This window comes from Ursus maritimus, unplaced genomic scaffold (assembly GCF_017311325.1).
Source record: "Ursus maritimus isolate PB19 unplaced genomic scaffold, ASM1731132v1 scaffold_3, whole genome shotgun sequence".
Taxonomy (NCBI): domain Eukaryota; kingdom Metazoa; phylum Chordata; class Mammalia; order Carnivora; family Ursidae; genus Ursus; species Ursus maritimus.
This window is the reverse complement of record NW_024425563.1, coordinates 56,342,187-56,414,275: the sequence shown is the minus strand read 5'-3', so window position 1 is coordinate 56,414,275 and position 72,089 is coordinate 56,342,187.

The following is a 72,089-nucleotide window of genomic DNA, read 5'->3' as shown; positions in this document are numbered from 1 at the left end:
ATTACTGGGGATCAAGAGAAAATATACAATCATGAAACAAAGGGCTGTAACCAGGGACAAGCCATGGATAATACGGAATTAAGTTTCAGAAAGGATGACCAGGTTAGCATGGCTAAGTTGTTTATCCTCTATATTAGAGGGTGCAGCTGCCTTTGGAGACTTGCATCTTGGGACTCCAACCCATACCTTTCCTTCTTTTAAAATTTTATGGCCCTCCCAGAAGAATCAGTGTGCACCCCGGGTTCCATCAAATTTGGAGTATGAAGAGTATTGCAGTTATATGATCTAATCAGACCCATGTTGCAAGTGGTCCTAAAGTTAGAAAGTTAGGAAATTTGAATCTAATGCTATTTACATGCTAACAAAATCCAAAAGTAGTTCAGTATCAAAATTTGTAATATGAACATGGCATAATGCATACAGTTGTCTATACAAAGCAGTTCTATTTATATCCATAGTCAGTTATACTTACGGAAGCCAGCATGTAAACCAAGATGTCAGGTGAATGAAGATCACAGTCACACTCAGACTTTGGAAATTAAGAACTGTATCCCTAAAGCCTATCTTTGGGAAATATTTTTTTTTTATTTTATTTTTTATTTTTTATTTTTTTTAAGATTTTATTTATTTATTTGACAGAGATAGAGACAGCCAGCGAGAGAGGGAACACAAGCAGGGGGAGTGGGAGAGGAAGAAGCAGGATCCCAGCAGAGGAGCCTGACGTGGGACTCGATCCTGGAACGCCGGGATCACGCCCTGAGCCGAAGGCAGCCGCTTAACCGCTGTGCCATCCAGACGCCCCAGATTTTTTTTTTTAAACAGGCAGTAAGACAATGTCCCTAGATCAGTTTCTCAAAAATCATAAAATGATTCTAAGTTTGTGCAAAAAGAAGTCTCAAGAAATCTGTCACAAATCTCTAATCACTAATGAATCATAAACATACCTAAGATATATCCAACCGATTACTATATTCTGCCCATAATACACATAACAATTAAAAAATACATACTATGGAGATATCATTTGCCATATTTTTTTAGACTTGGTTAATAACTAAACCCTTACTAATATTTTCTTTGGGGAAATGAGGTTCCACTGACATCATTTTCCTTTTTGATATTACATGGTGGCTTTTCAGGAGTTCTCTGCTGTTTGAGACTTACATGTGTCTTCCTAGGATGAGAAGGGATGGAACTTTCTCATTCTGCTGATACCTACCTACAAACCCTTCCTCACGTGATATTTTGGATCATTCGTTTTAAAGGACTTTTGGAAATAAAAAGAAACAAAACTGGTTCTGTCTTTGGCATCTGGTTTCCCAGATGTCTTCACCTATAGAGCTGGCAGGTAATTAGGAAAATGAGAGCTGCGAAAGTATGGCTGCATCCTTCTCCACATGCACCAGCCACGCAGTCACAGCAACATCCTCAAATCGGAATTTCCTCCCAGGGAGTTTTCTTAAAATTTACTCTCATACTTACTGTCTGGATAAAGCAAAATCTTAACAAGAGAATCCTGTATTAGAGAATTTCGGGTTCCATTTGAATAATGATTAGCCTTTTTTTATTGTATAGTATTTTAATACTTTTTTATTATTTATGTAGGAGATGTTGTTTGTGTGATTTTCTTTTCTTTTTTTTCAAGATTTTATTTATTTGTCAGAGACAGAGCACAAGCAGGGGGAGAGGCAGGCAGAGGGAGAAACAGGCTCCCGCTGAGCAGGGAGCCCGATGCAGGACTTGATCCCGAGACCCCGGAATCATGAATTGAGCTAAAGGCAGACACTTAACCAACTGAGACACCCGGGCATCCCTCTTAAACTATTCCTATTAATCCTTCTGTTGCCTCTGGCCTCCTTAATGGTCATCAACCAATTATGCCCCCCCACCCACCCCCTCAGAACCTCTCTATTCTTTGGATCTCAAATGGCTCCTCTGGTGAAGCACTGCAGTGCTTCAGAACACGGTCTCTTTGTTCCTTTGGCCTAAGTTGTAATTTCTGCTCCATCATTTACTAGGTACGTAACCTTGAGCACATCACTTCATTTTGCTAAATCTCACTTTACCCCTTTAATAGTGGATCATTTAGTTATTCTCCTTCTCAGGTTGCTGGGGCATTGAATGAAATGGAGCACATCGAACATTTAGCACAGTGCCTCATGGATGGTGATTAACCATTATAATAATTATTATTACCGTATACAATTACCATTTACCAATTACCATTTATCATTATTATTATTAATATTGTTGTTGCTACTGCTTGTCCACCTTGGGAAAAAAAAATAAAAATGTCCGCCCCATTTATCATGAGCTCTTCCCCTGCTGAAAACTCAGTAGCATTGATCGCAAGGACGCTAGAATCAGATAAGAGGTCAGTGACCACACATAGCCTTTGGGTGCCGCTGAGCTTCATTGAGCAGGCTGCGCACAGCGCAATTCTCCAAGCAGTTCTGGTAAACAGCAAATTCGTGGCAAAAAAACCCAAGCCCAAACCAAGCCAAACCCCCCATGACGTTGTTGGTATACAGACAAATCTTTAAATGTTGACTTGTCAAAATGTTGCCACTGTTGGTCTTCAGGGGTATTTAGAAAAACAATGCTTTTCAATGTTTGGAGAGAAAGTACCAGAATTGCCAGGTTGAGCACCATTCAGTACCATTTTTAGTTTGGGGGCATGGAGGAATCCTGAGACCATTTCTATCAGCAGATGAGGTGCCCTCTTCTAACACATGGATGTCCGAGGCCACAGAAGAATGGGGATTATCAAACAAATTCACTGAATTGTCAGTGAAAATTGTATAAATTGAATAAAGTCACCGTGACATTAATGACTTACTGTTGAGATGAACTCTTTCTAGCTCAACTGAGCTCTTTCTGCCTACCCTACCTCACATTCCCCAATCCTAGTACATGCTTGCTCATGGCTTTCGTACTGTTGTAGTAACTGGAGCAGCCCAACCTCAGCCCTTATCTGCAGGAAGGAAACTGGGGGTAGCAGTAGCTGAGCAAGAAACAGGTTGAACAGAGCTACAGTCAGCTCCACAGATAAGCCCAGGGCCACACACAGGATTGGCTGCATAACATGTAGCCTAGAGCAAAATGAAAACGTGGAACCTGGGTCAAATGGCTAAGAATTTCAAGGCAGTGACAGCCAAGCATCAAACAAAGTACCAGGCCCTTTTCAGTATGGAGCCCCAGGCAGCTGTTCAGGCTGCATGCCATGGGACCAGCCTTGCACGTATGTCTTTCCTTCTCTCCATAACACTAGTCCTATCCCTGTAGGAATTGCCTCTGGTGGCCTAGCCTTTAGCATGTCCCTGGAAGTTTATTTTAATCTCAAACCAAGTAAACATTCAGGCTTTAATGCCAGATACATGATCCAGCTAATGATTTAGGATTAAATGATCCTTCTTTTCTAAAGCCTCAAAGACAAGACCCTTTAATCAACTGTCATCCCCCCATTGTCTGAAAACTAGACATAGTTTATAACATATGTGAATGTATATGAAAGAATAACCCTCAGGAATGACTTAATCCTCGGCATGCAATGGAAAAATATAAATGGAAACATCATCTGTAAAGAGGCCAAAAGTTCAATGAGGAAAACCATAAGTTTCACATATAATATTTTTTTTTCACATATAATATTTTAACTTGATTCAGTTATTTTAAAGACCCTCAGAGTAGCTACGCATTGTTCTTTTAACGGATACAGAGCAGCAAGTTATACAAATAAAACTGACAAACCTCTTAACACTCCCCATACCTTTTGGGTCACATGTCCCTCTGACCACCTGATGAAAGCCATAAAACTCATCCAAGATAAATACATGTTCCCATGAGCACGCACGCGCGTGCACACACACACACACACACACACACACACACACACACCCCAATTCTCAAGCACCCTGAGGTCCATTCAAGGACTTCAGGTTAAAAATATTCTTGATCTGAAACAAAACTTTCTCATATGGTAAAATAAGTTGACTTATCCTGAAAGATGAAAGAGGTATTTTTAAAATGGTAGTGAAGATACAGGTGATACTTATTATTTCACCATATGACTGGATGAAATTAGAAAAGTAAGCTGGAGTCAGATCAGGAAGGATCATGCTAAATCTCTCTTTAAGAAAATAATTTTTTTATACAGAAGTATTTTTAAAGAATTCTAGGTATCACAATCTACTCCTAATAATTTCAGTATTCAGTTCTTAAAAATATTTTCCTACATAGCCACCATAACTATTTTTATACCTAGCAAAATTAATAATTTCTTTATTTCATTGTTTATCCAGCCATAATCAAATATCTCCAATTTTCCCGTTTTGTCCAAAATCAAGATCCAATCTAAAACTATGCATTGTAATGGTTATAATGTCCCATAAGCCTCAGTTAGTTTAAGACAATATAGAGTGTTTTCATGTCATTCCTTGAAGATAACAGATCTCTGGATTTTTCTCCTACCTGCTTCTTAGCATGTTTTAAATCTAACCTTAATTTTTTTATTAATTGGAAATTCAGTCAGAAGGTTGATGAGATTTAAATTCACCATTCGGGCTGGAATGCATTGAGCCTGGTGCTGTGTTGGGTCACGTTACAGTAGGAGACAAAGCTTATCTCCTAAGATTTGGTTCAATACCTAACTCAGAGGACAAATACATTTTGCTGGCCTTCCTCTTACCTTAGTGTAATTGTGCATTGAAGATTTTTTTATAAAATTAATATAATTTTATTTTCTTAAGGATTTTATTTATTTGTTAGAAAGAGGGAGGCAGGCAGAGGAAGATGCAGGCTCCCCGGTGAGCAGGGAGCCTGATGCGGGCCTAGATCCCAGGACCCTGGGATCATGACCTGAGCCAAAGGCAAATGCTTAACCCACTGAGCCACCCAGGTGTCCCTATAAAATTAATTTTAAGTCAACCAGAAAAGTTATTCTTTTTGATGTCCAATATAGTGAAACATTACTAACGGGAGCCCTTTCAAGCTTTTCTCTGCTTTTAAAATGACCACTAAATTGTGAAAATTATCTTAGTTTCAAAACACTTAACTTGATGTGTTTCCAGTTTTATTGAGATATAATTGACAAATACCATTGTGTAAGTTTAAGGTACACAGCATGATGATTTGATAAATGAATATATTTTAAAATGATTACCCCAGCTAGGTTATTTAGCATATCCACCACCTCCATCATTACCGTGTGTGTGTGTGTGTGTGTGTGTGTGTGTGTGAGAGAGAGAGAGAGAGAGAGAGAGAGAGAGAAAGAGAGAGAAAGAGAACGCTTAAGATCTGTACTCTCAGCAAATTTTAAGCGTGCAATTCATGTTGTTACCTATAGTCGCCATGCTGTGCATTATAGCCCCAGAACTTATTCATCTTACAATTGAAAGTTTTTTGTTTTGTTTTGTTTTTTAAGATCCGTTTATTTATTTGAGGGAGAGAGGGAGCAGCAAAGGGAGAGGGAGAGACAGTCTCAAGGAAACTATGTGCTGAGCGTGGAGCCTGACACAGGGCTCAGTCTCACAGATCTGGGTTGGTGATCTGAGCTGAAATCAAGAGTCAGACACTTAACTGACTGCATCACCCAGGTGCCCCTACAATTGAGTTTATAATCTTTGACTAACATCTTCCTGTTTATCCTATTCCTCGGTCCCTGGCAACCACCATTATATTCTTCATTTCTATGAGTTCAGTTTTTCAGATTCCATATAAATGTGAGATTAGACAGTATTTGTATTTCTCTGACTTATTTCACTTAGCATAATATCCTGAAGGACCATCTAAGTTGTCCCAAATGGAGGATTTTCTTTCTTTCTATGGCTAAATAATGCGTGTGTGTGTGTGTGTGTGTGTGTGTGTGTGTTTATATATATCTCCACATTTTCTTTATCCGTTCATTAGTCTTTGGATATTTAGGTTGTTTCCATATCTTGGGGTTGCTGGATCGTATGGTATTCTATTTTTAAAATTTTGAGGAACTTCTATACCGTTTTCCATAGTGTCTGTACCCTTTTACGTTTCGACCCACAGTACACAAAGGTTCCTTTTCTCCATATCTTGAGCTCAAAATATCCCATGTTTAGTTTATACCTTTTGTGTCAGATTAAGAATGAGCCAGTTCTCCAGGGAGCTCTGCTTCATTTTACTGAGGAACACTATGAAAACCAAAATATCTGTCTAAATGAGTTCATAAGTATTGAAGTGAAATTATATTAAGGCCATTTCAATGGATGAAGCAAAAAAAAATTTTTTTAAATCATGGGTTTTATATTCAGGTTTTGAATCAATTACTAACAATTCATCAATTTTATGTAACTTCTCTGATTTCATAATTAAACTTATTTTTCCCTAATGCTGAAAATCTTGATTTCTAATAAAATTGATGATATTTATTAGCTGGTCCTTAGCCTGTTTGCCTCCAGATCTGCTTTGTACTCTTTCCACACTCCATGGCCTTTGTAGGTTTCCATGCCAGTCAGTAGTAGTCACTGGTGGGAGGTTTGGGTGGGGTGGTAATAGGGAGAAGGGTGAAGCCAGAGTATCTCTACCCTTTTCTCCCTGTCTTGGGAGATGTCTCTGAATGTGACTGCTTCGTAGGTTCCAGGTCACCAGGACAGGCACACGTCAGTTATAGCTGCCAATAGGTGACCTGGTCCTCTGGACTCTAGAACTCCAATTTTTCTTTTTTGTCTGTCTAGTCTAAAGTTGGAGCAGCTTCCTGATGGGTCTGAAATCTGGGTGGCCTTGTCGCTTCCTCTCCGTGGCCTCCCAGCTCTTCCATTACCTGTTGCACTTGATTCTCTAATTTATATTCTCTTTTAAAAAAATGACTTCCCTGCCTTGGTGGGACTTTAATGATAGAGCTTTTGAATGGTTTATAAATAAAGTACTTACCGAAACACTAACAATAAAACTACTAAAGGAAGTTTAAAATGTCTCTGTGGTTCTCCTATGGAGTACATCCCTGAAGATGTACATTTAAAGATCTATGTTCTAAAGTTACTTGGAAAAAACCTTTTTTTTTTGTGATTATGTTACCCGTCTATATAGTTATATGTAATTACTTAAGTTTGTTTCTAGTTTTAAGGATTCTTTTTTCATTTTTATATCCTTAAAACAGAAAGGTCTATGTATTCATTTACATAGTATGAAAGTCAAAAGTATACCCAAAAATGTATGCCTAGATGCCTCTCCTGGCCTTTCTTTTTAATTTACCCCTCCCTGATCTCTGTAATTAACTATTTTTATTAGCTTTTTGCTCATCTTTCCAATGTTCTTTTTGTAACATATATATTTCTCCATTTCATATATAAAAGATATTATGCCATATATACTATTGTGCACCTTGCGTTTCATTAAGGAATATATCCCAAAGATCTCTCCTTATCAGTGCATATATAGTCCTCATTACTTTTTATTGTTGCATATGACTGCATTGTATGGATATATTACAATTCAGACAACTCCATATTGTTAATACTTGACTTAGTTCTAACTATTGTTATACAAATAATACCCAAACGAAAAACTTTGTTCGTATGTCATTTCAGACATGTATGGGTGTGTTTGTAAGTTAGATTCCAAAAAGTGGGATTGGTTCAAAGTGTAAATGTATCTGCACATCTGTACTTTGATTAAATTTGCCAGATTCTCTTCCACAGGATTGTACCATATTTTCATCCTACCAACAATATACGGGAGTACCTTTTTCCCTATAGTCTCGCCAACAGAGTTTGTTGTTCTACTTTTGGTTTTGCCAGTCTGAGAGTTGAGAGATGGTATCTTTGTGAACTTCTTTTGTTAAATTGAAATCAAGTACCTTTTCACATGTTTAAGGGCCAGTTGTGTGATTTTCTCTGACATCTATGTTCATACGTTTTCATAACACTCTTGGAAAAATAAGAGGAAAAACATGGAAGCTGGGGACTTGGGCACTATCATGACTTTTCAATTAACTAGTCTTGGTTCTCAAGCAAACCATAACGTTTATCAGAGCCTCAGGTTTACTCTACTACCCAGTGTTTGAAGATGAAATAAACATAGTATAGGAACATGGTTTAGGGATCTGTAATAACTTGTACACTTTTCCTCATCCCTCAGTAATCTATATTTCACATGTGACTCAATATTCTTCCCTCTCTCATAACAGTTAGACTCTCTATCCTACAGCTTATAGTCATCAAAACATCTAAAATAAAAGCTTTTATAACTTTGGCATGTCCAGCTTCTCAGACAACTAGTTTCTACTGATGACCATTTAAATTGAATAGAAGTCCACTGCTTTAACCAGCAATAAACAGAAGATCCTTTTACTTTTTAACGTTACACCTTTTTAGTTCTTTAGATGAAAATCGCGGTTTGCCTTTCGAAGATTTGATGGAGCATGTTTACTAGCCTTCTGAAATCTGAGGATTGGTGTAGAGATGCTAGAGGAAGATAATAAATAAGAATCCTAACCTTAGTTAGATACCAAAAGACACAAAAATTAGAAAAAGTATTGAACTAGCTTTTCTTGAAATTTCCATGAGTTTGGGCAGTGGCTAGAGTGCATTGTGATGCCAAACTTCCTCAAAGTACACATGCCTTCGGATTGCTCTTTTAGGAGTCCTTCCTGGGAAAAAAAAAGAAAAAAGAAAAAAAAAGAACACCACTAGATGAGTGGAAAAACACAGTTTTCTCTTAGGAGATGAGCTTTTCTGATACTGGTAAATGGCAAAATTCCTTGTTGAAGAAGAAATGACAGCTGTTTATATAAACAGATTCCATTCATTTTAATTATTGCTCTGGCAAGGTACAAAGAGTTTAATCTTTCCTAAATCCCACTGTAATGTTTGCTGTCTGAAAGATTCATTTACCATGGACCAGATCTTCATCAGCCACTTGCTATGCTGTACTCGATATGGTTAAGCTAGTTGAAAGGATAATGAAATTAATAACCAAAGAAATATGAGATACATGCAAATCTAACTCTTAAGCAGAGTTTCCTAGCAAATATTTAGATCATTGACTTTATTTGTATTTCCTGATGTAGGTCAAGTATTTCATCAAAATTTCCTCATTTGGTCTCTTTAAATCTAGAAGAATTAAAATGCATATGTATTTGAATGTATATATAACAAGGGGAATTGCCTAAACAGGCTGATTAGGGCTTCAGGTCTTTTCTATATACACATGTTACTTTCCTGTATTTTCCTGTATTTATATTTCTATACATGATTTTACAGAATTGCACTTTTGCATACTTTAAAATTTAAAAAAAATGTTACATAAAAATGAAAGCCATTGTTTCTAATTTGATAGTCATCGGTTCAAATATGAAAGAAGAGCCTTAATTTCTCAAACTTCTTTCCAAATTTTTTTCATAAGTTTGTTAAACACTTATGAGGAGCTTTGTTTTCTTTACTCAGAAACATCTCCACTAAATTTGATGTTCTGAAAGACATATACAATATTTCTTGCAAGATTAATAAGATGAAGGAAAAGGACAGGAAAAATCCAAGAGTCTATTATACAATTTGCATTTTTAGAGACTTGCTTATAAACCTTAACTAAAAAATGAGTCTTAGATTAGATTAACTTAATATTCATTTAATGGAGGAAAACCAGAACTTTTTCTTTTATGTTTCATGTTTGTAAGTCAGGCAGAAATGTGCTTTTTCTTTTTCTACTTCTCAAATTCTCTGAAGCTTACAACATGAACTTAGTATCTAGAAGAAATGTGTTTGCAATGAATAAAGAGACACAATGTTTTACAATTAGTTTCTTTTAATTCGGACTGATGTCTATAGGTGGTTTGTCTTAATATATTGAATAATTAGTAAAAAATATGCTATTGGCTATGTAATTAGTGGGCACACAAGAAAGGATAGGATAAGAATGTAATTAATTGTATATAGGGTGCTTAAATAAGAATATATATATGAAAGAAGTTGACTCCACGTCTTGAATGGATTTTGGAGATTAAATGTTTATAAAGGAATTCCCACAACAGCAAGTATTACCAACATAGTAATGTATTTGAATATAATGATTTAGAAATGACTTTACTTTTTTTAAAGATTTTATTTATTTATTTGACACAGAATGAGAGCGAGCACAAGCAGGGGGAGCAGCAGGTAGAGGGAGAGGGAGAAGCAGACTCCCCGCTGGGCAGGGAGCCCGACGCGGGGCTCAATCTCAGGACCCTGGGATCGTGACCTGAGCCGATGGCAGATGCTTGACCGACTGAGCCACCCAGGTGCCCTTAGAAATGACTCTTAATAGGCTATTAATCTGCATTATTTTCCAAATATTAGCTAACTATTTAAACATTTCCAAATATTAGTTGAGACACAATAATGAACCATGAAGCTTACAACTTTTATCTTTACAACCACCTGGCTTATTTCCTTTACCCCTATGATATCTTCAATTCCTTTTATCAACCAACCAATCAGTGAAGTGTTTATTACGTGCCTACTACAGATTCAGTACTTTGCCAGATATTGAGGGTGGGGCATGCATAACACATGGTCCTTCAACTCAAGGACCTTACAATTAGATTGTAAGTGCGCAGGGAAACAAAGTGAATAAGTGAACATGAAAAATTAGAGATCAAAAACAAGGTAGACAACAAGGATGCTAAGATCATTCAGTGAGGAAAGAATTTTTTTTTCAAAAAGTTGATGCTAAAACAACTATATATACACACACAGCAAAGACTGAGTTGGACTCTACCGAACACCCTGTGCAAAATTACTCAAACTGGACCAAACACCTACATGTAAGACCTTAAACTATAAAACTTGGAAAAGAAAATGAAGTGGTAAATCTTCTTGACTTTGGATTAGGCAACGAATAGTAGGATATGACACCAAAAGCATGAGAAAAAAAAGAAAAAAGTATGTAAATTAGACATCATAATTAAAAGCTTTTTTGTCTTTCAAAGGACACTACCAAGAAAGTGAAAGGACAACCCAGAGAATGAAGAAAATTTTTACCCTTTAAGAGACTTGTCTCTGGAATATATGAAGAGAGCGTTCTATTCAATAATAAAGACAATTCAAGAAATGGGCAAAGGAATTGAATAGAGATTTTTGTCAAAAAAGATGTGCAAATGGCAGATAGGCATATGAAAAGATGTTCAGCATTATTAGCTATAAGGGACATGCAAACCGAAACTGCAGTGAGATGCCACTTTATACCCACTAGGGTGGCTATAATCAAAAAGACAATGATGAATGGTGGGAAGACGTGAAGAAAATGGAACTCTCCAACTATTGGTGTGAGCGTAAAATAGTGCAGCTGCTTTAGAAAATACTCGGGGCAGGTCCTCGAGATGTTGAACATAGAGTTACCACGTGACCCAGCATTTCTCATGGATATGTACGCAAGAGAAATAAAAACCTAGGCTCACATGAAACATGTACACTAATGGTTTTAGCAGCAATATCCATAAAAGCCAAGAAATTTAAACAACTTAATTATCCATTAACTGAGGAATGGATAAGCACAATGTGGTATAGCCCTACAATGAAATATTATTTAGCATAAAAGGGAAAGAGTATGTATTATGCTAAGTGAAAAAAAGGTAGTCACAGGAGGCCGTATATTGTATGATTCCATTTATATGAAATTTCCAAAATAGGCAAATTCATAGAGACAGAAAATAGGTCATGGTTTCCTAGGGCTAGGTTTCAAATAGGGACTGGAGGGGAAATGGGTTTCTTGGGGTGATAAAATGTTCTAAATGGATTGTGGTGATGATTGCACTACTCTGTGAATATTCTAAAAACCATTGAATTGTATACTTGATATGACTTGTAATGCTGTTAATTTTTTAGTATTATGAATATAACTGGAAGGTTTAAGTGACATCTTCAGACCTTATTGATTCTGTGAACAGAGGAATAGTTTTTTTCTGAAAGAAAGAAAGACAGAAAGAAAGAAGGAAAGAAAGAAGGAAAGAAAGAAAGAGAAAGAAAGAAAGAAAGGATAGGAAGCAAAAGAAAAGAAAATTTTAGACTTAGAGGGGGATTTAGAAAACATGTAGTCTAACTCCCTAAATGCCCCCTTTTTTAAATGAGCAACTTAAACAATAGTTAAGCCCTTGGATTCTGGAGGCAAACAGGCACTGGGTCTCTGTCACTCAATGAGTCAGTCCTACTGGACAAGGCCTATGAACTCTTAGTGTCAGTGTTAACATCTACAAAAAGGGGGTGGGGATACAGAATATGATCTACAGATATTATAAGATTAGATTAGAATGCATACATATGCTAGCACAGGCCTGAAATAGAAAGAGTGCTAAATGAAATTTAGCTGTTGTTATTAAAGTGTGCCCGCTCCCCCAAGTCATTTAGTATGTATACTGAAGCTAGGATACTAAACATTTTCTGACTTATCTTCCTGTGCTCTTTCCATTATACCAAAGATTGAAAATTACTAGATTCTTCTACCAGAAAAGAGTCAACAACCAATATCCAATATCCAAAACCAAATCATTTGAGAGCAATTGATTTCCTATGATTTTTGACTATACAGTCAGAATGAATCTGCACTTAAGGTTTTAAACAGGCCTTGTAATTAATCTGTCACATCTAGACATAAAGTTTTGCCAAGACTGTTCTTATATCTTTACCCCAGGGATCATTTTTCTTCCCTCTGAATTCTCACTCTTGCCCAACATTCAATCTATTACGTATGTTAATCTGATGGGGTGACTCATTACATCTTCATGTCTTAGGTAATCAAATTTGAAAACAACTTTACAAAGCAACTAGCTTTTAATCTTTATCCAGAGTTGGATGGTTAATATGAATTGGCTCCTCTTGTGCAGGTGTTTTTGAGGTTCTTTGGTTATTTGGAATTTTTACCTCTGTAGATGTCATCATAGAAGTATTTTGATCAGTGGCCAAAGACTTTCTTTCTACAAAGATACAATATGAGATTATCTAGATGATAATACAGAGCACTGAGGTATTTGTAGGGAACACTTTATAAGTGTAGAGTTATGCACTGCTGATGAGAGTGTTTGTTGACACGACCATTTTGGAAGAGATTTTGGCAAAATGTCTCAAAAGCCTACACCCTTTGATCCAGCATTTCCATTGCCAGGAATTTACTCAATAGGAATCCTGAAACATATGCCCAAATATTCATTTATTAAAAATTGATCAAAACATTACAGACAGCCATGAAATTTTAAAAAACAAGTGTCCAATTAATAAGGGCTTAAAATTCAGTGCATCCGTGGTTTGTATTTTTAAAATTCACGATTTAAAAGGAAGATTACTTAAAATGTCTTATGGGAAAAAGACTTCAAAGTGGTATGCGCAGCAGGGTTACAGTATTGTAAAAATGATTCTGTATATACATGCATTAAGCATTTTTTAATTTAAATTCAATTTGCCAACATACAGCACATCCTTAGTTTCAGACGTAGAGTTCAGTAATTCATCAGTTGCATATAATACCCAGTGCTCATCATGTGTTAAGCTTTGTCATTTAGACTTGATTAACAAAGCATCATTCGTATACTTATTTATTCCAGTAATTCCTTTGGGCTCAGGAGCTTTGCAAATCTGTGGATTTCTTTGTTGAATGCCTTTCTTCAGAAACTGCTGCTATCAGAATATGAGCTGTGAAGACAAATGGGAATACTTCGGCGCAGTTATTTTATGGCTTATTAGTATTACTACTGAATTGTATTAAATCCACCCTCAGTATTTGGACTGTGACAATATAGACGCCATGCAGTGTTTCTGTAAAAATTTTTATGAGTATTTTCAATGTGAGCTCTTATTGGTGTTCATTCTTTTTCATTATATTCGATCCTTGTAAAATATAATGGTTTTAAATGAAAGTAGAAAGTTTTGTCCGCCTGACATGCGGTAGTGTGTTTGAAAGAGATCCAGATGTCATCAAGGCTGTTTTCCTAGTAACTCTGCCAACTTGTCATCCACTCGAGGCTTTGCGGCTTTGCAGCTTTGCAGTCTCTCCTTATGTCCTACAGTACTGAAGGACGCGCATCAGACCAAATAGATAGTAGACATGACAGAGAACAGTCATTTTCCAAGTCTTGTCTCTCTTCTCTGTTTCTACTTTGAGCAAAGTCTTTTGTGCTCCTGGAATGCCTGTTTCATACTGGTAAAAGTAAGAAGGAAATTTACCTCTCGGGCTCTAGTCATTTTCACCAGCTCTATTCTTTCTCCAAAAAGAAAGGCTGAACTCCTATGTGAACATGTAATAGAGAAAACGAGGAAAGTGATTATACTAAGAAATAGAGAAGATAAAATAATTAAGATGCAGGCAGTGCTTTTTTTCATCCTGCTGGCAGATCCCCTCGGTATGAGGGTGAGGTGCTTTACGTTACCCTGTTCGTGCACCAAGACAGTGGGAGTGGTCCGCGATGCGCATCCATTCTACTGACAGCACACAGTCCACCACCCAGAAGCTATTCCTTGATTCCTCCGATATTACCCTAACCCTGACTGCTGCTTTCCCCCCACCTCCAGGTCAAAGTAATCTCTAGCGAGCTGGTTCACAGAAAGTGTTGCCACATGGTGTTTAAAACATAACTACATTATGTAATGTGCGTGTGTGCGCGCGCATATCTTCATCTGAAGCTCTTTCCTCTCCCACTCCAGGAAGAGAGTTGTATCCAGCAATTGAATGGATGTTTTGTTTTCCAGGAATGTTGAGTGATTATTCGAAACATTTTCTAATTCTCATTGAACATCCTGAAAATCAATACGTGTTTTACTTTGATAGAAAAATCAATGATCACGCCATGTGAGACACGACGTATAATTCAAAACTCTTCCTAGCACCTTTCACATAGGACTCCTGTATAGACTCACACAGGCTCCTAGATCAAGTTACCCCGTGCAGATTTTGAGATTTGCCATTTCTAACAAGAGAGGCAAACTACGGATGATGCCGCCTTCCTCCCCAACTCAGCGCTGTAGACTCTATGTAAGGGAGGGAGAGCAAGAGCGGATCCATGAACTAAGGTCAACACTGAGAAACCCAGGCGGATAGAGGGCAGGGTGGCTTTGTAGGAAGCTGACAGGCAGCCTGGAGTCCCGCTGCAGGGAAGAGGCTGGCAGAGGAGCTTTTGAATTCTTCCTTTTCTCTTTCTGTGAGAAAAGAGCATCCTCCAAAGCCGTGTATTTATTGTCCAAGGGATAGCATCACTATAGTGCCCCGAGAGTAAAGAGCTGATAGAAACAAGCAAGGCAGGTAAACCCTAAACTACCCCTACTTGTTTCCTTTGGGCAATTCCTCCGTTATTATTGAACACGTACTATGTTCAATTTGTTACTTTATGTATTTTGTATTTAATTCTTAAAAAAAAAAGGTTCAGAGATGCTAAGTAACGTGTCTGATATCACACAGCCAGCAGAGGTAGGATCAGGATCTGAACTCAGTTCTTCAACATCAGCAGCCTTACTGTCCTTTCACTAAAGAGAGTACTAACCGCCCAAGAGGAAGATAATGTCCACAAGTAGATTTGTAAAGAATGGTGTATGATGAAAAATAATTTTTAAAACTTCAGTATTCTTGTGTATTGAGGGCTACACGATACATTTATGCAGTCAACATTTTTTCTTGAATGTTTACCATTCGTAAGACGTACTTACCGAGATAAAATTAAAAAGTTGAAATTTGTAGTATTTGAGATTCAAATTTCACAAACAGCTGCCTTCAGATATTAGAAATGAATCTCCTTGGGACTCATTTTAAAAGTATGCTCAAATGTAAGTGTCCTCGGAAGCTGGAAAATCCCCCGAAATGCGAGCCCATTTGGTTATTAGCACTCCTCAGCTGCAGAGCGGAGTAATGAAACCAGTGAAAACATGACAGAATAAAGGGAAGGCAGAAGGGTTGTAAATGAAACCATCAAAGTAAATTGTTCTACCTTTTATTGACGCTGTGTGAGGTACTAGGCAGAGTACAATTTGCACTCTTTAAAAGCCATCCCTGCATGAAAACGTCAGAGACTTTATCTTTCCCAGTAAACACTTATGATTATAGGCCAGGATAAGAGACAAAACTGTTTATCAAAGACTAGTCCTTTTATGGAGAAAGAACAAATAAGAGGTTTCCTTGCATTGAACTTAATCAAACAAAGTAGCTTAAATGTAAAGAGTTCCAACTGAAACAAATACTTTAAAGAGCTTGATCAGGAACATAAATTCACATAGTCTCTGACCACTTAAAGCATATACTGTTCCAAGAAAAAGAAACATCTTACTCAAAAATATCATGTGTAAAATAAGGCAAGTATCCTTTTACTTCAAATACTGGATGTTTGCTTAAGTCTTTGGTCTGAGCAATATCATGAAATGGTATTTTAACTTGTCTGTTCCACATATTAAATGTTTTAAAACTAGTTGATCTTGGAATAAAAGAAAACAATATTTATAGTTGGACATTTTAACATTCTCATAATGTGTGAAAAATTTTGATAGCTATATGCCATATTATTTTTTCCTAATTTATTCATTTATCTTTGAATTTATGTTTCTACTTCAAAATCATTTAATTATAATATGAACTAATTTATGTTTATCCTTGATGATATGGCCAATCATATTTATACTTGATTAAGGATTATTATTCTTTGGTCATATTTCAAAATACTTCTAACAAGAGATGGAACATGGAAATAGAAGATTGGAATAAATGGCTATTTTATGACTGGGCATAGACATCCATGAACAAAAAAGTGATTCATAAGAGAAATATTTTGATTTTTGAGAATTGTGCTTCCCTTTTAAATTTGAAGCTAAAACTTATACCAATAAAATAGTTTCATGGAAAATACAAATATGAAGCACTTTACATTTACCTTTGTATGAAGAATGTGCTCAAAAACATTGAATTGACTGAAATATAATTACATTTGACATCCTAAAACCTCTCTAGGAACTTTCGTTATGATCTTTCCTTTGGGCAAATGGAACAAGTCTGACCTTTGGCCCATTTGAGTTTGAATCTTATCTCGTAACACGTTATTTCATAGCAAACTGGAAGTTCAATAGCAGTAGCTCTTCCAGTGACATGACATGACATAGCATAGTTAAAACTGTTGTCCACAGAGAAACATTTCAGCTTTCCACCACCAAAGCTATCATTGAAAATCTTGTTGGAACAATTACTTGTTGTGTTGTCCCTTCAGTTGTCTTGTGGCCTTTGGCCCTTCAAGCCAGACCACAAATGAGCTGGAGACAGCAGCAACACTTAAGGCCATTATTTGAGGTCCCTCACCCACCACTCCGTTTGAGCTCCAGCTGCTTCAGCCTTCTGGTTGACCTTTCTTGACATGACTTACCGACATGCAGGCAGTAGTATCTCTGCATTTTGCTTCAGTCAGTTGTAACCAGATTTAGCTGAATTTTTCTTTTTTTTTCCCCACAAGGATCTTTCTGGGCAAGATGCCTTTGCCAGTGCTTAGAGATCTTGCTAACATTCTTGGGCATCAGCCTGTCAGTTTTGACTGCTTGATGAGCAACAAATGTGAATTTAAAATGTTCTGAGAATCAAATTCACTTCACCTAGTGCAAGCTGAGCTGGGAGATTAGAGCAGATCCACTCAAGGCAGTGTTTCCGAACTTGAAAGGCAGTTTGGATCATCAGCTGTGCCTTCAGTTTCCCTTCAGAGTAGTTGACCTCTGTAAGACCATCTATCTTAAAACTAGATGTAGATTTAGAGATAGTTAAACTGGGAAATTCTTACAAAAAGGTGGCTTGTTTCCCAGTATTGTGGATGTGAATTTTGATAATAACAAGTCAGGTTGGGTTGGGTAATCCCAGAACGGGGCATGGATAAATGTTATTTTTATTTCTCAGAATACTATAATCTGACCTTTCCTTAAGAGTTTACTGTACTGAGTCAAATTGGGAAAGTGGGAGGTGGGTAAAATACTGATGAGAGCTGAGGACATTTAAGAGCCACTGCATATCCTTGTGTGTCCCGGGGCTGTGCCAGTTCACAACTGTTAGTGCCATGTGTAATATTGATGATGAACTGAAATACAACCAGAATCATGGAAGTTGGTCTGGAAATGCTACTATGTGAGCTCACTGGGGTCTTTTCTATAACTTCTATTCCTTTGTTTTCCTTTCTTTTTTAAAAAATTTGTCTCTTTTCATATATAATACATGTTATATTGATATATTAACATTGATATATATAATGCAATTATATATAATAAAGTTATATATAATATATCACAACTTCTTTATTCCTTTATCTTTTCATTAGATTCTTTCCTTGCCTTAAGATGCTGCTGCTATGAACACGGGGTCCAGATGACTTTTCAGCAGCGTTCTCATTTCCTTTGGATATATACCCAGAAGTGGGACTGCTGAATCATATGCTAGTTCGATTCTTTTAATTTTTTGAGGAAACTCCACACTGTTTTCCACAATGGCGGCACCATTTTACATTCCCACCAACAGTGGGAGTTCTCTTTTCTCCACATCCTTGCCAGCGTTTGCTATCTCGTCTTTTTAATAATAGCCATTCTGTGAGGTGATATTTCATTGTGGTTTTGATTTGCATTACACTGATGTTGAGTGATGTTGAGTACCTTTTAATGTACCTGTTGGCCCTTCCTGTATCTTCTTTACAAAAATGTCTATTCAGGTCCTTGGCCAATTTTTTAATTGGATGGTTTTTGAGATTTTTTTTTTCTGTTGAGTTTATGAGTTCTTTATATATTTTGGATTTTAACCCCTTATCACATATATCGTGCGTATGTATTTTTCCTATTTCATAGGTTGTCATAACTTCTATTTCTTTGCCAAGATTTTCTATTTTTTCATTTATTTCAAGACGATTTGTATAATTGATTTTTGAAGCCACTTTAAAATCCTTATCAGACATCCCACCATCTAATTTATCTTAATACTGGCATCAGTTGAGTGTCTTTTCTCGTTCAGATTATGGTTTTCCTGGTTCTTAGTATGATGAGTGATTTTCTATCATATCCTGGACTTCTGGGTTATGATGTTAGGAAACTCTTGATCCTATTTATATCTTCTGTTTCAGAAGACAGTTGCCCTGTATGGGTTGAGCTTATAGGTTCTGGCCTACTTTTGTGCTTTGTTTCCAATGACAGTTTGGTTTTCTGAGCTCTTGCGGTGTTATTCTGGTCAGCTTCATTCCTCTGCTGCTGTTAGGGTTATTGCTCAATCCGTTCTGGTGCCACTTGTGGGGATAGAAAAGCACTTATTCCCTTGGGTTACCTACTATTGCTGGGTGATCTTCTGGGGGAAGATGCCACTGAGGAGTAGGGAAAAATGAGTGTATGCATGCGGAGTGTATGCATTTGCCCGTTGCAAAGCTTCCGTTTGAATCAGATAATCAGATAAAATCATGAAGATAGATGTTAATGTTCGTTCCATTCAGAGTCCCTGGAGCAATCAGAAAAATTAAATCTTAAGTTTTCCACCAGCTAGTCCCAACATCAGAGAGGGAGAGGGCCTCATTGTTATTGTTCTTTGTTGAACAAATATCTCTCTAATTTACATCCACCTGACTTAGATACTTTGACCTTTTCCTTGTTTATCCAACAGGGAGTTTTGGACTCAGATCTCCTCTACAAGGCATTCTAAGGCACCGATATGCAAAGTTCATTTAAAGTATCACTCATATTTTCTAATGATGCATTTATTTAAAATAAATTTTCCTCTAACAATAATCATAAGGTTTGCCAAATGGAAGAGGATTTCAACAAAAGTTACAACTTAATGTATACTGGGCACTGTGCAACGTACTGGAAACGCAAAGATCAAAAAAATAATAATAGGGATCTGGCTTCCAAGAATTGTGCAGTGTAACAGAAGAAAATGTACATGTACACACGAACAAATATTTACATCTAGTATTATAAGGACCATATCGCAAATACGGACAAAGCCAGAGGTCTACGTAAGAATTGCATTTGATAGCAGTTGAATCAGGAAAGACTCAGCAGAGCAACTGATACTTGAATTGTGCTACTTATTCAAATAGGAATTAATCACATATGAAGAGAGGGAAGACGTGCCAGGTTTAGAAAGGTCCATGTGCCAAGCCACAGAGGTGCGGGGCAGTAATGGGATTTGGGAGCTACAAATAGCTCTGTGTTATCCAAGTACCAAGGGTGGTCAGATGAGACCATGAAGGGTTCTGCATCTCATGAAAAGGAGCTTCAATTTCATTCGCTACGAAATAGGAAACTTAGGATAGATCTTAAGGAGAGAAAATATGGTATGATCAAGTTTGCATTTTCAAAATATCAGTTTATTACAAGTAATACTTAACACTCATTTAACAAATTTAAATTTACAGGTTCATATTCAATCACACTGCCCCTTCAAGGAGCAGAAGAGCTCTAATACTATACAAATTTAAACATAAAAAAAAAGAACAAACGCACTTACGTGTCGTACACCCCTTAGGGGCGGCTCACTTAAGAATAGCTGGGAGCCTCTCCGGCCTTATGAAAGTGTAGAGAAAAAATGGGTCGATCTGAAAAGAGGAAATCTCCTTTCTTTGCAAATTTTTTAGTAAGCATCCAAGGCAAATGAAAGAATTATTCCTGGGATGCTTTAAATTGTCTCGTCCCACCAGCCCTTCCTAAATGGAGAGCAGACCCTGCCCTCTGTAAACACAGAGCGTGCTTGTTTGTGCTGTTGACTTATGTCTCCTGTGTCTTCCTAACAACTGCATAAAGGCAGCCTTCGTGCCCTATTTCCAGATGAGAATTGAACTCAAAGTACACATTAAAGGGGAAAATTTGGGTGATAGTTGCAGTAGAATGTACCCACCCATCACTGGTTTTCTCTTATAAATATTTGACTGTAAGGATATTTTTACGTTGCTTGATAACAGTGATTGTCAGAGAAAAATCAACGTATCGTGGCTACAAGGTGTACAGCACCTGTAGGTGGTAGGCACCCTATCTCCTTCTCCCTGTCCCAGTCCTTCTCTTGCCCTCATTACCCAGAGAAGAGTCAGGGTGGTTGTCCGACTGTGGGTCCTAACTCTGGTTGACACAGATTTCACAGACCATAGTTATTACTACCAAAGCACATCCAGCCTGGATTTTATGGGGAAAAAATACGAATTCTCTTGGCATCTTTAGTTCTTTATAGAAAGTACCCTGCATGAGGAAAGCAGAAGAACAAAAGCGGTTGATAAATTAAAAAACGTGGCATCTCAGTGCCTCATGAATATGACCTCCATAGATAAAATGCAAATCTCCTTTGTGTAACCGACATTTAGTCTGTTAGACATTTTTAATAGAAGAGTAGAGAAGTTTCTCCCCTGTGGCTTTTGCTGGTACTTTTTATAGCTGTGGTGTGGTAGGAAGTAGGCCCCAAGTTCCCTTGGCAACAAGTAGGGTAGAAGCGATACACAGAAATCTGAATCATCAGTGAATCATCTGAGGATTTCTGTTTCCAATCCTTGGAAATAATTTACCGATTGTTTTTAACTATGTGATATTTGCTGACTCCAAGTGAACATGCAGAGAGCATAAGAGTTTACTTTGGTCAATCATTTAAGAAACGTTCTGAATGTTCCAAGTGGACCTTAATACTGATATTCAAAAGAACACTTCTTTTTTTATTAAGACAACACTCACATCAGAGGGGAACAGACAGGCACATCAAGGCATCAGCTGTGGGGGAAGGTCCCCTCTACAAAGAAAAGCGATGTCCCCAGAAAGATGTTTCAGGACACTGCGGCAAGAAAACTAAATTTTTCTTTGTATCAAAGAAAGGTGATCTCTATACAGCTCAATATTAGTCATAAAGAAAATCTGCAGACATTTGAAAAGAGAACTGACTTGGCTCACACCTGAAATGTGTGTGTGTGCATGCACACACACACACACACACACACACACACACATACACAAACTGAGACTTCAGGACATCAGTTACTCAGTTTCTCCTTCCATTTCCCCCCACTGATACATCTCTTATATGATCCCGTCATCTCCATTTTGGTTGCTATGACCTTATTTCAGTTTAACACTTTGTCTTCTTGACTCAGATTGTCCTTTACTTGATTCTTCGTGCAGAAAGAAAAATAATCTCCCCTAAAAATGCTTTTTCTCATGTCAGCATCCAGTCAAAACTCATTGATGATTCGGTGGTTTCTTGAGGACCATGGCTCCTTTATCATTGTATTTGCAGCTTATGTGGTGTACTGACCCATAGAAGATGTTCAATAAATGTTCATTGAATGATTTATAATTATTGTGGTATTTTTGCTTGTCTGCCTCCCCCATTAGACCTAAATCTACTTGTGAGTGGAAGTCTGAGGTCGTATCTTTGTATCCCTAGTTCCTAGCATGGTCTACATGTCCAACCAACATTTGTTGAAACAACGAATGAAATTTAAATGCTAGAAGTCTTGAACTGTAGTCTCCCCTCTCTAGATGATCTCATTTCCCTACCTTCCTGGGAGGTGAGCATTTGTACCAGTCAGGCTCCACTGAATCTCTCACACCATTTCCCTCAGGTGAATTACCACCACCATTGTCACCACGTGCTTCTGTTCTAGCCTCTTTCCAGGACTAGCCTGTCTCATTGTATCCACAAGTGGAGAGACTTCTTGATTCCTCCAGCTCTTCCAGATTTCATGTTCTTCAAATTCCTTATGTCTATGGCCTTTATCCAAATGTTGTCCCTCATGCATTCATCTCTTATTTGCCTCCTGTTTCCTAAACCTTGCTATCTCTCACGTGTTGATGACACTAACATTCTTCATCTCTAGCTCTGATATCTCCTCAGTGCATCAAAACTTTATGTTTTATAAGCTCCCCAGTCTCAAAAAATGTTCCAAGGTTTGTTCATATTGTTAAATTTTGTAGGTGTGTTAATTATTTTGGGTTTTTTTGTTTGTTTGTTATAATGAGTCCTTTTGCCCTTAGAGATACACGTTAAAATACTTAAGGATGAAAGGATGTGTTTCAAATTTGTTTCAAAATAATACAGAAGGCAATAAAAAGAAAGAGTTATACTATTCTATGTACTATGTGTTTTGAAATGTTTTTTAATACAAACTCCTTAAAATTTAATTCATTGTTTTCCTCTCTTACCCCCATCAACCACTTTGAACCTACTCCTCCTCTGCTTAAAAGCATCCTTTCCCCCCTATTCCATTCCCAACCTTCTGGGACATTCTCTAGGGGTGGGAAGCAGAGACTGACGTGGGAAACTAAGCCAGTTTAACTGCCGATGTGATCAGTGCTCAAATAGAAGATCCTGGTGTCAAGCCAGGTAGTTAAAAAAAATTTTTTTTAAGCAAAAGGAGAGAGCAGCTATGTTCTGAAAGAAAACAGGAGAACTGGGAGTTTACCCCTCCACCCCACCATGTCCCCAGTTTTGTGTTTCTCTAAAAACACAACCAGAGAAACATCCAAAATCAATGGTCATGTCATTTGCTTGGACTATCTTTCCCTTCTCTTCCTATCTCCTTGGAAACTACCTCCTTAAACTTCCTTTGAGACTGCTCAACCATCCCTTCTTGTAGCGCTCCCTGGACTCCGTCTCCCACAGGCAGAATCAAATGCTTCCTCATCAGGATTCACATACGACATTATACCTACTTCCTTTTTCACTTCACCTCCGTGGATTACAGTTATTAGTTACGGGTGTCCTTCTGGCAGAGAGAACTCAGACCACCTCCCCAGCCTCTAAGCTCTGTCTTCCTCTCCTTGGTTCCGCACTCAGCGCGGTGCCTTGAAAAGAGTAGATGTTTGATGAAAGGCGAAAATTGACTCAGAATTTAATATTTTTTATATATGTTGCTCCTCTTTTCTGCTAATATTCATATATTGGAAGTCTTCTAATCTCCCCACTCAAAAGTACTGCTTCTTCCTCTGAGTTCACTGAACTTTTTTTCCCCCTCTCACAGCATGTATCATGATCTGCTTTGGTTTTGGTCTTACCTCCTTTGCTGTCCATGACTTGTGAGAACAATGACCATACCCTTTCCTCCTGCTACTCTCTACGGGGCCTGCTCGGGGTTGGTTCCTGAGCACACTTGAAAGAGTCAAACCTTGAAGTGTAAAAGACATAGGAAGGGTCTCCGNGATGTCCCTATTTGCTTAAATAATTTCATGAGCTTCATTATTTAGAGAGGGAATAAAGAGGTCTGTAAACAGGCAGCCACAATTCACAGAGTATGATAATCGTCCTTTAAGGCTTCCAGAACGAGGCAGCACACGCCTCCCACTTAATCAGGTGCTGCTCACAAAAACACGACAGCGGAGGGCGTGCATCTCCACCGCAGAGCCGAGCGAACTAGAGCTACGTGAGTAACAGGTCCGGGAACAGCGCTCGGAATTTCATCTCAAGGCTTCTAAACCCCACTCCGACGTCCTTGCCATCTATGCCGCGGGTTCCTGAGCATAGATGATGGCAGACTGAGCTCCAGTACGTGTCCGCCATTACAGGGCTCTAGAGAAGCATCATGACAGAGCAGGGAGCAAAGCCCTGATGCCAGGCTCAGTTTCATTCCCGGCTCCTCTGAGCTGTGTGACCCTGGGCCAGCTGACGGTCACTGTGGATGGGGAAAACTGCTGCACGTGGTGAAGCACGGCACTTGATGAAGGAAACTCAGAGGGACTGCTGTGGAGGCTTCTTGCCACCTAATGGGCTTATTCTGTGCCTCAGTTTCCACATCAGTGAACTAAGAACGATAACGATCCCTATCTGATACAGGCGTGCAGAAGATTACAGGAGCTAATAATATACGCGAAGCATTCACAGCAGTGCCTGGCACATAGCAAGCATTGTATGTAATGTTTGTTTTGTCGCTACTTTGATCATTTATTTTGAAATAGAGCACGTGCTATCGATTTTGTGCAGTAGGAAAGGCAGAAATACTAAGTGACTTTTTGGGGTCAATTTTTGAGACTAGGCCCAAGATGTTTGTGGCATGAGCATCTAAAATCTCTTTCATATTCTCCACAACTTTTCCAAACATACTTCGTTTGCAAAATCAGATTGGACATTGTGCAGGAATAGCTTTTCTCATAATATTTCAGGACTTTTAGTTCCATTCCAGCTGGAGCTGGAAAGAGTGTTGCAGGCGGAAATTGAAAATTATGTGAAAACAGCGTGATCCAAAACTTATTTTTTTTATTCGTTGTCAGGAAAAGTGATGGTTCACGTGTGAAATAAAAGCAAAATTGATAGTTTTTTGATATTACTGGAGTATGAATTACCTCATCATCATCTTGGGAGCTATTCTGATATCTGGTTATAAAATAAAATAAGCCAAACTATAAAAATGCTATATAATTTATTTAATCTTTGTAACTATCAGTTGAGTACTCTCTGATATGAGGCGGTATGCTAGAAAAAGGACACACAGCCTGTGGGCTTCTCAGGAAGCTACCCTACAGGGGTAAGGAGACAGAAAACAAACAAGTGAACAATAAAATAATTACAGATTTGATGGTGGGAGTTATGGAAGAAATGTACAAGGTGATATCTACTGGATTAGTAGGAAGATGGAGGGAGGGTGTTAGGGTAATTTCGGAAAGTTTGAGCCAAAACCTGATAGACCAGAAGGCACAAAATTTGGAGACATTATATTGTGAAAAACAGAGTATAGAAATATCAACCATAGAGGGGTAAATTACTAACAGTATACATTTTTGTTCATCTTACATATGTATGTTTTTCCCATCAGTAAATTTGATTTGGTTGAAATGTACTTAGAATAGCTTAGACAAAGGTCAGACATGACCCACGATGCATATCTCTTTCTCTTTTAGTATACAAGTAATACTCATTATAAAAAAACTTTGGAAACTTAATTTTAAATAAAATTTACCCATAATTCAAAAACATAAAAGTAAATATTACTCATATGTTGGTCTATTATGAAAGCAGATTTTTTTTCAAGTTCTGTTTGTGGTTATTTAACCTTTGTGAAATGAGGTTAAATAAAATAGGTAGCTGGCTCCACATAGAAAAAAAGAGAAGCAGAAGCAGAGGTCATGCTGATATTCACGGTTCACATGGTAATAAGCATATTTTAGTTTAAAAGTTAGAATTGATCACAAAGAAATGTTATAGTGGTCAGAACAGTAGGGACAGAGAAATGCTTTGATTTCAAATATTGCCAAATCTTACCTCCCTAATCAATTGAGCCAAAAAAAGATACCGCCTCCCACCCCCATTTTGGAAGTAGAAGCCTTGAAAGAGAGAGACCATTGAGAAATTAGCCTCATTCTCATAAGCAGAAGCTGGAGTGGGTGGAGGTGGTGGTGGCAATGACATTGGTGTTGAGCCTTCGGGCCCTGACATAGTCCCCGCTGAGCCCCAGTCGATGACAAGAGCACAGCAGCAAATATCTTTGTCATTCACATTATTTGAGACCCAGTTTCTTCTTAACTGTGGACATATTTTCTTCCTTCTCTCTCTCCACCTTTCAGACTGAGGAGCGGAGTGGTTACAATCTGCTTTTCAAGGTGACACTCGTTTCACACTTCAGTACCACCTCCTGTCAGACAGTGTCAGGTTGTGCTGTAGGGGCTCTGAGTACACACACCTTCTCCACTTGGACCTTAAGACTAAGCAGAGAAATGGAAACTCAGAGTGCAGCAGCAGTCAGGTCTTTGTGCAGGAGGCGCCCAAGCACACGCACTCGAAGAAGAAGATGCTGATTTAAAGGCTCTGCCACTGGGAACCAGGGATGGGACACTAGAGGAGAAATGATTGGACTATTGTTAATTGTTCTCTTATTTTTCACTTTACACAATAAAGAGATTTTTCACCTTTGCAGTACCTACTGTCAGAGAATGCTGCAAATTAGACTGCAGCATTGACATAGGGCAGGGAAAGTGAAAGTGTACTGTTTTATCTCAGGAGTCACTCGACAATTATATCTTTCCTTTCAAATAGAGGTTGGTAGGTAAGTAGGTAGTAGGCAGAGAGATGCAAGTATTTATATACATGTATGTGTGCACATCCATTATTATAAATAGAATCCTGTATCTTGTCTTTTTCACTAAACATAAGCATCTTCCCATGTCATGAATTCATCTTCAGAAACATCTTATTGAGTAGGTAATAATTTATTATCGAACAGTTTGTTTAACCAGAAGTACCCTATTGCTTAGCCCTGTTGCTAGAATTTTAGTTTGCCTATGATGTTATAAATGGTGGTATAATGAATATCATAGGGTATTAATCTTCTTCCAGCTGCTATTTTTTTTAAGGATAAATCCCTAGACATAGATCCACTTTGAGCGGTTATTTGAGTATCTGTCAAGGTTCTTGACCCACACTATTCATTTGCTCTCCCAATAGCAATGTGTAGGAAGACCCTTCTCACTAACCCAGCAGTATTAGTTATCTTCCAAAAAATCTTTACCAGCATTAACTTTAATAAAATTTAAGCTCTGAGTCACAGCTACTTTTCATTTTCCTTTCTATTTTTCCTTATCTTTTTTTTCTTTATTTCCTTATTTTTCTATCTTTTTTTTGGGCATGAGGAGATCAAAATAGGATTCCTGGTAGAGCTAGAACATGCACGAAATGATCAGCAACAGTGAAAAAAAAGAAAAAAGAGCATGTAGTTCTAAAAATAGGCACAAAATTGGTCTATGTGTTTACTTTTAGGAAAATTGTTTTCTTAGGGCCATTTCAGTGACCTTGGGTTAATACTGCTTTTGAATCCTGCATGGTCAACATTGGCTAATTTTGAGCAGAGAAATTCCTAGAACTTATTTAGGCACTAAATACACTTAAAATAATATGGACCCTGGGTTACAGTATGCATTTAAGCTACAAAGAAGAACATTTGGATACAAAGTTTGCGTCTCATAATAACACAGAAACAGCGTGGTTTAAATATTTTGATTTGCACTATAAATTACGCCTATTTAAGTAATTTGAGATGAAATAATTTATCCTTTGAAATATTTTGAAAACATTGTATTTTACTAAAACATAGAATAAATTAAAACTGCCTGAGTCTGTGAGATTTCAGCTAAATTGGTAAAACAAACTCATTCTTTGCCATAGTTGTCAAATCAGACAGCTGTTCTATTTCTAATAACATTTGATCTTCATATTTGTCATTTCCTTTGTAGAAATTATAAAATTGATGGATTAGCCTTTCCCCACAATGGTGGGTTTTTTTTTTTTTACTTACTATCTACCTATAATTTATCCATTTTAATACATCCTTATTTAAAATTTAAGTATTATCTACGAGGCTAATGTACCTGTAACAATAATCCTAAATTTAGTCCCGCTCTCCGCAGCCAACCATGGCCATCAGGTTAATATGGGTACTTTAGACTTTGTTTCATGCTTTTGCAAGAATTGATAATTATAGAGAAAATGTATAGCGTTGTTTTGTTCTTTTCTTTTTTATAAAAATTTTACCATCATGTAACTACCATGACACCAAAACCTGATTTTTTCCCCTTTATCAGTGACTCTCTCCTTTAAACTGCTTTTCATTCCATTCCACAGATTAGGAGTCCCTCTACACATAGATAATGAGTTTACTTCCAGTTCTTTGTTGTTAGAAATTTTTTATTTAAGAAAACATTCCAGATCCCAACATTAAAAAAATATGTAGTGTAATACTCTTATAATATTATGCTTAGATTATAATCATTGGAAATTTATCTTTATGAACATGAGATATGAGCTAACTGTATCTTTCTAAACGAGTAAATAATTCTCCCAAGAACTTGTATTAAAAAATGTACCCCTGGGGTGCCTGGGTGGCTCAGTCAGTTAAGCTATCAGCTCTTGGTTTGGGCTCAGGTCATGGTCTCATGGGTCATGAGATCAAGCCCCATGTGGGGCTCTGCCCTCAGTGGGGAGTCCGCTTGAAGATTCTCTCCCTCTGCCCCTCTCTCCTCACATGGAGGCATGGTGTCTCTCTCTCTCTCTTTTTCTTTCTTTCACTCTCTAAAATAAATAAATCTTTTTAAAAAAAGTACCTCTTACCCCATTTATCTAAAATGCCACTTTAATCATTCTAAAATTAGCATATGCTTTTATCTATTTGTTAGACTCCTATCCCACTAATCTACTTACAAATTCCTGTCCCACTAATATAATGCTTTTATTACTAGAATTCTGTTCCATATGTAGTAGGCAAGGCCATCCATTCATTTTCTTTTATAGATTTATGTTGGTTATTTTTGCACAGAGGTCATGCTCACCCTCACTGTATCATTATAATTTTAGTGTATGTGCTGCCCAAATGAGTACTTACTATGAGTATTTATTTTTAAATATTCACTCTTCTTTGTGGATTTTAGAACAGGTTTTAAATTTCCACAAAAAACCTATTTTTTTTTTTTTTTTGCTAGCATTGTGCTAAACTAATAGATTATTTTGGAGAGAACAGACATCATTAAAATATTAAACCTTCTCATTTATGAACAAAGAATTTTCTCCCCATTTATTTAGGTTTTCTTTTATAGCTTCCAGTGAAGTCTTATTAGGATTATTCATAAGTATTTGATGTGATTATTACTATCATAAACAGACCTCTTGTTCTCTTTTATTTTCTAATTGGCTTATGAATATGAATAAAAGCTACAGGTTATTATATGATGAGTTTGTATTTGGCCATCTTGATTAAAGTCCCTTATTTACCCCTTTGAGGTTTTCATACAAATGTTGATATTATCTGTATACTGTCACAGTTTTATAACTTCCTTTCCAATATTTGAGTTGTTTTCCTTGTTTTATTACATTGGCTGGGACCTCAAGTTGAAGGCTGAACACTCTTCTTCTTCTTGTCCATATGGGCCTGCTTCTAATAGTTTATCATTGAGAGTAATGCTTGATGCAGGACTTTGGTAGATCCTTTTATAAAGTTGAGGAAATTACTTGATATATTTTTTATTTTACCAAAAGCTTTAAAAATTGTTATAAGCATCTTGAATTCATTTAGAATGCTTTTTCAAAATCAAGTAAGACAATCAAATGGTTTTTCCTCCTTTAATGCATTAATATAGTGCATTCCGTTGAAAGATTTATAATGTGAAGCCATTTTTGCATTCCCAAGATAAAGCTCTACTTGGTCATGCTATTTTTTTTTTTTTACAGTACATTGTTGGATTTAATGTGTTACCATTTTATTATTTTGAATCTACAGTCTGTCTTTTTAAAATAGAAACTTCCTGTTTTGAGAAGATTTTTTAATACTTGCTCATAAAATAGCCTGGGTCTGGAGCTGTTGATGAGGACTAGTAGGGGGCAAGTCATTATTTCGTTACCATTTCAATGTAATGTAATACTACTTTTTTGTCTTCTTAAGTTTTCCAGGTCTTCTTTTGCCAATTTTAGTAATTTTTAAATCTTGTATAGATGTAATCCTGTATAGTTGTATTTTTTAAATCTGTGCCTTATTTTTCTTAATTGTAATTTTCAAAGGTTTATCCATTTCTTATGACCTTTTACTGAATTATTTTTTTGATTTTTTTTTTTTTTTAAAGATTTTATTTATTTATGTGACAGAGAGACAGCCAGCGAGAGAGGGAACACAGCAGGGGGAGTGGGAGAGGAAGAAGCAGGCTCATAGCAGAGGAGCCCGATGTGGGACTCGATCCCGGCACGCTGAGATCACGCCCTGAGCCGAAGGCAGACGCTTTAACGACTGCGCTACCCAGGCGCCCCTGATTTTTGAATCATATCAATTCATCAGTTATTTTAATTTGCTTTATTTATTAATTGCTCTATTTACCTTACTTGATTCCTTTCTTGGATTTATTTTTGTTCTTGGTTTAGATTGTTGGATTGATTGCTTAGTTCTTTTATTTTAAATCTAATTTTTAAATAAACACACTGAAGATGACAAATTTTCCTCTGAGTACAGCTTTGTCTATGTATCACAAATTATGATATGTTATGCTCTTATTTTGAATCAATTCTAAACATACTTTTTTCAGTCTCTGCTATTATAACTTTCATTTTCTTCACTTATTTAATATGCTGCAGATTAGGAAACCTTTTCATTCCTCTCATACTCAGGAGAGATAGGATATTTATTCCCTGAAAATACAAAAGCCCTGCAGACTAGAGCAATCACGCAATCACTAGAGATTGAATAATACACAATATTTATGAATATGAACCCTTAACTTGCTACCTAAAACAAATATTATACATTTAATGGTCTCTGTTGTTCCAAAAAGACTTAACACTCTTTTAAGAAAGAGAAGAACAAGGGCCACTTGAGACTGGAATTGAATTCAAAGGGTGGCACTAAGCAAGATCACATTATTACTATTATTTTCATTTCTAGGCTTTAGAAAAAGGCTATTTCTAAGTACGCTTAAAGTCCAGTACCATCCATTTCATTGATTTTTTTTTTTTTTTTTTTTTTTTTAGGTAAATGGTTCCCTCCCATTGCCCTGAATGAACACAAAGCCCTAAATTGGTAAGGAAGTCTGTTGGACTGCTAGGAAATATTTCTCAGTGCCTGGGAAAGGAAGACTTGGTTAGATGGTGTGAAATTCAACCGTGGGATTCATATCTCTGGTAGGTTATGCTGTTTCTAACAAAACCATTGTGCACACTCATATCCTCTCTTGTATCACCTTAACACAGGATTCTGCTAATGTAACTAAGGTGTTTCACACAAAACCCAGTTTTGCAGACATTTTATTTTTTGATGCTTTGATTATCACCTTTTAGCTCACAGGGTTTGAGAGAGCTAGAAACTTTTTTTTTTTTTTTTTTGCAGTGCACAGACTTTCTGTTTCCCTTACTCTTCATACACATTTTTGAAGATGATTGGCTGTGAATCTAATCTTGTTAGCACCGTGACCTTTTCACCACCACGTTTTAAGAACTACCTGTTAGACCACTGCATAATACCATTAGGAAGTAAAAGGCATGGAGTATCCGAAGTTATCAGGCAGAACAGTATTTGTTCCCCATTGATATATATCTAACAAAACATTACGTAGAATACTTTCTACCTGCTTTAAACAATTGGGATTAATTCTCCTTTTCATTTTACGATAAATAATATTTACACTTCAATTAAAATTTAACTGAAGTTGGCAAGCTGCGGAAGTTCTGAAGTTTGTGAGAGTCCAGAAACCTTCATTATTTTACTTGGACACTGACTTTAACCTTAGCTGTAAAGCTACATTGGTCTGGTTTTTTCCCACTTAGAATGCACTGATCCTTGTGCACTACAGAGGAATTGATAAAGTAAATGTGACAATGGAGTTATTGATGTGACATTGCCCCTAAGTAAAGAAAGAGAAAGAGAATACTTCGCAAAGAACTCACCATGCCTATAAAGAATGTTCTGGATCCCTGGTGGTAGAAGTAGATTGTGACGCCATGCACTGATTTTAACTGGAAAATTACTCAGCTCTCTACTTAACCCTGACTGTGTGGTTGTGTGCTGGCTTGTAAAAATGAAGCAGGTTTAATTTGTAAATGTTAATGGTCATTACAAACTAAAAATAAATAAATAAATAAATAACTTCATTTAAAAAGTAAATTCTAGATAAGAAGTAATAGCCACCATCTGGCAAATAATAAAGCCCTGACAATGAAATACTAAGAATTCTAAGGAAAGAGATGTGCAAGAATTTTTCCTAAGAGTTCTATATTTGTAACTACTGTTATTCTTTTATGAGAAAAGCAGAAACTTCTGTCTTTGATTCTTAGTTAGTAAATATTATGGAATATTAAGTTAAAGAGGTTTTATATTTCCACTTACATAAAACATTTGCTCACTTAAATTACAGTCAAGGCAATGACTGAAGATCAAAACCCAAATACAGTTTTCGGAAATACAGTTTTCATCGTCACTTGGTCCAAGTCAGAGTACTTGATCTTCTTATCTTCAGGGGGATTTTCAGTGTGAAAGCAAATTATCTTAAGCACAATCACATCCTCTTATCATGGTAAAATTAACCTTATTTTGAGGAGAGAGGTTGCTGTGGTATCTCAGGAAACTTCTAAGTGTGAATTAAAAAGTCTTCACTTCCTTAATTTAAATACTTCCTCATATTTTCCTATTGTCAATTTACTAACAGAGGTTGTATTTTTCAAAAATGACCTTATAATTAAAATGAAATGTTAGCCCATCTGATCTTCCCTCCATTTGTTAGTTTTATAGCAGATAACAAAACAAACAAAAACCAAAACCCACCATGGGAAATAAAATGTAAAAAAGCCTATATTTCTTTCCTTGGCATAATGAAATTGGGTTTACATAGGGAAAGTAGTTCAATTACTTTGGTTAAAAATGTTAAGTCTCTCGATAGTGCTGTGTCGGTCAAAAAGGCGGCGCTGTTGGTGAATATCGTCTACGCAGCAGGTGTCGCAGGAAAGATGCATGTGGTCACAGCAGCTCTTCCCATGCTCTTTGTGCATGTAGATTGTCTTTTGATTGTTGTTGCGGTTGTTACTGATGGTGCCTGTAGCTACTCTTAACCCAGTCCTGGAAATGCTCAATGGCCCCAGTCTTTGAGCTTTTCCTAGGGCTGCCTGCCAGCTCCTATGTAGGCTGCCCTGGTTTCTTCGTTATCGACATTTCTCTTACAAACTCACCCCAGAGCATCAAAAAATCATATTTTTTTCTATCTCCATTCTTATTCCTCTAGAGTTCCCTGAACAACTGTCTGGACAGCCTGTTCATATGCAGTTATTACTTACAGACACTCCATCGAAAGTGGTGACGTAGTTAGCTTTCTTTCATTGATAAATCTGTCTTCACAGCGAGTAAATCACGGAATAGACCACCAATTAATAATGACAAGCCATTCATTCCCATAACTTTAAAAGCATTCAGTTAACTTTTTTGTTCTATGTTCCTTTTGGATTTTAAGTTACTATCTGTGGGAAATTCTCTGAGTGACCAAACTCGCTTGGAGTGGCTAGAATCCAGGCAAATTTCGTTTATATTTTTCTTCCCCCTCCCTTTTTATCTTAGTTTTCTTATTTTATTTTGGAATAGATCATAAATAATTTGTGTTCCATTTACATGATTCCATCTACGTTTGTGGAAATACATCACCATCGATCCTAAAAGAAAAGCTAGTTTTAATTGCATGTGCTAATTCCTTTGTATGCAGTCTTTCATGGCAACTTTATGAGGAATGAATGCTATTATTATGAGTCCTGTTTTTGCTAATAGGCATGAAGAGGTTAATTAACTACCCAAGGTCATACAAAGAATAAGTAGTAAAACCAGGCTTCGAACCTCCTTGTCACCCCAGAGCCTCAGGTTTCTTTCTGTCTCTCTGGGTCTTTCTCTCTAATTCTCTCTTTATGAACTGACTATCTGCTAGCAACTCTTCGAATGTTCTATATGTATTAACTCATGTAATCTTCATAGTAACTTTTAAAATAAGCACAAATATTACATATTCTATATAGATAAGAAAACTGAGGCCTAAAGAGGTTATCTTGCTCACGTCAACACAATTGGTAGGCAGACAAACTAGAAGCCTAAGCATATAGTTCCAGAATCTGTGTTCTTAACTTCGATGTTATATTCTCTTTCATTGGAAAAAAAAAATTCTCACAGTAAAAAAATGCAATTTCTGTAATAAAAATATACCTCTATGAAGATATACTTGCAGAAATAGAATATAAGTTATTTTTTCGACTGTATCTTTATTTCCCACCTCTGTTGCCAATATTTTTTTAATTATCAATTTCCCAAGGGGCATGTATCTTTATTTCCTGTATCTTTATTTCCCACCTCTGTTGCCAATATTTTTTTAATTATCAATTTCCCAAGGGGCATCAATTTCCCAAGGGGCATTTCATTCCCAAGAGAATGAAACGACAACCTCTGTTGCCAATATTTTTTTAATTATCAATTTCCCAAGGGGCAAAACCTGTGAATATTTGTATTCTACATACGTTTCAGATTCATCCCAGTTAATCGTGATTAGTGTTTTTCTAGTCCTTAAATTTGTATGTGACTTATTCATTTCTAAAAGGACTCAATTAAAAAGAGGGGAGATATTTAGGTATGAGAATGGAATTCAGGCAGATGGCAACTCCAGTCTGGGGAGGGATAAGGGATAAAGAAATCTGTCAGAAACAGAAAGATGAGTTAAAAACCCCGGGACCTATCCATACCCAGGTCACATTTATAGTATGAGGTGGACCTTTAGCCACTGATGGCCAAATAATTATTCCAAACATAGGCCTCATAATGCTACGATTAATAATACCTCATAGTAGTAGGATTATAATGAACTTGTCATTGTTATTGTGTAGTGGAAAGAAGCATCATCGTTTCACCCAGTGTGACTATTTGGTTCATGCTTGTCATCCCCTCCATTCTATAAACTCTGTCATTCAGGTGCTGGGCCTGTTTTTAAATCACTAGTGTATACCATCATCAGTGTGTGCTCAATGTTGAGCACAGAGAGGGCCCTCAATAACTACCAAAGGAGTGGATGAATGAATGCAGACACATAATAACGACTGAAGTTCAAGTGCCCATCAGCCTGAACTCAACCCCTTGTGCACCAGACACAAAGCTGAGTGCATCAACATGAGTCCATCTCACCAGACAACGCACCAGTGATGCTACTGTGGCTCCTGTCTTGGTGGAATGGCTGGGTCATGACTGGGACAGAAACTGACCAGAGCTGGTAGAGCTGTTTACTCCTTGCCCCTGTTTACTCCTCGATTTAAACTAAAACAGTCACTCTCCCTTAGCAGATTTGGCCCAGTGGATGGCGCCTTCTGTCTTAACACCATCTCTCTACTTCCTCTCCAGGACACTGCTCTGAGTTTTCCTGTTGCATTAGACATTTGCTGGTAGACTTCTTGGCGGATTCCTTCTCTTCTCAGCTTCTTGTATTTTTGTTCTTTTAAATGGTGCTTGTCTTTAGAAGAGCAGACTTGTAGAATTTTGATCATATCCCGTTTGTCAGTTTTCTTTTAGGGAGTATGCTTTTAGGGTCTCATCTCAGAAATCTTTGCCTGATGTGAGATCACGCACATTTTCCTCACTGTTGTCTCCAAGATATTTATAATGTGAATTTAGCAGTTAGGTCTGTGATGTCTTTTGAGTTAAGTTTTGTGTATGGGGTGAGATAGGAATCGAAATTCATTTTTACATAGGGATGTCCATTTATTCCAGGACTATTTGTTGAGAAGATGGTCTTTACTACATTGCCTTTGAATCTTTGTCACAAATCAGTTATCTAAGAGAATGAAAGGACAAGCTCCCAACAGAGAGAAAATATTTGAAAATCACATATTTGACAAGGACTCACCCCAGAATAAAAAAGGAACTCTCAAAATACCACAGTAAGAAAACAACCCTATTACAACACGGTGGAAAAAAAAAAAAACAAAAAAAAAAACCAAACTACCAGACATTTCGGCAGAGAGAATATTTGAAAGGCAAAGAAACATAGGAAAAAAATGCTCAACATCATTAACTATTGAGGAAATGCAAATTAAAACCATAGTGAGTTACTGGACACAGAGAAAATGGCTAAAATAAAAATTACTGGTAATATTAAATGCTGGTGAGGATGTGGGATAACCCATACGTTGCCGGTAGGAAAGCAAAGATAAAAATAAGAATGTTGCGACCGTGTTAAATTTTCTTTCCTTAGTTTCTTATGACAACAGATATGTCATTTTTCAAAACGACTTTAACTTCAAGGCATGTATTGCCTTATTTGCAGTATTAGGTTACAGAGATCATCTATTTTAAATAGGAAGATAGAGCACAAAACAAGATCTATTTAAAAAACAATGTCATATTTTGGATGTGATATAAAATATAAAAATAAGAGAAATTCAGGAAAAAGATGAGATTGATTAATTTTTTCTCTGTGCCTTTCTTACTGGAATTACTTGAGAATAAATAGTTCTTTAGAACTAGCAGGACAAACGAGATCCTCCTCACTGCCAAATCCCTGAGCTTCTCAAGTTCAAAAGGACTATTCGGCTATTGCCTGGAGCCATTTTCCTCATTGTTGGTGACAGCACATGAGTGGTTCATTTTCTCTTTTACAGTGCTCTGCCCTTTAGCTAATTCTGAATAAAACTGCTACACTTGTTTGGTGAGAATTTTTTCAACATTCCTTGCTGAACATATCCACTGTTCACACCCGGACCATGTTACGTTCAGAGGCTAAAGACAGCTTCCAAAACACAAATGCAAAAGAAAATGGAAATGTAATGATGAGAGGCCTTAACATTAATGCGCCAGTCTGACTTGAATTGTTTATTAATCTGACCTTCCCTTTCCAGCGCCAGCTCAGGCTCTGTAAGAAGACATTTAGGATGAAGTTTCCAAACAATTCACACAGGCCAAGGGTCAACTTATAGTTTTAAGCTTATATTTGAACCTTACAGAATTAAGTAATGCTTCTCACAGGTCAAAACATCACATTCTGGTAAGCATTTGCCTAACGTGTGAAGAAAGAGGCATATAAAACATAAAATAGTCCTGACCTATTCAGCACTGCGAGTGTAAATAGTCAACATTCACCATTTCGCCTGATTGTATTTGGTGCTGTTTCTCTTAAAATACTTTCCAGACATAAAGTTCTGCTACTTAAAATTCAGGCATAAGAACATTTGCCCGAAACTGATTTATATCTAAACTTTCTATCAGTGTGCATGTGTCAGTGCCTGACGTGACTTCAGTTTATCGTCGACACACAGATAGGAAACCTCATGCATAGACCATATTTATTGAATTATTTCCTATCATAGCCTCATTGAAATGCAAAATGCTTACTGCTTAGAAAAACATATAAATCAATTACCCTAATCTGGAACTTGCAGGCAGGATATCAAATGAAAATTTTAAGGTCTTATTTTATCTGGATATGAAATTGAGAGCTGAGAAATATGAGTTTATCGAGGACATGTTTAGTTTGTTATAGAAACAATGCATTCTCGTGACCAAAAAAATCATATTCTTTTATGTAGAAGTACCTTCTGTTGACTTTCTCATCTTTAGCTCATTTGCAGTAACTGCTAACTCCTGACTTTGAGTGTAAGGTGGGAAAGAAGATGTGAGAAAAGAGAAGGGTAGATCAGATTTGAAAAGCTTGAGTGTGAGGAGCTTTGGGGACTTTAATTAGAGATCCTCAGGAAGGACTTGAGCCTGAGGATATGGTGGTATTGGGGAGAAACCCAAGCTAAAACTGCAGATTTGTGTGAAAAGCATATTGCTGCTCCAAGAAGCTACATAAATGGGGAGAGAAAACCCACTATGTGTACGGGTAAAGACGTGAGGAAAGCAACCTTGGGTACACCAACATTTATGGGATGGATAGAAGACAAGTCCATGAACAGAAGGGAAAATAGAAGACAAAAACAAGACATGGTGTCCAAAAATAAATAAATAAATAAATAAATAAATAAATAAATAAATAAAGCCAAAGGAGTAAAGAGTTCAGGGAGGAATGATTTGCCCCTAGTATCATCAGATGATGCTGAGACATCAGGTAAGATAAGCATCCCAAAGTCTTCATTTGTTTTAGAAATTAAGAGATCATGGGTGAGGTGGGCCGGTAGATTTTGGCAGCACGGTGTGACTGGGCAGTGAGTCGTAGGAGGCAGTCTTTCAGTTAGCCTTACGGGGTAGAGAAAGAAATGCCATAATCACAAGTGCTAAAATGCAGGTGGAGGATTGTTTTTTTCCCTTCAAAGAACAGAGAGCCCTAAGCTTATTCCCTTAGTCAGAGTCAAAGCTAAGGGAGCAATGATATTCCAGGTTTTTACCTTGTGATCAAACAGTAACACCTTGTGTCCAGGGAAACAAGTCAGTGTTCTCTTAAGAAAGCTTCTGTAGATAACGCGGGAGGAGTCAGACCAAGGGAAGGCATAAAAGACCGATCTACAGTCCCTACCAAAGAAAGCGGTTTGACCTTACTGAAAAAGGGAACATTCTGACAGAGGCCTAATTTGGAAGGCAAAGGTGGGGTAAGGGACAGCTTGGAAATACTTCCTTCCCATCTTCTTCAGTGCGGAAAACAGCCAGGTGCGGCAGCCCTGGGAAACCAAGAACAGGCAGAAACTCCACAAAGCAAAATTTATGAACAGCTGAGCTTCTCCTGACACAAGGCATTATTTATTGCCCAATTTTTTACCACCGCCATCACCAACAAAAAAAATACTTTCATCTAATCTTATAATTTTATTTGAGACAGTTTTCAACTGGGCTTAGGCTCAACACACCGTCTTTCCCAAAAACTCAAAAAAAAAAAAAAAAAAACCCTAAAGTTAATTTAAAGTAGACACCTATTTAAAAAAAATATTCCTGACGCACGTAATTTGTGCAGTTACCTATAAGATGGCACACTATTTGATAATATTCATGTTGTAAATAAAAATCAATGACAAAAATAATTTTTCCTTTGAATAACTGTAATTTAAACATAATGTTTAAAAGACTATTTTATATGATAGATGTCTTCTAAATTAGGTATTTCTCCAGATGCCCAGCTACATTGCCAATGCCCAAATTTACAATAAGGCTCTTTAGACTATTTGTATTCCAATAACCATAATCTAACAGGAACAGGAGACAGGAAGATAACATATGGATGTGTCCGATACTTAAGCATTTGTTGTGGCTTTTGTTCTTAAAAGCAGAAAGAGTTTAGTTCTCTTCCTCCGGAGTGGTGCACATTCAGAATAATTTTCCGTGGTTAGAGGATGCTGCAAGAAAGGTTCTTTTGTTTTCAGGAGATTTTGTTACAGTCATTCATTTTTTTTTTTTTTTTTCTGGCAAAGAGAGATGAAGCCGGTTAGGATGCTCTGATCATGAGGACAGTTTTAAGACAGGAGGTCCCAAGAAATGGACGGCTTAACTCTCCAAGGAGAAGCTGGCTTTCTCCCTGTGAGCCAGCCTCATCACAAAGATAACGTGTTCCTGATGATTAAATAAATTTCATGGATTTTTCTTTTTCTTTTTTTTGATCATAAATTAGATCTTTAATGGCAATAGAATATAAATAGCAGGAAAATCGTGATTTTTAACAACATAGTTTTGGCAAACTATATGACTTTATGAATTTTGTTATAATAATATTTTTATTATATTATGTTAGTCACCACACAGTACATCCCTGGTTTTTGATGTAAAGTTCGATGATGCATTAGTTGCATATAACACCCAGCGCACCATGCAATACGTGCCCTCCTTACTATTTTTCTACACTTGGAATGACCTGGAGCTATGAATATAACCATGAAGATGGTATGTCTGTAGCACAGTAAGGACTTTTACCCGAGTCTTTTCCCATGGCGGTAGGAATGTTTGTTTATCAGTGCTTCTTAGTGGGGTAACTTATCTCTGATCATCTAGATAGGCTTTTTTTTACTTTTATTCTCTGTATTGTGGTAAAATAGACATAATATAGAATTGGCCGTTTCAACAATTTTTGTATGTACAATTCAGTCACAGTAAGTACATTTATGTTATTGTATAACCATCACTATCATGCATCGCTAGAACTTTTTTATCTTCCCAAACTGAAACTCTGTACCCATGAAACAAAAACTCCCCTCCTTTCCTCCTCCCAGACCCTGGCAACCACCCTTCTACTTTCTTTCTCTATGAATCTGACTACTCTAAGTACCTCACATACGTGAAATCAGACATATTCGTCCTTTTGTGACTGGCTTATTTCACTTAGTGTAATATCCTCAAGGTTCATCCATTTTATAGCATGTGTCTGAAGTGCTTCCCTTTTAAGGTTGAATGGTACTCTTTTATATGTATATGCCGTAAATAATATGCACCTTATAACCTAAGCTGTATGGACATAATACCTAAAAAACAGTATTAAAAACTGAGAATTGGGGCTCCTGGATGGCTCAGTCAGTTAAGTGTCTGCCTTCGGCTCAGGTCATGAGCACTGCATGGGGTTCAGCCCCCAGTGGGGAGTCTGCTTGAAGATTCTCTCCTTCTGCCCCTCCCCCGCTCATTCATGTGCCCAGGTGCATATGCTCTCTCTCAAATAATAAGTAAGTAAGTAAATAAATAATAAATAACATCTTTAAAAAAAACAAACTGAAAATTGAATTGTTGAATTGTGTGAAATGATTTGAATGTATGGAGTTCTAAAAATACAGATTTAATTTAGATAAAAATGCTAATTTAATTTCCTACAAAATCGGAACTTTCTTTAGCTTGGACCAATTGTTAGGAGAGATGGAATGATAACGAGTTTAAACTATGTAAGTATTCAATCATTCAGATAGTTTTAATCTTTCCTATAATGGCTTTGAAATGAGAAACAGAGCTGATGATTGCAAGCACTGTGAATGCACTGTGTGCCGTTAAACGGTACATTCCAGAGTGGTCAATTATATGTTAATTTTACCTCATTAAAGGAAAATGCTATAGGGGTGCCTGGGTGGCTCAGTCGGTTAAGCGGCTGCCTTCGGCTCAGGTCATGATCCCAGAGTCCTGGGATCGAGCCCCACGTCAGGCTTCCTGCTCAGTGGCGAGCCTGCTTCTCCCTCTGCCTCTGCCTGCTGCTCTGCCTACTTGTGCTCTCTCTCCATCTCTCTGTCAAATAAATAAATAAAATCTTTTTTTAAAAAATGCTATAACGGGGGCTCCTGGGTGGTGCAGTTGTTAAGCGTCTGCCTTTGGCTCAGGGCGTGATCCCGGCGATCTGGGATCAAGCCCCAAGTCAGGCTTCTCTGCTAGGAGCCTGCTTCTTCCTCTCCCACTCCCCCTGCTTGTGTTCCCTCTCTCACTGGCTGTCTCTCTATGTCAAATTAATAAATAAAATCTTTTAAAAAATTTTAAAAAATGCTATAACAATGGAAACTTTCTTTAACTTTGTACTGGGATTGTATTTTACTATAAATACACATGTGTTGGTAGACTGTGTTGATACATTTATATTACAATTAAAAGGATTACTTTAATATTCTTTTTTTTAAAGATTTTATTTATTTATTTGACAGAGACAGCCAGAGAGAGAGGGAACACAAGCAGGGGGAGTGGGAGAGAAAGAAGCAGGCTCCCAGCGGAGGAGCCTGATGTGGGACTCGATCCCATAACGCTGGGATCACGCCCTGAGCCAAAGGCAGACGCTTAACGACTGTGCCACCCAGGCGCCCCTACTTTAATATTCTTAATCATTATTCATGAAAGCAAAGAGGCAGGAAACAAGCTTTGTGGAAATGCCTTTGCACATATGATTCTCTCTGCTCAGAATATTTCTCAAGGTCTGCCCATCTGCAGAGTCCAACTCATTGGCCTTTTTCTTATAGAAACCTTCCCCTTTGGGTAAAAATAAGTTTCCCCTTTTTTGCACCTCTCTATAGCCTTAAGTTCTGCCTAGTTCCTCCTGCTAAACTTAAAGTTCTTTGAGGCCAGGATCATGCTTTCTTCCTCTTTGAATTTGTCAGTCATATAGTAAATGCCCGAGCAATGCTGGTTATGTTGAAACACTTGGAGTTGAATTAATTAAAATTGATTTTCTTGCTCACTGGATTTTGCAAGCCGTTGTTTCATTGTGATTTTTTCTCAAATGTTTCATCCATTTGAAAGAAAGAAAGTGGACATAGAAACTCAAAATTGGACCTGGTTACTTCACGAGGTCATATGCAGCTTGAGTGGAGACACGTATTTGTTGGCACCTTCTCTTTAAGAAGCATGAGTTTGTTGCTTTACTTTGAAATTAGTTGCTAGCCATTTGTTTTGTTTCTTTTTACTTTAAAACAAAAATGCTTCTTGACTTCTCTTACATGTCGCCTTGGTCTACTCATCATAACCAAAGCAGTTTAGCGTTCTAATCAATACCTAGGGTATATAAAGCATTGCACAATATCCTGTTGATGACACTCCTGATGTTGAAAGACTGAGAGATGGTTGGTATAGATCAACCATATACACATGGACTCGTTTAAAGACAATGGTGAAACAATTCTCCAATACAAAATTACCGACAAGAGAAGAAATTGGTCAGAGCACAATTATTTCTAAAATACTTTCTTCCATGCTATATATGAAACTATTTCCCATGACACAAAACATCAAACCGAATGAATCAATATGTGGCGCTGAAACATGAGCCTTGAGATGTGGCTGAGTTTAAAGATCGGCAGATAAGGACAGGTGGAACAAGGCATCCTGGATGGCACAGGAAAAGACAAAGAAGGTTAATGTCATGGGAGCCAAAGAAGAAGATTCTTATTTGAAAAACAGGTAGTCTAGGCCTCCAGGAAAAGATTAGAAACCTCTGAAGAAATAAGGAATCACAAGGTGGTTGTAATGGAGTTGTAAGTTTACTCACATCCTCAGATTTGAAAAGAAGTCATAGCCTCCTTTTTTCTCGGTAACAATCAGATTATCTTCATCACATGCACCCACAAGGTAGGAAGAATTACAAGAAAAAGAAACAATTTAGTCTCATCCCCAAACTCTATCCACTATGATATGAATCTCCGGTAAGATGAACAGTATCACAGATCAGGCTCTCTTCTGAGCTTTTACTCCCAGGGTTTCTGCCATTTGGGAGTGTGTGGTTTATTTGACCATTGTAGGGGCTGTGGCAAGGGGTCCCCTCTGGAACCTCTCTGGCCTCTGATGCGTGGTGGCTGGTTTGGTTTGCTGCCTCAGCCAAGGGGCAATGGAAGGGCTCCCAGAGCATCTGAGGAGTGTTCAGGCATCTGCCATGGAAGCGTGAGCTAGTGAAACTCAGGTCTGAACACCCTGGACTGGGTCAAGGCACAGTCATCTTCCTGCTGACTCAGCCCCACTGTGATCTTCACAGGCGCTTGATTACTCAGCTACTGAGCCTTGACTTCTGAGCTCCCTGGCACAGCCCCCAGCCTAACTCTCACTTTACTTGCACATGTCCTGCCCAGGGAACACAGGCACTGGAGATCCTATCTGTGACACAGAAGAAGCTGATGTAAGAGGAAGCCAGATTCACGTTGTCTCTCCACCACCAAGTTCACCTGCTACATCCGGCCCAGATTAATGAGAGACTTTGGGGGCATCTCCTCTCATGTCATGCAGTTTTCCCATTAGGACTTGAACCTGGAAGGGGACATCTAGCCATGGGTGTCTCTGCCTTCCTCTGCCTTCTCCTCTTTTTCTCTTCCCATCAACCCTTGGGACCACAAGGGTAAGATTTTCTTTCTTCCTCTTACTTTCTGGCTAGAACCTTTTTATTTCAAAACTGTATGATCCATCTGGCTAGGCCAGCTTCTAAAAAATTTAAAGGGAGAAATGAAATTTCTAGAAACTTTAAAGGGAGAAATGAAGGAATTTAGAAAATCCTCTCTGAGGCAGCTCTCATAATCTCCCCCAAGTTCCCAAGTCTGTCTAAGAAAACAACTATTCACAGGGAAATGCAAAGACATGAGCATATTACATTTCTCAAAATACTGTATTTGTTATCTTTACTTTCTTTTGACACTATTCTTTCTCTAACAGGAAAATACTTAGATGATACTTCTGTGCTCTATGAAATTTTCCAGAAGAGAAAACTGAAGTTTATTTCATTTTTGAACTTCTAATGTCCTTTTCTTTTTAAAAAATAAGACATTATTTTTAAAGCAGTTTTTTAAACAGTTTTAGCTTTACATAAAAACTGAAAGGGAGATCCAGAAATTTTCCAAATACTCCCTCCTCCCACACATGCATAATCTCCCCCATTATCTACATCACTCACCAGAGTGGTGCATTTTCTACCAAGAATCAACCTACACTGAGACATATCACGGCTCTCAAAGTCCATAGTTTGCGTTAGGATTCAGTCTTGGTGTTGGAAGGGTTTGGCAAGTGTATAATGACCTATATTATCATTATAATATCACAGAATATTTTCAAAGCTCTAAAATGCCCTTTTTAAAAAGTATTTTTTCCATGTTTATGTATATTTTTTCTTTCTTTGTAACTATTGTTTCATTTCCTAGTTTCCTAATGTTCTAAAGCCACAATGTTTACATTTACCTATTAATTTGTTCATGTTAATTTCTGCATCTTAAAGATGAAACCTAATTGAGTTTGTGTAAGTTCTGAACCAAATACACCCTCACTCTCATCTACCTTCCCTCTTCAAACAGCGCTACTTGGTGTTATCTGCAAACTTCAAAAAGATTCCTTTTATTTTCCTGATGGTGTTTGATTCTGTTGAGTTTTCTGGTGTGAGACAGACTCCATGAATGTGCACAGTAATGTAGGTTTCATTTTTCTGAACTTTTAGCAGAGTTGGTAGTTCTAGTCTAGTTGTTTTTAAACACTTGACCTACAGATGCATTTTTGACCAAAAAAAATTAAATTTGAGGTTATACGCTGCAGGCTTCAGAGGAAGTGAACCAAAAATTCAGGGGTGTGATTTAATCATTGAAAAAGTGGTAGACACTATTTTGACCACAAGTACCAGTCATATCAGTGGGAAAGGACTAGAAGGGGACAGACATAAACTCATTTTCATCTCTGTGCACCTTCCTTGAGTATTTTGTCAGATTACCATGTATAGCAACTTGCCATTCTGTGGTTACTCACTTCTAACATTGTAAATGTCGAGAAATGCCAGACTATCACCTTGGACTTTAGAGTGTGATTGTTTTGTGTGTCTGTGGTTTCATACCCAAGTGAGTCATTCTGCCAAGAACCCTGAGAATATCAGTCCAGTCTAGACATTTCACTCTTAACGATTGATACACCAGCGTTGGCATAAGATTATGTATCGTTACAAAGAGGATGTAGGTGTAAAATGATTCTGTGTAAATACAAATATTATATTTTTAAACCCACAGAATCTTGACTAGTCATTTCCTCTGCGAAATCTTTCCATTCCCGCCATTTCCATTTATTATCACTTGTATCAACAACTGTTCATCAGGAAACCTATCTGTAGAATAATCTCTTCCTGTCCTATTTGTATTTCCAGCCTGCCTTAGTAGCTTCGGTAAAAATGTATTAAATGAATGAATCCTGAGTTACAGGAAAGCCATTGCAAAATACACACTTCTAATGCTAGTACCCAGCTCTTTTTGTCTTAGTGTCTTCCCCAAGGATTTCTTAATAGCTTCTAGAAATTCTTCACTGATTTTCACAGTGTTCTCCTATTTTACCAACTAGCAGATATGACCATAGATATAAATGATCATATAAATGTTACTGTTAACAGATTTTTTGTTTTATAGGAGAATCAAGTTTAATTGCAAGATACTACTTGGGAGAGTATCTTCGGGAATATCAATCACTGTAGCATGAATAAATCTGCTCGTGATGGTCGTAGCAATTAAAATGGAAGTTTGGAAAACTGGATGTTAATTTTATCACACACTATTTCTTTGGTCCCCAATCTTGAAAAGGTTTTAAAATGTTGGAATCAACTGGTAAATATATTGTGAATCCTGTAAACCTCCTAGGAAATGTTTTGATAAGCGTAATATAGAAGGATGTATAGTGAAGCTATAGCCGACCAAACATTATTTGTGTATTTTTTTTCTTTTTTGAGAAAAAGGGTAATTCTTCCTGGTATAAAAACAGAATATCCTTTTAGAATTACCAAGGGCATGGGGCGCCTGGGTGGCACAGCGGTTAAGCGTCTGCCTTTGGCTCAGGGCGTGATCCCGGCATTATGGGATCGAGCCCCACATCAGGCTCCTCCACTATGAACCTGTTTCTTCCTCTCCCACTCCCCCTGCTTGTGTTCCCTCTCTCGCTGGCTGTCTCTATCTCTGTCACATAAATAAATAAAATCTTAAAAAAAAAAAAAAGAATTACCAAGGGCGGCATCCTTTAGAAGGATAAATATGATGAGAAAGTCCTATTTGCCTAGGGAAGAATATGAGAGTACCCTTTGGGTTTTGAGAATTGAAACTCAGTGCTTTGGCTGAACCCAAATCAAGGCTACTCTTCAATGATGCGCCCATATCAGTCATTAAATTATTAATATTTCTGTACTGGTGGTATATAACTTCCTCCCTGATTTATTTGCCCTGTTCTTTTCCAGAAACAGTAGCCCTCCTTACAACCAAGCCACTACCTGATGAAGGATCTCCAGGATCCTTCTTGGGCGCTAGGGCCTGGTTCAGTCCTGATTCACCTGCATTCACACAGCATCATCTGCTGGGTCATTCTGAGGTTAGGGCTGCCAAACATGATGCATTGGAATCCCCCTTATGAAAAACCTGAGTGAGTGGCAAGCAGCACCCAAGGTAACAGGCAGAGCAGAGGACCCAGGACCAGTCACTGTGCCAAGGCCCACACCTCTCACAACTCAGTGCTCCACTAGAGGGATTCCATTACTTAGGTACTCAGCCATAACTGCCATTATGCTTTGGAGTACCTGCCCCCAGAGAGCAGCCACTTGTGCCCATGGCATTAGTCTACTACGGACAAATCCCATAGCTTCTGTTCTATTTTTCACATCCATGAAGCAACAGGGAGTAGAAAAATCTTCAACCTGAATGGTTTTGGTGACTTTGGAAAATGTTCCACCATGCATAATGCTAGGTAGAACTCTGCCCCAGGGAAGAGTAAGCCATGCTGATAACTTGGCCCACAATTTGCTAAGGCCAACCTTTACTCTCCCACCAGGGCATCTCTTGAGCAGCCAAGGTATTGAGACAGGAACAAGCTCATCTGGACTGCCCCAGGAAACACACAAAAGCACCAGAAACTGTGGACAGTGAAGGCACATTATTTTTTCCTGAACTGTACTTAAATAAAATACTGAAAAATAAACATGTTCTCATTTGGGAGAGACATTTTACGCTCTCCTCTTTAACATTCTCTCAACTTTCCTTTGGATTAATGGTCTCAAGAACCTATTGCCTTTTTGGTTTTTTTGTGGGGTTTTATTTTTGATCCAGTTTTTTTTTTTTTTAATGCCTATGTCTTCCTGATTTCTTAGCTCCTTGTCTTTAACCAACCATAGTAGACAGAACAATGACCTCCTAAAGATGTCCTAGTTCTAATTTCTAGAAGTTATGAATATATGTTACAAAGCAGAAGGGAATTAAGTTTGCAGATGGAATTAAGCTCCCTTCTCAGCTGTTTTTAAAATGGGGAGCTTATTTTGGATTATTTGGGTGGGTCCAATCTCCTTCTAGTCCTTAGCAGAGAACCTTTCCCAGCTATAAGTCAGAAAGAGAGAAATGATGAAAGAAGTGCCAGAAAGATCATACTTCTAGAGTTGGACCTGCCATTGCTGGCTTTAATGATGGTGGAAGGGGCCATGAACCAAACAATGTGAGCAGCCTCCAGGAGCTCCAGCAGTGAATGCAGCCCTGTTGATGCCTTGATTTTTTGCCAGTGAAACCTATGTTGCCCTTTTAACTTACAGAACTGGAAGATCATATGGTTGTACTGTTTAAGCTATTGAGCTTGTGGTAATTTGATGCAGCAGTGGTAGAAAACTAGTACACCAACACTCCCCACACCCCTCACACACACACACACACACACACACACACACACACACACAAAGAAACAAATCAAAACAAGAGAAGTTCATGATAATGACACAACTCTCTTGGGCCACTTTCTCTGGAGCCAAGAAAGGAGAAAACTCCCCCTCAATTTCCTTTCAGTTTGACAGACTTTTGCTTAGTTATTGGTCTCTGTCTGGGCTTCCACTGACAAAGTTTCCTGAAGGTACTGAGAAAACTGTCAGGGTGAGGCATGCTTTGGCACACAACAGAAAAATAGGAGACCCTTGGATACTCTACAAGTCAAAGGGTGAAAGCCAAACTCCTTGAAAGATAAATTCATACTCTTTGTCCCTGTTCCTATTCTCAACATCTGCCAGTTGGGATTTGTCCCAGTCATTAGTGAAACTCATCTGAGGCCTTCCGGAAGCAGGGTGAGCTGTCTCTGTAGAGGAGTCAAGACCTGATGCATATCTGAGTGAGGCTATGTTTAGAAGCTATGATTATAAAGTATACATTTTTTTCTCTATCATCTCTGATCCCTTTTGTTCAACATTACAGACTAGTGTCAGGTGTAGAGAATCAGAAGAGGACCAGTCTGGCCTTCTTCACAGAAAGCCAAAAGGGGAGCACAGTCCAAGACCAGAGTGATGGTAGCTGTGACCAGTGAAGTACAGTTTCACTGGGAGAAAGGTCAGGGTGAGAGAGATGAAGGCTCTGTTTTTTAATACATGTAAATGTATTCTTAGGAGTTGGAGGAATACTTGGGACTGGAGTATCAGGGTTGGGGGGGTGCTAATTTCCTACATTCAGCCAGTGGAGATTTAAGCAGCTCTAATTCAGGTATTTAAGGAAAATCTAAATGTATTTTGTGGCTCACAATGTAGTAAGGTGTAGACATTGGTTATAGTGTTGGAGACCCAAGAGGGTTACTATGCCTAGTGCAGTGTGCATCCTTATTACAATTTCTGGAATGGAATATTTGTTTGTTTAGAGACAGAACATGCATGTGAGCAGGGGTGGGGTGGGGCTGTGGGGAAGGGCAGAGGGAGAGAGAGAATCTCAGGCAGGATCCACTCCCAGCCCAGAGCCAAATGGAGGGTTCAATCTCATGATCTTGAGATCATGACCTGAGAGGAAATCAAGAGTTGGACACTTAACCGACTAAGGCACCAAGCGCCATGGAATGGATTGTGTGGAATGTCGTGCGGATATGGATAGAGGACATCAAATGGGTGTGGATTCTCAAATATCAATTTTGCTTTGAAGGAACCCATAAACTGTGATGAGACTGAAATGAAAGAAAAACCAAAAGGCTGGTTTCATACCCTGACCTGGTATAGGGGGTGCTCAGGAAGATTGTCAGGAAGAAAAACATGAGGAATGCGCTCTCATGAAAGCTTGCTGACCACGGGAATCACTTGAAGTCACTGTGTAGATGCTAGTAACGGAAAGTGAGCTATAAATCCCCTACCTTGTACAATAAATGTTTTGAAAGATTAAATATTTTTTTAGAGACTGGAAAATGGGTACTATGACATGCAGCCTGAACCTAGGCCTGAGAACATCCCTAAATCCAAAGTTAGGTATGGGTCCTGTTACAGAAACCGTGTGTAAAACCCTTACCCTCTTTTTCAGTACCACTGCCTCCGAGCTGGTCACGGCCCTCCGTGTCCCCCTCCTCGATCAAGTAGGAAGAGCCGCCCCCCTGGTTTCCATGCTCTCATGCCCCTCAGCAGCCTACCTGTGGCCATCAGGTTCTTTTCCTAAACACAGATCTGACCTTGTCTCGCCCCTGCTCAAAAGCCTTCAATTAGCTCCCAGTACATAAGTAACAATACCTAACTTCTTAGGATTGAGATGTAAATTCCTCCAATGAGTGGTTCCTACCTAGGTTCAGGGATTATCTCCTGCAGTAATGCTCCCCTGCTGCTTCCCCCCAGTACATCTAGTCTACCTGTCCAAACATTTCTTGTACCCAACGGCTTCCATAGATAGTAGAAAGGGCTTGGTGTTTTGAAAGGGAAGATTCAGATTTCAGTCCATCACTCGCTAATGTCGTTGGCGTGGGGCGAGTCCCTTTGCCTTTCTTTTCCTCGATGTCATCATCTGTAAGATGGGAAACGAAGATGGACCCTTACCTTCCAGGGCAGCTGTCAGGGTCACGTGAGAATGACGGTGAAAGCACATTTTCAGTTGTAAGTTGGTATCGGGATGAAAGTTATAAATATGGCCGTTCTTTCCTGTTAGATACTGTAGATAACTACCCCAACTTCATTTTGATATCTCCAGAATCTCGCAGTGATAGGCTTTCAACAAAGGTGTTTTGAGTTGAAACCCTGCCTACTCGAGGCTCAAACATTTATGACACGCATCCTTAAAAGCATGTGCAATATACGGATGGGGGACAATAGAATTCTCCCACTCTTCCAAGTAAATCTGGAAGTCAGAAGCCTACGGAGGAGAAAAATCTATTTTAATAATACACACTTGGTTTTCAAAATTTAATTATGTCAGCGAAATGAACATCACAATGGCAAGTTTTATTATTACAATTTTTCTGATATTATGGCTGATAGTAATACTATTTACAAGAATCCTATGGGTGCCTGGGTAGCTCAGTCAGTTAAGCGTCTACCTTCAGCTCAGGTCATGATCTCAGGGTCCTGGGATTGAACCCTGAGTCAGGCTCCCTGCTCAGCAGGGAGTCTGCTTCTCCTTCTCCCTCTGCCCCTCCCCCCTGTTCATGCTCCCTCTGGCTCGCTCGCTCTCAAATTAATAAAATCTTAAAAAAAGAACCATAGGAGCCACATGATAGGTAAAATGTATAAAAAGCCGATGACCAGTTTATAGAAATGTTCATACCTTTTAGCATTTATAAGATCCCTAATGTATGAAGTTTTCAATAGGCATTTTTTTAAGTCAAACGGGGTAACCTTTGATAAGATTGAAGAGATAAGGAAGAAAGAAGAGAAAAAGAAGAGAGAAGCTCCCCGTGTTCGTCCTTCATTATGCCTTGGCATTTTGTATTATGGATACCCTTTTTCTCTTTACAGGTAATGGTGCCTGAGAAGGAAAAGAATCAAAGAACATAGAATTTGAAAGCTAAAAGGTTGTTTTTTTTTTTTTTTTAATTGTCAAAGCCAAACTCCTTCTATCACAGGTGAAGAAACGGAGATAAGATGATACAGGAGTTGTCCAGGGGTTAAAATCTGATTGTGATACATTAACTGTTTGCTGAAGGGTTTGACAGTTATCTGCAAATTTATCTTCCTTTTAGAAAAGCAGATACTGCTGCTGCTGTGTCTTATAATGATATCTTTATTTCCTGGGGAGTGTCTCCATTGTGACAGGAAGTGCTTCTCCGAAAGCTATGAGTAATAATCTCTCGGCTTTGTCAGGCCCCGCAGTCCAGCGCAGGAACAACCCCTGGTGCCCTCCCAGAATTAATGAGCCTTTCAAGGCTACTAATTTACTTTGAGGGAGTAGCTTAGAATTCAGGAAGATTAGATTTGTCTTTATTATATCAGTGCCCTTTTATTTTGTTAACCTAATGCCCCTAACATTTCCCACCATTATACTTCTTTCCTTCCTTTTATACCCGAAGCTCTTACAGGAGTAATGTATGTGCGTACGTACCATCTCCCTTTCCTTCTCACCCCTTCTTTTGTTTTTTTGGTGACTTTCCATAAACCTGTAAATATCCTGGGTTTCAGGAACTTTGCTTCTAGACTAATTCAGATGTCCTTTCTTCATCTTCTCCTTCTTGATTCCTTTGTCATAGTAAACGAGTTTGACTATTGCCCTTCTTTAAAACTCTTTCATCACTTGAATCCCGTAATCCTAAAACAACAAGCTGCCTGACCACCCCTGACCACCCCTCTAATTACACTTCATCCTTAGGTCCCTTTCCTCTGGGTATTCCTGAGGCTCACTGGTTTTCTCGCTCTCTTCTTGAGACCAGTTTACCTAGTGGATGGCCTCACGATCATGTCCACGTGATGACCCCCAAATCTTGGTCTCTAATGAGCATTCTGATCTCACGATGCCAGCTGTTCTTCTCTTAGATTGTGCCATCTCCTAATTTAACAGGTCTAAAACCAAACTCATCATTCCCCTAACTACATTGTAGCCCTTTCCAATACACCATTTAAAAAAATAAAACTAAAAAAGTCTAAGCTTTTGCACTTCAAAAATAGTTATTTTTGCTCCCACTTTAAAAACACATTTGAAGAATTATGAGGTTGCCCTGATTACTTATTGTGTTTTATTAGGGACTGCTTTCATTTCTTTGCCTGCTGTCATCACCTGAATCCATCCATCCACCTCCCCACCATCACCCCTGGTTGATCTTCTTCCGGGCAAACCGACTTTTAAGTTGTCTACAAAAAAACCCTCAGTGTCATTTTTCACCGAATTACGTGTATCAGGTGTTCCTATGTTAAGCAGTTCCACTGGGTAGAGCTGCTAGTCTTCCCCTGCCTTTAACCTGGCTTCTCTCTAATTTGAACACCATGCAGTTAACTTCTCTATTACAAAAAGGGTAGGATCAGTACAACAGAAATCAGCCTATCCTTTGTTCTTATTTGGGTTGGGGAATAGAGAAGGTGGAGAAAAACATCCCCCCACAATGATAGTTTATTTAATAATGTCCTGATGCCAAGGTCATCCTCACTTGTAAGAACGAATCATTCCTAATCTCTAGTTTTATCATTTCGAGATTTTGCCAGTTACTTCCCTTCATGCCACACAGCTTCCAACAGCATAGACTTGGGGGCTCTACTTAGCAAGGACAGCGTGTGCCGTATATATCATTCTGTAGCTTTTCCAGACGCAATCTTTTTTAAAAGCCAAGGGAGGGTAACCGTCTCAGGGAATAGGCATCTATATGGTAACCCTTGACGACTGTTAGTAGGTGAAAAATCTATGATTTTTCTCTATAATTTTGAAGTCCTATGGTTTGCTAAGTTCGTTGATTCTTCAACTACGGTTTCATTCATTTGACAAATATTGTTGAGCCACTACTACTGGGCGTCTGGTACTTTGGTTCTGAGAGTAAAATGGTGAGTTTGGTAGACCAGATTCTGTCTTCATAGAGTGGGGAAGACACTAAATAGGCAGTTACGAAGAAATTTGAGGAGTATCATGATAAGGGGGTACAGGGTTCCGTGGAAGCGTGTGGTATTAATATTAGCACCTCAGTTCCACTACCTGTTGGCAGTGAAATCAAAATAAAGCTACGTAAGCTCTCAGAGGCTCATTTCCTCATAGGTCAAATTGCGGCCAATAATAACAGCTGCTTCACAGACTTGTTATGAGGATTAAATTTTTTAAAAAGTACTCAGTACGGTGTTTGGCACCTAGTAAGCACCCAATAAATGTTAACTGCCATAATAAAATAACCTTAATTCTATGTTACAACGCTATTTTACCATGTTCACTTTTATTTCGACAGCTTAAAATTCTTTTTCTCCCCCCCTCAATTCTCGGCAGCCATATTTTTCATTTCTGACTCCAAGTTTCTATAGGTTTGTCCATTTAGTCACCTTCTCAGACCTTTCATTCAAAACATATCCGTTGGGTGCCCAGCTTGAAGCAGACTGTGTGCCAAACACTGATCATAACATACTGAGCACAACAAATAGGACCCTTTCCCTGAGGGAGCTTACGGTCTCCTCCTCAGACAGATGGGTGACAAACAGATCATCCCTTGAAGAAGTACAGGACGGCAAGATGTCTCAGTAGGTGCATAAATACATTTAAAGATAAAAGGTAGTGGTCTTTCATCTGAGCAAAGGCAAGCAAGACAAGCTATGAAATCAGAACAAACTAGTCCCAATATCGTGGAAATGATGCTTCCTTCTAGAGCTCTGAAGCCTAAAATAAGCAAGGGTTAATGTTAAAACCCAGAATAGTATATTTCCAATAACCTTCTGCTTCCCTGCTCTGTGAGATAGCTGGCAAAAACACTATTTATTACAATTTAAAAATGGGCAATAGTATACGAATAATGAAAATGTAAATATGCTCAATTTCTTTAGAATGTGACCTATGCTAAATACTGTTAGCCTTAGAAATGCACGTTCTATTTCAATCTACCAGTGCAATCCACAGCACACACGTTTGTTTGACCAGTGAAAAAATGAGGCACACTAAGGAATATACTGATGTGTTATTTAATTTGTCTCTAGGCCCTAGAAGTGCTTGAAGATGTGAGTACAGGAATCTATCATAGTTGGGAGACCTGGACCCGTACCTTAAATCCTCAATGCTTCATTTCTTCATTAGTAAAGTGGAGTTAATAGTAGTATCTTCCTCAAATGGTTAGAATGTGGCACATACCGAGAACCCAATAATACTGTGATTACATGTTAGCTACAGGCTTTGGCTCAGTTTAAAGAAAAATAGAATTATTTGAGGCCATTTAGGGTAGCATTTAGAGTCCCTAGCTTTCCTGGTTTGCCAAGGACTTAGTTTCATTTGACACAGGACTTTTAGTGCTAATGGGATAGTCCCAGGCAAAAAGGGACAGTTGGTTACACTAGTCCAAATTCACATATGTAGAAGGCAGTGTGAGGACCCATGGGGACCATCCCCTGTTTCCGTGACACCATTGCTCTGCCAGAGGAATGACTAAGCTTGTTTTCTATCAGCTAAATTGCAGGGATTGATGATGGAAGCAGTAATGAATCAAGGATCATGATAAATCTAATTTGGGCGCCTAAGTTTCTTGAATTTTAGCTCTTGAATTTTGATTGCTAACAGGGCTTCAGGGTTTCCTGTGTCCCACAGCCAGAAGCCAGGGAGTAAGGAATGGTTCCTCAAGCAGACCTGAACTGGTTACAAGGGAAAACTGCTTTTAAGTCTGTGCTTTTAAGCATCTGTGCTTTAATGAGTGCTTAAGTAACAGTAACTTCAGCTGAGGAGAGTTGGAATTGCGAGAAGGACCACAGGTCTGACCCCTAGGTATGTGCTCAGAGCCACAGCGTCATAGTAGGGAGAGGACGAAGAAAAATGCTAAAATAGTGCCTGAATTCTGGCATTCTTTTTTTTTCCTTTTTTTTCCTTATTCTTCCAATGGAAGGTCTACTTTTTATCTAAACATCCTGCTTATCCTGTAAACCTCGACTGTCTTAATATGGTATCTAGCAAATGTTAGGTTCTCAAGAAAAAAATTGTTGAATTTTCAGTAAGGCTGGAGAATTTTTTTTTTATATTCTATTTTTTTGCTCCCTTCAAATCAGTACATATTGTCAATTTATTATAGAGAAGTGGAAAGTTCCAGAGTTGGTTGTCATACAGATGAATTTTCAGGTCGGCATTTATTTTCTCTAGTATCACTTAGAAGCCCTTAACAAACATAGCTTAGGGACATGACTTTGCCGATTTCCTGAGCTCATGCTCCACTGTGAAACCAGTTCCTGCCGATTGGTATAATGTAGATATGGAAAAGGCAGCTACTGTAGTTAGCAACTGTTGTGCTAAATCATTCTCCAGCTGTCTAGGAGTCACGATCCATAGTCTTAAATAGGTATATCTGCTGTCAGCTTTATGGGCTTCAGTTTATAGGAGTCATCCGTTGGTTTTGAGTATAGTAAGTGGTGTGGGCAAATGTTTTCCTCAAAGTGTATTTTTTTTAAAAGACACACAATTACCAATTCATTTTTGTTCCACAAATACAGAATTCACAAACGATTTTGTGTTTTAACTATATACTGCATCATTTTTCTATTTTCATCTTGGATCTCAGAGTCCAACTGAGACTATTGGAGATGTATAGGGGCCTGTTTGCCCTAAATCCTGACCTGGTTACCTCCCAGCATGTGCTTTATGGAAACCTGCTCTCGAGGATGAGAAAGGCTCTAACTGCTGGAGACACTAATTCAGTCTATTTCCCTCAAGTCGAGACAATAAATAACCAGGTTAATGTATATATAGTCGACCAACTGAATGTGAGGTAGTTTCACTCTAAGCACAGATAAACTAACTTAAAATAATTACAGAAAACAAAGGAGAGAGGAGAAATGGTGTATTAAGAGATCTCCTACTAGGAAATGTGTATGAAAAGATACATACCTCAGTTCTGAGCTTCCCACTTCACAAGGGAAAAAAAAAGAAACATGATGATTACTTCACTTTCATTGTTTGCGACAATGACTATCAGATTAGTACTCCCTGAGGAAGGTTAAAGACAAGTAGTCAAGACCTGGGCCTTTTAACTGTGAGTCAATCAGAGCTGCTCCATGTTCCTCTGCTTTCCATATTGGGCTAAGGCATGGGTGTTAGATTGACTACAGTCTGTATAACTTTTTTTTTTTAATATTCATGTGATGAATGACTCCTATAACTTGAAGAATCATATTGTTCAAAAGGAGATTTTTTCTTTTTTTTTTTTGTTTTGTTTTGTTTTTTTTGTTTAGAGTTCTGGGAGTAATTTTCAAGCTATGGACTATTGAAAAAAATACCAGTTCTTCAGAAAAATACAGAGGAATATACAGCATATGTTTATTTCTAAAATTGCTTCCCAGTAAAAGTCCAAGGCATACCAATTAACATGTGGTTCCATAACACCATTCCAAATGGGGTTGGACTGATCGGATATAGGGGTGTGGTTTCTAGTGATCAGACAATATCTGTAAGACTTAGGAAATTAATTGTAATGCGGTTTTATTTTATATTATTTTTTATTAGTTTGAGGGTTTATTCTCTTACTGTATTTATTTTTGGAAAGATAATGAGTGATACAAACTCCAGAATCTTCAAAAGGCATACTGAAAATAAGTCTCTCTCCGCACACTGTTCTTTAGCCTCTCTTGACATAGCCATCTTACTAATTACTCACGTACCCTTCTAGAGGCATAAGAGGAAGCATGGGATGCATTTCTACTTAGGGGATAAGATGCATGTATGAATAAGGTAGTTTATGATGAGTGCTAGGGGAGTGATTCAAAATATGTGCTTTAGTAGTTGAACAGGAAGAGAGAAAAGATTTGGCCGGTTTACCGAGGGAGGTCCTCACACTGGGGAAGTGATATTTGAGAAGTCTCAAAGTATGAAAAAGTTGTTGGACTTTTAGGGGATTCTTTCCTTCCTATGTTCAGAACTAATTGAGAATGAAGATGCCGGAGACAGACGAATAAATATCCAAATTCAGTTATGTGCTTGATAAACCAATTGGAGAACATGGCTTTACATCTGCAGCAAAACAGCTTGCCAACTCAATTCCCGCCAACCCTCTTCCCTAGTTTGGTTTTGGGACACCCCAAGATGCTCAAGTTTGGGTATATAGAACAGACTGTCCCAGAAATGCTTCCTCTCGTTGGTACAGGGCAGAGAATAAGGAAAAAAGGGTGAAGTTTCCTAGTACTTGGCCTCTTTGAGAAACATGGGTCAATAGATGCTATGTTGTCATGTAACTCATTTTCCATCTTTCACTCAGAGAAAGAGGCAGAGCATATCATATGATTTCACTCATATGTGGAATTTAAGAAAGAAAACAGAAGAGCACAGGGGAAGGGAGGGAAAAACAACAAAACGAAATCAGAGAAGGAGACAAAGTAAGAGACTCTTAATCATAGGAAATAAATTGAGGGCTGCTGGAGCTAGTGGGTGGGAGGAGGGGGTATTTGGGTGATGGACATTAAAGAGGGCACGGATGTAATGAACACTGGGTGTTATATAAGACTCATGAGTCACTGAACTCTACCTCTGAAACTAATAACACACTAAATGTTAATTAATTGAATTTAAATACTTTTTTTTTTTTTTTCAAAAAAGAGAGCAGAAAGTCAGGATTGTTGCTCAGATGGTTCTCCTTCTTCATGGGAACAGTAGATGAAAAGAAAAAAAGTTTCTGAATCCTCACTCAAAAAAAAAAAAAAAAAAGATGAGGGAAATCTGCAGAACTCACTCAATAAGAGACAGAATTTCTTCCAAGTGAAAAGCAGGAAGAGTAAGACATCACTGTAATATATCTGGTGATAGTACTACCCAAGGGGAAAAAATCAATCTAGAGAAAGTATTTGGTCAGAGAGGGGCACTGAGATAAAAATTTGCTGCTTTGTGCCATATTTCCAGAATCGAGTAGTGGTGGGGTGGGGAAAGAGAGAGAGAGAGAGGAGGGGAAGAAAGGTGCACCCCTGGAAGAGGAAATACTGCAGTGTGAAGACCTGAACACTTCAGTAATGAGAAAGATGTTCTTGGCAGTAGGGTGGGAATGGCGCACCTCCATATAGGCCACTGTTTCCAAAATAGGTTCTAGTAAAACCCAAATGTTTACAGAAGACCACTTGTTAGTCACCTTGGGCAGTCAGCCTTAAATCAGCCAGAGCAGCTCCATTTTATCTTACACTTTGTCTAAAAATGTTCTGAGAACCACAGGTTCTTATTTTTGTTGTTGTTTTACTTTGTAAGAACCTTCCTAGAATGTAGTGCTCGTGCCAATTTTTAAAAAACTATTTGCTTACCATCCCGATTCCAGGTTTGGTAGAGCCGGCATCTCTACCCCATAAAGCTGCGTTTGCAACTGCCAGACAGTCCAAGTGTATATGAATGACTAAAGTATGCAAGTATTGCCAAAAATATGAAAGAAAAATTTTAATACTTGGGGCAAGCCCAGAAGCTGCCCAGCTTCCCCAGACCACGTTTACAGTGTTCATGCATGTGGAAGGTAACCCCTCCTGGAAAGGATATTTACTTCTAAATATCTCAGAGCTGCTGGAGCTGCTGTATGGGTTAGTATGAACCCACGTGAGCCAAAGCCTGACATGGGCCCTCAAGGAAGTGAGAGAGCACCAGGGGCCCAGCCTCAGGCCACCCTGAGGGTCTCCTGCAGGAAGAGGAAGCTGTATGTTTACCCAAATCTGTCCCTCTAGTGCACTGTTCATCCACTTTACCATGGAAAACCCAGGACTTGACAGCAGCCCCTGCCCAGGCTCCCTCAGGCTGTGTTGTCTGCTCACACACAGCCCAGTGATCTCTGCCAAGGCACAGTGTGCAGTCCTGGGATCTTCGGGATTCCCTTCCCTCCATCCTCCTGTTCATTTTGCAGAGTACAATGACATGCATGGTGTTTTTGGTTGGGGTGGGAGGATGAAGGGGTTGATTCTTGGGACTCTGAGGGACTGTCACTGAATTTTCCTATTCAGTGTGACCAAGCCCCACCCAGAAAGGGAATTGAGGACTGGCATCAGAAAGCATTGCTCCCGAACATACTGTAGTGTGAATTGATGCCTCCTTCCCACCACACACACATACACAAACCCCATAACTTTCCCGTGTTGAATTTGTGGCCACCTTGCCAAAACCACGTGCACCACTAAGAGCCTGCACTGTGACCCTGGCCTCAACTAGGACAGGGACAAAACCTTACCGGGCCCCTCTGTGTCCCAGAACATCAAATGCTTTGTTGGGCTCCAAAGACAAAGCCAACTCCAAATAACAGCCCTAGGACTCCTCCAAGGGTCTGGGCTCTGTTACGGTGTTCATTCACTCCCTGAGCTAGGATTTGACCAGCCATTCCCAACTGGGGTACAGTCTACACAGAAAGCATCCTCTCTGAAAATACTGTGGGTGAATCATCCAGCCAAATTTACATCTCCAAAGTATTTAGCTTTTTCTATGTGCTATGAATTGAAATAATAGGCTCAACTTGTAAATAAGTCTTTTCGAACATTAAAAAAGTAATTTTTTTCATAAAAAAATTGTTTGCTTATAATGGAAACTTTAATGGGGAAAAATGTTCCTTGAAGACAGGATGCAATTATTTCATTTATATAAATTATTCATTCCTGGGGGTCTAAACAACTGTGAAGTCATAACAAATTTTCTGGTTTTTCATAGTTAAAAATCAAACAGTGATCCGCGATGGTGAATGCAAAGTAAAGCCACTCTTTAAACCTTTGCTAGATGACCAGTTGGCTTCTTTAGTGCGTCTCTTCTGCAAAATCTGGTAGCTATAGTCTAATGACCCAAGTATGTGTGTCTGCCATGTTCCTCTTTCCTTAGCCTTCAGAAACATTTTCCAGTTGCCTGTCAGATATCTCTATTTTTATGTCCAGCCTGCAATTTTTACTCAGGATGTCCAACACCAAATCCGTCTGCCTCCCACCACACACCCTTTAATTCCCTATCTCACCGATGGCATCACCATCTGCCCGATGACTAAAAGGGGACATGAAAGTTATCCTAGAAAACTTACCCCTCCACATCAAGTATCAAATACTATTTACCTATGAAATACTCATCAAATCCATCCTGTTCTTTTCTTTCTCAGGCCTTTAGGTCAGACCTTCATTTTTGTGTTATAATAACTTCTTTACTGGTCCTATTTTCTTCCTGTTCATTTCCAAATTGCTACCAGTTATTTTTCCAAATAAAGTTTGTACAACATCATATTCATTAATAATTACTCAATGAAAAATCTACGGACCTCTGAACTAAAACTGCTCTAAAAAACAGCCTTATTAAAAGAAAATCCATGGACCTCTTAGGCACAAAAAACCTTTGCCACAGTTTATAAGGCTCTTTGTGCTCTGCTCCCAGCCAATTTTTCCAGTTTCATTTGCCAATGATTTCCCCAGAATAAGTTTTTTTTAATTTTTTAAATTTTTTCTTATTTATTTTATTTATTTATTTTTATTTTCATTTTTTTATAATAATTTTTATTATGTTATGTTAGTCACCATCTCTAGTTTTTGATGTAAATTCCATGATTCATTAGTTGCGTATAACACCCAGTGCACCATGCAATACATGCCCTCCTTACTACCCATCACTGGCCTGTCCCAATCCCCCAGCCCCCTCCCCTCTAAAGCCCTCAGTTTGTTTAAGATTTTTTTTTTTAAGACTGCCCCTTCTAGACCATAAGCTCAAGATAAACATCACAAATTAATCACAGCAAACTTTCACGTGATCAAGATACAGTTTCAGAAAATGAGTAATCAATTCTGGCTTTCAAACACCTGCTTACAAACTCATGGAAATTTTTTCATAAGATGCAGGGTATTTGACAGCCCATTTATCCTCTCTCCCACTTTTTGCATCATAACATCACTGAACTCCTTGTAATTCAAGAAATGCACTATGCTTACTTATGGCACCCTGCCTTTGGACACGCTGTTCTCTTTACCTGGAATTCTTTTCCCCTTTCATATCTTTCAGGTAATTTCATATTTCATCTGTGAAATTTTTTTCTCAGTGTCATCTTTTCTTCGTGATTTCCATGGCATGATCCCACCCACCCCCAACTCCAAGGTGGCTAAATTCATTCTCCTCAGTGAGTTATAATTATGTGTATGTTGACTCTTCAAAGAGATTAAGAGTGAGCTTTTGAAGAAAGGAAAAGTCTCATATTTATCTTTGTTTTCTAGGTACCCAACATATTTCCTAGGGCACAGTAGGTTTTTTAATAAATGATTGCATAATTATTGAAACACACAAGAATAGAGTAATTAGTTTTAGTTGTTTATACAGCATAGAACAAAATCAGTCTCATGATTAATCCTTATGATTACTACCAGTTAAAATAAGATGAATAATTCCCACAATGGATTAAACTTGTTAAGTACTAAAGCGTTCTCGTTCTAAGAGATGAGGAGAATCCTGTTAATCAATAAGAATAAAGGCACTTCATCAATAGGACCTAGTTAGAAGTATAATTCTAAGGGCATTTTTTTTAAATGATTTTTTATTATATTATGTTAGTCACCATAGAGTACATCCCCGGTTTCCGATATAAAGTTCGATGATTCATTAGTTGCGTATAACACCCAGTGCACCATGCAATACGTGCCCTCCTTACTACCCATCACCGGTCTATCCCATTCCCCCAACCCCCTCCCCTCTGAAGCCCTTAGTTTGTTTCTCATAGTCCATAGTCTCTCATGTTTCATTCCCCCTTCTGATTACCCCCCTTTCTTTATCTCTTTCTTCCCCTACCGATCATCCTATTTCTTATGTTCCATAGATGAGAGAAATCATATGATATTTGTCTTTCTCTGCTTGACTTATTTCACTTAGCATTATCTCCTCCAGTGCCGTCCACGTTGCAGCAAATGTTAAGAATTCGTTCTTTCTGATAGCTGAGTAATATTCCATTGTATATATGGAACACAACTTCTTAATCCAGTCTTCTGTTGAAGGGCATCTCGGCTCCTTCCACAGATTTAGCTATTGTGGACATTGCTGCTATGAACACTGGGGTGCATAGGGCCCTTCTCTTCACTACGTCTGTATCTTTGGGGTAAATACCCAGTAGTGCAATGGCTGGGTCATAGGGTAGCTCAATTTTTAACTTTTGAAGGGACCTCCACACTGTTTTCCAGAGTGGCTGTACCAACTTGCATTCCCACCAACAATGTAGGAGGGATCCCCTTTCTCCACATCCTCTCCAACAATTGTTGCTTCTTGCCTTGTCAATTTTTGCCATTCTAACTGGCATAAGGTGGTATCTCAGTGTGGTTTTGATTTGAATTTCCCTGATGGCTAATGATTTTGAATGTTTTTTCATGTATCTATTAGTCATTTGTATGTCTTCATTGGAAAAGTGTCTGTTCATATCTTCTGCCCATTTTTGATTTGTTTATTTGTTTCTCGTGTATTGAGTTTGAGAAGTTCTTTGTAGATCTTGGATACCAGTCCTTTATCTGTAGTGTCATTTGCAAATATATTCTCCCATTCCGTGGGCTGCCTCTTAGTTTTTTTGACTGTTTCCTTGGCTGTGCAGAAACTTTTAATCTTGATGAAGTCCCATAAGTTCATTTTATCTTTTGTTTCTCTTGCCTTTGGGGATGTGTCATGAAAAAGGTTGCTTTGGCCGATGTCATAGAGGTTGCTGCCTATGTTCTCCTCTAGAATTTTGATGGATTCCTGTCTCACATCGAGGTCTTTCATCCATTTGGAGTTTATTTTTGTGTATGGTGTGAGAGAGTGGTCAAGTTTCATTCTTTTGCATGTAGCTGTCCAATTTTCCCAGCACCATTTATTGAAGAGACTGTCTTTTTCCCACCGGATGTTTTTTCCTGCTTTATCAAATATTAGTTGCCCAAAGAGCCGAGGGTCCATTTCTGGGCTCTCTATTCTGTTCCATTGGTCTATGTGTCTGTTTTTGTGCCAGTACCATGCTGTCTTTGTGATCACAGCTTTGTAGTACAGCTCGAAATCCGGCATTGTGATGCCCCCAGCTTTGTTTTTCCTTTTCAACAGTTCCTTGGAGATTCGGGGCCTTTTCTGTTTCCATACAAATTTAAGGACTATTTGTTCCAGTTCTTTGAAAAATGTCCTCGGTATTTTGATCGGGATAGCATTGAAAGTGTAGATTGCTCTGGGTAGCATGGACATTTTAACTATGTTAATTCTTCCAATCCATGAGCATGGAATATCTTTCCATCTTTTTATGTCTTCCTCAATGTCTTTCAAGAGTGATTTATAGTTTCTAGAATATAGGTCCTTTACGTCTCTGGTTAAGTTAATTCCAAGGTAACGTATGGTTTTTGGTGCTATTGTAAATGGGATGGATTCCCTAATTTCTCTTTCTTCGGTCTCGTTATTCGTGTATAGAAATGCAACTGATTTCTGAGCATTGATTTTGTATCCCGCCACGTTACTGAATTGCTCTATAACTTCTAATAGTTTGGGAGTGGCTTCTTTTGGGTTTTCCATATAGAGTATCATGTCATCTGCAAAGAGAGACATTTTGACTTCTTCTTTGCCAATTTGAATACCTTTGATCCCTTTTTGTCGTCTGATTGCTGTTGCAAGGACTTCTAGTACTATGTTGAATAATAGTGGCGAGAGTGGGCATCCTTGTCGAGTTCCTGATCTTAAGGGAAAGGCTTCTAGCTTTTCCCCATTGAGAATAATATTTGCTGTAGGCTTTTCATAGATGGCTTTTATGAGATTGAGGAATGTACCTTCTATCCCTACACTCTGAAGGGTTTTAATCAGGAAAGGATGCTGTATTTTGTCAAATGCTTTTTCGGCATCGATTGAGAGGATCATATGGTTCCTGAGTCTTTTCTTGTTGATATGATGTATCACGCTGATTGATTTGCGAATATTGAACCACGCTTGCATCCCAGGTATGAATCCCACTTGATCGTGGTGGATAATCCTTTTAATGTACTGTTGGATTCTATTAGCAAGTATCTTGTTGAGGATTTTGGCGTCCATATTCATTAGGGAAATCGGTCTGTAATTCTCCTTTTTGATGGGTCTTTGCCTGGTTTGGGGATCAAGGTAATATTGGCCTCATAGAATGAGTTTGGTAGCTTTCCTTCTGTTTCTATTTTTTGAAATAGCTTTAGGAGAATAGGTATTATTTCTTCTTTGAATGTTTGGTAGAATTCCCCAGGAAAACCGTCCGGGCCTGGAGTTTAGGTTATTTGAAAGGTTGTTTATCACTGACTCAATCTCTTCATAATTAATTGGCCTGTTTAAGAAACCAATTTTTTCCTTTTTCAGTCTTGGTAGTTTATAGGCTTCCAGGAAGGCCTCAATCTCTTCCAAATTGCTTAATTTATTGGCATATAGCTGTTGATAAGATTTTCTAATAATCCTTCCAGTTTCCTTGGTGTTAGTCGTGACCTCTCCTTTTTCATTCATAATTTTATTGATTTGGGTCCTTTCTCTTTTCTTTTGGATAAGTCTTGCCAGTGGTCTGTCAATTTTATTGATTCTCTCAAAGAACCGGCTTCTAGTCCTGTTGATTTGCTCTACTGTACTTCTGGTTTCTGATTCATTGATTTCTGCTCTAATCTTGATCAACTGCTTCCTCGTGAGTGGATTAGGCCTGTCCCTCTGTTGGTGTTCCAGCTTCTTGAGGTGAGAATATAAAAACTGCATTTTAGAGTTTTCTATTCTTTTGATTGAGGCTTGGATGGCTATGTATTTCCCCCTTAGGACTGCCTTTGCAGTATCCCATAGGTTTTGGACCGTTGTGTTTTCATTCTCATTGGTCTCCATAAATTGTTTAAATTGATTTCTGATTTCCTGGTTTACCCAATCATTCTTGAGCAGGATTGCTCTTAGTTTCCAAGTGTTTGAGTTTCTTCCAAATTTTTCCTTGTGGTTGAGTTCCAATTTCAGAGCGTTGTGGTCTGAGAATATGCAGGGGATAATTTCAGTCTTTTGCTATCGGTTGAGATATGTTTTGTGTCCCAGAACATGGTCTATTCTTGAGAATGTTCCGTGGGCATTAGAATAGAATAAGTATTCTTTGGTTCTGGGATGTAGTATTCTACATATATCTATGAGGTCCAACTCGTCGAGTATGGCATTCAAAGCCTTTTTTCTTTGCTTAGTTTTTGCCAGGGTGTTCTGTCTATTTCTGATAGTGGGGTGTTGAGGTCCCCTACTATTAATGTATTTTTATCTATATGTCTCTTTATTCTGGTTAAGAGTTGGCTTGTGTATCTTGCTGCTCCCCTTTTGGGGGCATATATATTTATAATTGTCATATCCACTTGTTGGATACATCCTTTAAGAATAATATAGTGCCCTTCTGTGTCTCTAACTATAGTCTGTAGTTTAAAATCCAATCTATCTGATATGAGAATTGCTACCCCAGCTTTCTTTTGGGGACCATTTGCGTGAAAGATGGTACTCCATCCCTTTACTGTCAGTCTGAATGTATCTTTTGGTTCAAAATGAGTCTCTTGTAGACAGCAAATGGATGGGTCATGTCTTTTTATCCAATCTGCAACCCTGTGGTGTTTTATGGGAGCATTTGGGCCATTTACGTTGAGACTAAATATTGAAAGATATGATTTTAATGATGCCATGTTGCCAGTAAAGTCTTTGTTTCTATGGATTGTGATTTTCTGTTCTGTATCACTCTTGGGGCCTTTTTACCTTTATAGAACCCCCCTTAATATCTCCTGTAGGGCTGGTTTCGTGGTTACCAAATTGGTTAATGTTGGCGATTCTGGAAGGTTTTTATTTCTCCATCAATTCCGAATGACAGCCTTGCTGGATAAAGGATCCTTGGCTGCATGTTTTTCTCTGAAAGAGCTTTAAAAATGCCCCCCCAACCCTTTCTCTCATTCCAGGTCTGTGTAGACAAGTCTGACGTAATTCTGATACCTTTGCCTTGGTACGTGAGAAATTTCTTTGCCCTGGGTGCTTTCAATACTGTATCCTTGGATCTAATATTTGTGAATTGCCCTATGACGTGACGTGGCATAGTTTTGTCGTGGTTGAGCTTGGGAGGGGTCCTCTCTGCCTCTTGGACACGAATGTTTGTTTCGCTCGCTAGATTAGGGATGTTTTCAGCTACTATTTGTTCAAATATCTCTTCTAGTCCTTTGTTTTTCTCCACCCCCTCGGGGATGCCGATGATTCTGACATTGGATCGTTTCATTGAGTCAGTAATCTCCCGTAACCTACATTCGTGGGCCTGGATTTTTTTAAGTCCATCTTTTATTTTCATTTTTTCTTCTACTAACCCATCCTCCAATTCGCTAATACGTTCCTCTGCCTCAGTGACCCTCACCGTCAGAGCCTCTAGTTTTGACTGCATTTGGCTCATAGAATTTTTAATTTCTGCCAGACTCGCTCTCATTTCCGCCCTTAGAGATTCTATATTCTCATTAACATTTTCATTAATACTTTTTTTAAGTCTACACATCATCTTGACCATTGTTACTCTAAATTCCATTTCTGATAATTTGGTTACATCGATATCCATTATTTCTGTGGCAGAGGCCACAGACTCATTGTCTTTTCTTTGCTGGGGGGGACTTCTCCTTCTCGTCATTCTGATGAGGAGAGGTTGCGGGGTTGTCCAGAGCCCAAATTATTGACTGGGACCCAGGCCGTGCGCCCTTGTTTTATAGGGATCTTAGGGATGTGGGCTTCTTCTTTAAAGATTTTATTTATTTATGTGGCAGAGAGACAACCAGCGAGAGATGGAACAGAAGCAGGGGAGTGGGAGAGGGAGAAGCAGGCTCCCAGCGGAGGGGCCCGATGAGGGACTCCTTTCCAGAACGCCGGGATCACGCCCTAAGCCAGAGACAGGTGCTCAATGACTGCGCCACCCAGGCGCCCCGGGTTGTGGGCTTCTTGATTTTTCAGCCTGCCTTCTGTGTTCTGGGGGAGGGGCCTGCCGCGCTGATACTCAGGCAACCCTGTTTGGGTAGAGTCTCCGTGTCCCCTGCGAGGGGGGATGGGGATGGGCACACTGTGAGCCAGTATTTCCAGGCTTTTGTTCTCTGGCGGCTTTCCCTGGCGGTTTGCTGTGCCTCTTCTGAGAGTCAGAGCAGCAGCAGCCGAATCTCAGCCTCTGTCACAGAACAGAGGGATTGCAGCCCGTTCTCCACTGATGTTCTGGCCACTTTAACTCCGTTACTGTTGGTGCTGCTCAACCCTGCAGCGTCCCGGGATGTACGCCCCACACCCGGCACCCCAGCCCTCACTTGCAGGGCCGGCGCGTCTCTGTCCTTTGTGTTTCTAACGCCGCCAGCTGCCTCGCGCGCTCCCGGAGCTCCCGGTCTCAGTCTGGTGCCAGTGAGCGCACTGAGCTCCGGAGCTCCGTTTCAGTCTGGTTGCGCGTTCCCCAGCTCACTGTCTCAGTCTGCTCTCTCGCAGGTACCGTCCAGGAGTCCGCCCGCTCCCCCATGCAGGTGGCTACCGCTTCCCGGCGCCCAAATGCGGCGGCTCCCTCCCCCTTCCGTTTATCTTCCGATATCTGTGCGCGGTTTCACGGCTCCCCACTTCGTACCTCAATACTCAGCGCTGGAGATGTTCATTTGTAGAGATCCAGATGCATCTTCCTGCGTCTCAGGCTGATTCCGTGGTTATTTAGGCTGGTCTGGTACCTATCCAGCTCGACTCAGAGGACCGGCTGAAAAAGGGGTCCCCTACTCCTCCACCATCTTAACCCTCTCCAATTCTAAGGGCTTTTTGACCTTTATTTACTTTTTTTTAAGAGATAAAGAGATTGAGACTACAAAACATGGAAAAATATGTCTAAATTAGAAAGAAACAAACATACACATTTTAGGAAGATTTTTCTACTACTGTATCTATCTATACCACTATGTCCAAATACTATTTTCCCATGGACTTGAGAATTAGAAAACATCATTCTCTGCACATTCTACGGGCTTGCCATTTTGGTGGTGATGAGAAACATGAATGTGAAAAACAGTGTGGATACAGTATACTTTGCCTGATGTCTACTCTCAGTATTTGACTAATGTACTTGGAAGATATCCATAAAATGTTTAACCATAAAGTTGTCACACTACAAGAGGCTTTTCCTTGCCCAATTTAAGATTGCCAGATATTTGGTTTGAACTTGGTTATATGGATAAATAAGGATCGGATCCTAATGCCGAGCAGTTATTGGTCTTGATTTCCTGGTCCATATCACCAGCAAAGATCCTTGGTTCTTAAGTAGTCACCAGAGATACAATCTAAGTTTATATATATTCTATTAGGGATTTTGTGCTTTATCTTTTTTCAAGTCTTATATTTTTATTCTTTATGATTTTCCTTATACTTAAATCAGGGCTTCTTGGAATGAGTTTATGGTGTCCACGAACCCCTAAAACTCCATACAAAGCATTCTATGTATGTGCATGTTCTCCTTGGAAAAGAGCAGAGTTTGCTTAATTGTGCAAAGGTTGCATGCTTCTAAACTATGAAAATATTCTCTCTTTATTTTTTGCTCTCTCTTTTGAAGCTCTAAAACTGGCAGAGCTTCATTCCCTTTATGTTTGGGTGATATCCTGATTTCTAGTCAGTAACAACCACGCCCAAACTCACTCTTACGCTCTAGACTTGCATTTCCAAATGTTATGGGACTAAACCCTTCAACTCATTATGTCATTCTAAACTTCTGATTGACGGCCTACTAACTGCATTGGCATTGGAAAGACAAGACAGCCTTCAGAGACATTTTTATGTAACTCTCATTTACTGAGCATGTAATATGTTCCAGGAGCTGGGCTAAATATTTTACCTGTATTATTTAATTCTCACAACAAATTTGTGAGGTTTACAGAAAAGGAAACAGTTGCAGTGAGATTATGTAAGCCACTTAAAATGGCATAACTGTACAGTTGAGAAGACTCAATTTGATTTGGCATGTATGTCTCTGGGGTCCACATGTTTTGACTACTGTGTTATACTGTCTCTCGTACCATGTACTAGCAGCTTAGAGTTGGAAGCAGGTCACTACAATAGCCTATAAACTCTGAGAAGCACTGGATTCTCTCCTACTTAAAAGCTCACGTGATTTCCAAAGGTCTAGAGGATCAAGTCCATACTGTTGAACCCAGTTTATAATCTAGCCTCAGTCTACTTCTCAGTCCTCAGTCGCCAGCATATTTCCCATATACAGTCTAGCATCTGGTCATACAAAACTACGGATCCTTTTCTCAATACCTCATGTTCCTCTGTCATACTTTTTTGCCTTGTATATATCATCCAGTAGGCTGGAAATAATTTGCCTTTTCCTCTTTCTTAGAAGAGTTTATTCTCAAGATCTATTTAATTAGAGTCACCTAAGTAACTCCTTGAGGCAAAATTAGCTGCTCCCTGTTCTATAACACTATGCCCCTACCATAAGGCTTGAATGTGTTATCATGAGTTTACTATCTTTCTCCATTCCTAGACAAGTCCTAGAGAAGACAGGCTTTTTTAGTTTTTCTCGTATCAGTGATAATGGCAGGTTTTCAATCATGAATTATATTTAATCAGTGTAATGGCAGGTATTCAAAACACGTTTGCATAATGAAAGGTCTCCAGTCTTTATCTGCCTTTGAGGCCGAGCATCTCTATTAGAGAGGAAACCTCAACAGGACATACCTTTGATATGGCATTTTCCCTGTACACATTAAAATTTAAATGATTTTAAATATTATGGATATATCCAAAATATAAATTTTTAAAATTTATATTACATATCTTCTTGAAGTTTGTCTTTAACTTTTGACAAGCTGACACAAATCTGACGGAAAAATTGTTAAAAGAAGATATGAATAAGGTGATATTTTCTAACTTGGTTACTTGGTATAAGAATCATTTTGCACAAGAAATGAGATTTCAAAAGTGCCAAAAGAAAATATAAGAGAAAGGGCTCCTGGATGACTCGGTTAAGCTACAGGCTCTTGATTTCAGCTTGGGTTGTGATCTCAGGGTCATGAGATGGAGCCCCATGTCAGGCTCTGTGCTGGGTATGGCGTCTGCTTAAGATTCTCTCTCTTCCACTCCCTCTACCTCTCCCCTACTCTCTAAAAAAAATAAGAGAAGACTTGGAAGTGATATAAAAAAGCCTATGAACATCTGTTTAAAAAGAAAAAGATAGGGGCGCCTGGGTGGCACAGCGGTTGAGCATCTGCCTTTGGCTCAGGGCGTGATCCCGGCATTATGGGATCGAGCCCCACATCAGGCTCCTCTGCTATGAGCCTGCTTCTTCTTCTCCCACTCCCCCTGCTTGTGTTCCCTCTCTCGTTGGCTGTCTCTATCTCTGTCGAATAATAAATAAAACCTTTAAAAAAATAAAAAAATAAATAAAAAATAAATAAATAAATAAAAGAAAAAGAAAAAGATAATGATTAATACTGGAGGGAAGGTGCTCACACAATTCAATAGGAGAAAGAACAGTCTTTCTTTATTTGGAGAGAGAGAGAGAGAGAGAGAGGAGGGGCAGGAGAGGGGGCGGAGAGGGAGAGAGAATCCCTCCAACGTGGAGCCTGCCACGGGGTTCAGTCTCAGGACCCTGAGATCATAGCCTGAGCTGAAATCAAGAATTGACTGTTTAACTGACTGAGCCACCCAGGCGCCCCCTAGTCTTTTCAGCAGAAGTGCTGGGTTGCCTGGATATCCAGATGCAAAAGAATGAAGTTGCTTCACATTATGTACAAAAACTAACTCAAAGTGGATGAAATTTCAGATGTAATAACTAACATTATGTACAAAAATTAAAGTGGATCAAATTTCAAATGCAAAAGCTAACACTATAAAACTCGCAAAAGAAAACGTACAGGCAAATCTTTCTGACCTTGGATCTGGTTATGATTTCTTAGATGTGCCATCAAAAAGCAGCAAAAAGAAAAAATAGACTAATTGGACTTCACCAAAATTAAAAACTTTGTGCATCAGAAGTCACTCTCAAGAGAAAAAAGATAAGCCCTAGAACAGAATAGAATATTTGCAACTCATGTACCTGATAAGAGTCTGGAAGTCACAATATATAAATAACTCTTACAACACAATAAAACAACTTAATTAAAAATGGGCAAAGGATTTGAAAAGGTATTTCTCCGAAAAAGATATACAAATGTCCAATAAACACCTGAAAAGATGTACGACATCATTAGTTATTAGAGAAATAAACATCAAAACCATAATCAAGTGGTTACTGAGATGGCTGTCCTGAAGAAGAAGAACAGGTGTGATGTGGCTATAGAGACCGTGGAAGCCTCAGACCTTGCTGATGACAATGTAACATGTTGCAGTCACTTGGGAAACAGTTTGGCAGTTCCTCAAAAAGTTGAGTGCAAAGTCACCATATGTCCCAGCAATTGCACTTCTAGATGTATACCCAAGGGAAATGAAAACATATGTCCACGCAAAAACCTGGATGTGAATGTTCACCGCAGCATTATTCGAAATGGCCAGAAAGGGGAAACAATCCAATTGTCCATCAGCTGATGAATGGATAGACAAAATGTGATCTGTCAGCATGGTGATATGTCATTCAGCCATAAAAAAGA